The sequence below is a fragment of the Lactuca virosa genome, chromosome 5 (assembly GCF_052849685.1).
Source record: "Lactuca virosa cultivar CGN04683 chromosome 5, Lactuca_virosa_CGN04683_v6, whole genome shotgun sequence".
In the NCBI taxonomy this organism is placed as follows: Eukaryota; Viridiplantae; Streptophyta; class Magnoliopsida; order Asterales; family Asteraceae; genus Lactuca; species Lactuca virosa.
Window position 1 is genome coordinate 16064969 of NC_136430.1, and position 72089 is coordinate 16137057.

General features: G+C 37.2%; 2 protein-coding genes across 3 annotated transcripts; one reads left to right on the top strand and one right to left on the bottom strand.

Annotated features, from left to right (window-relative positions):
- Window positions 1-23695: 23695 nt before the first annotated feature.
- On the top strand, window positions 23696-25281 carry LOC145117390 (uncharacterized). The gene is made up of 2 exons (XM_079053686.1): window positions 23696-24437; window positions 24594-25281. The coding sequence occupies exons 1-2, from the start codon at window positions 23816-23818 to the stop codon at window positions 25226-25228; spliced, it is 1257 nt and encodes a 418-aa protein (XP_078909812.1). The 5' UTR covers window positions 23696-23815; the 3' UTR covers window positions 25229-25281.
- Window positions 25282-26093: 812 nt separating this feature from the next.
- On the bottom strand, window positions 26094-29047 carry LOC145115539 (calcium/calmodulin-regulated receptor-like kinase 1). 2 transcript variants are annotated; one of them, XM_079051836.1, is made up of 5 exons: window positions 28829-29047; window positions 27706-28048; window positions 27245-27611; window positions 26872-27147; window positions 26094-26704 (listed from the first exon to the last, which is right to left on the bottom strand). In XM_079051836.1, the coding sequence occupies exons 2-5, from the start codon at window positions 28020-28022 to the stop codon at window positions 26366-26368; spliced, it is 1299 nt and encodes a 432-aa protein (XP_078907962.1). In that variant the 5' UTR covers window positions 28023-28048; window positions 28829-29047; the 3' UTR covers window positions 26094-26365. The 2 variants fall into 2 exon arrangements, with proteins under 2 accessions (XP_078907962.1, XP_078907961.1); XM_079051835.1 differs by having other exon boundaries at window positions 27706-28036; window positions 28829-29046.
- Window positions 29048-72089: the final 43042 nt, after the last annotated feature.

Below are 72089 nucleotides of genomic sequence, written 5' to 3' on the forward strand. Positions count from 1 at the left end.
ATTTCATCTCTTAATTCTTGCTAAATGTTTGGTACAATCTTAACTAACTTTGTTTCCTTGAGTTTAGTCATGCTTGGCTAAACTAATCTTGGTTGACTTTTGTTGAATCCTTTGAACTTTTGTTGAATATTGAAGAATCCATGAATTTGTGTTTGAATCTTTATGAAAATGTTTTGTGTTTTAACATCTTATCATTACTTGCATGTTTTTATTCATGAGTTTAAATGTGTTTGTGGTGATTAGTTGGCTAATTTCTTGATTAAGTAAAGGATCTTCAAATTAGCAAGCAACAAGTGATTCTTGTGTTAGTTTTACTTCACACAATCATAAAAACATTTTCTCCAACATGGTGGTGAAAGCATTTGACCCCTCTTGGATTTGGTGACTTTTTTGGTTCTTAATGCTAGTTGACTTTCACTAATTACATGCTTAATGGAATTAGTGACTTTAACTAAGGAAATTGTTATGAGCTTCTCTAACCATTTCAACAATTAAGAAAAGTCTAGGTAATCTCAAGCTCCTTAGATTACTATAGCCAAATTAAGGGTTTAAAACAAGTATTGCACCATTTGATTCTAATGATATGTTCATCAAAAGTCAAAGTGAGGAACCTTAAGTCAACCATCCTTCTCTTATTGATTTTACATCAAACTCTTATTTTTGTTGAAATTGTCTATTTAAATCTTAGTTAATTCTAGTTTGTTTCAAGTATTTCAAAACACCAAAACCCCCAGTTTTAATTTATTGTCATTTTCCAAGTATTTTTACAAAGAGATTTTTCTTAGAGTTATTAAATTGAACCAATCCCCGTGGATTCGATCCCTTTACCACTATACACTATTTTAGTGTGTAATAATTAGGGTTATTAATTTTGTTGGCCTCGACAACCACCAAATTTTGGCGCCGTTGCCGGGGATTGGTTTATTTTAATCAGTTTGTTTCTCTATGCCTAGATCTCATTGTGCAGGTACTCTAGTTTAAAACTAAAAAAAATTGAAAAAAAATTATGGTTCAGAAATGAACACTCCTTGCATTGAAGATAAACTTTCTGAGCTAGCTCAGTTAGTTATGATGATTGAAAGTGACCAAAGTGTGCAACCCTCGCCTCTTCTTTGCGATAATTGCGCCCAAAATGGACATCATTCCGATATGTGTCCATATTCACAAGGAGAATGGGAAGAAGTGCAAGAGAAGGGAAGCTACCACTGGTCAAACGAATGGATTTATGATCAACCTCAACATGATCAATGGTGGGACAACAACCAAGCTTGGGGATACAACCAATACCAAAGCCCATATCAAGCTTGGAGAAATGAAAAATACCAACCAACTCCACAATTCCAACATCCATATCCTCCACCTCCTCAACAACCTGAAATTCCAAGCATGTCCTTAGAGGACATTGTGAAGAGCATTGCCATATCTACCCAAATTTTCCAAGAAACAACCCAAGCTAGCCTCAAAACCTTAGAGAAACAAATAACACAACTTGCTCAATCAATAAGTATAATGGAAGCTCAAGAGAAACTACCATCTGAAGAGAGCCAATGGCATAGCACATGTGCCATTTCTTTGAAAGGTGAGAAAATTTTTGATGGCCCAAGAGTGTTATATGGAGAAGAGGAAGGAGTAGAAATGGAAGAGGCTGTCAAGGGGGAAGAAGAAATTGAGAAAGATGTCAATGAAACTATAGAGGAAGTGTTGGGTGTTAAAAAAAGAGAGGTTGAGCCACCCACTACCATTGAGAAACTAACTCCAGTGGTAGACGAACCACAAGAGCTGAAAACGATAAATCTGTCAGACCTTTTAATTGATACATATCCCGAGAAGGAAGACACCCAATCGGTCACCAACTCGACCACTATGTTAAATATGGAAGAGTTGGTCACCTTACTAAACAAGTACAAGAAAGAATATGGTTGGATTCTTTCTATTATCAAAGGTCTAAGTCCGGTATGGTTTTTCCGTAAAAAGAAAGTTAAATACAAGAAAAGAGTCCCAATGGAGATGTGGAAATTAAAAAATGTTGACACGGGGCAAGTTTTCAAGGTTAATGGACATTGGTTGAAGCCATTATATGAAGGTTTTGATTCAAATGTCCAAGATGTCGTCCATTTGGACGCCCCAAAGTGTTAAAGTGAAGTTTGGAGACGTCTCGCCGAAGACGTTAAAGAAGGGTATTTTTGGGAAGCATTGTGCTTTCGTCTTTTATAAAGCGAATAAAATGATTTTGAAAATGTTAATTTTTGAAAACTTTCAAGCTTTATTCTCACATTTCGTCCAAACTTTTGTTGTGTTTTTGAAACCCGGGACTTTGCGGGAATCATTTTGTCCAAAAATCAAGTTTTAAAAAAAAAAAAAATCATTTTTGAAGTGCAGGAATGACCCGCGGCCCGCGTGGCTTGGCGGCTTAATGTTTGCGCGGCCCGCGTAGATCAAGGATCAGATAGAGTACAGCACCCGCGGCCAGCACGCGGCCCGAGTCCTACCCGCGTGAAAGATCAGAGAATTCAGAAGTTTTTCAGCAGCTAGACGCGGCCAGCACGCGGCCCGAGCCTTACCCGCGTGGGTGTTCGAGCACTTAGCAATTTTTTGGGCCATTCAGTTCCCGCGGCCGGCACGCGGCCCGCGCCCTGCTTGCGTGGTTGGTCGAATGACTGATTCTTTTGAGCTGTTAACTGCTTTGACTTTTGTTGACTAAGGGGTTTAATGAGTTGACCAACATTGACCGGGTTTGACCTTTCTTGGCCATGGATTAAACATCTCCAGCACTCATCTTCTTCATTCTAACCTAACAAATTCCACCATTTACTCTCAAGAACACCATAACCCACTCCTCACAAAAATCCATTTTCCCGGAGTTCTACCGGTCGGAATCTCGCGAGAGTGCCGCCATTCTTCACCATTTTTCCTCCTCTACAAACCCCTATGCTCTACCCGACCCTCCGATTTAGGTCATTTCCGCCCTTTCCTTGAGCATTGAGGACAATGTTTGTTCTTAAGCTTGGGGTGGGGCATTTCCCTTTTCTTTTACTTTTTCATGCATTTTTTTTTGTTAGGTTGCATTTCATTTTAGTTTTAAGCTAATTTGCATTCAATTTTTTTTATTTTATATAAAATTCCAAAAAGATTTCATTTTCTTCTTTTCTACTTTCTATTTTTGCATAACATTTAGCTTAGGGCATTAGCATTCATGCATTTTTGTTGTCTGTTTATTCTCACCCCCCCCCCCCCTTGGATGCCATGGAACAGGTTCATAGTTACTGTATCATTATTGGTCCAGGATCTTGTTGCTATCTCACCCATCGAACCGGGACCACTAGCTGCTGTTTGGGATTTCATACTTGGGATCAGATGTTGGAAGCTTAAAGGGGTAAGTGATCATGGCCAGGTAGTTTTCATGAAGAATTATGCATGCAATACTAACAACTGTAGGATATACTATAGCAATGGATGTTCTTAGCCTTGCGGTCAATACCGCTGAGAGGATCACACTTGATCATGTTTGAACCGTTAAGATGAAGCACTGGTGCTTGTCCCCGAGTAGAATCCATATCCGGTCTCTTTACATCACCATATCTTTTTGCGATTTTCTTAGGATCTTAGAGAGTCTTTTAGTCCGCATATGGACATTTTCATTATTTTTGAAAAATTGCAAGTTTGAAAAGGAGCTTACATTACATCTTTATGCTCCACACATGGTCATTTTCACACTTAGACCATTCGGATTATATTATTACCCTCTCGGTTCCACTTACACACTTTTGGGAACCAAATTTTGAGTCAAAGGGTTTTCTTGTTAAAAATTTCGATTGTTAATACATTACCTTCAAGTGTTTAAAAAAAACAAAAAAAAATAAAAGAAAAAAAAAATAAAAAAATTCAAGCTGCAATAATCGTAGATAGGTGACCGGTTCAATTATTGAACAAATTTTCCTACATTTTGGTCACCCGGCGTTTAACATTCATTTATATAGAGTTGTCTTATTGTATATAGATCGAGTTGTTTCTTTTCGCAAATTGGTGATGTTAGAGAGATTGTTGAGTCGGATACTACGGGAGGTTTGGGCCAACACTAAGTGAACCGATTCCTACAACGGTGCCCGAGCGATTAAACCCAATCACATTTGAGAGTGGCCAATAGACGTGAGATCATGCAACTTTTGTGATAAGAGTGTGCACTTAAAAAAGAGCTCCTCACGAGCCCATCCAGCTGCTTTCTCCCTACTACAGATGTTCTTCATTGTATGCATGTTCCATTGGGGCTGCGATTGACCATCCCTCCTTACTCACCTAAAGGAGTTGTCCTAGCTGTGGTTTATGGTTCCACTGTCATTGGATGAAAAAGTAATGAGATAATAGCAAGATCAATTCTGACCATGATGACTAACGGTGATCAGGTTCTGTGGTTCTATCCATTCTTTTTATTTTTCATAGGATAGTTCATCCCGAGTTCATTTTAGTCTTGTCTTACTTGAGGACAAGTAAGGTTTAAGCTTGGGGTGATTTGATAGCTTCATTTTATTTACTTCTTTTTATAGTTTATTTTAGCATATTTCATTCACAATTTAGATAATTTCCATGCATATTTTCCTTTTTGTTATTTTATGACCACTTTCGGGTTCTTTCGAGTTTTGTGAGCTTAATTACAGATTTTAAGGAGACTAGCGGAGCGGGATCTTTTGGAAAGCAATTGGACTTGGAGGACAACGAGGATTTTAGGCTTGATGGCTATAGAGGTGATGCTTGGAGTGGGATTGTCAATTATTTGAAGGGTTGGAAGAATTAAACTTTAAATTTGAAAGCCACGGGAGAATTCTTGAGTGTGCAAGATCGATGTTTAGGAATTTGCAGAAGTTTTGAGTGATGTGGAGAGACAAATTGGGCTCAAATTGAAGAAATATTGAAGAGAAATGGGCTAGAAGCAGATTGGATTCGAACTGGGCCAATGGATTAGCTGTGGGGGCCCAAGACTTGAAGAAGCCCAAAAATTTCCGTCGAAGTCACGCGGCCCGCGTGGATTCCTGACAAGGGCAATTTCGGGATTTTACTTAGAGCTCTATATTGGGAAGGTTGGTGTGCCTCTTTAGCATCATCTTGGAGGTCCGATTTTGATACTTTCTCTCTGGAGTTTGGAGCATTTTTGAAGGCCAAGAACCCTCAAGAACTTCACCATTTCATCTCTTAATTCTTGCTAAATGTTTGGTACAATCTTAACTAACTTTGTTTCCTTGAGTTTAGTCATGCTTGGCTAAACTAATCTTGGTTGACTTTTGTTGAATCCTTTGAACTTTTGTTGAATATTGAAGAATCCATGAATTTGTGTTTGAATCTTTATGAAAATGTTTTGTGTTTTAACATCTTATCATTACTTGCATGTTTTTATTCATGAGTTTAAATGTGTTTGTGGTGATTAGTTGGCTAATTTCTTGATTAACTAAAGGATCTTCAAATTAGCAAGCAACAAGTGATTCTTGTGTTAGTTTTACTTCACACAATCATAAAAACATTTTCTCCAACATGGTGGTGAAAGCATTTGACCCCTCTTGGATTTGGTGACTTTTTTGGTTCTTAATGCTAGTTGACTTTCACTAATTACATGCTTAATGGAATTAGTGACTTTAACTAAGGAAATTGTTATGAGCTTCTCTAACCATTTCAACAATTAAGAAAAGTCTAGGTAATCTCAAGCTCCTTAGATTACTATAGCCAAATTAAGGGTTTAAAACAAGTATTGCACCATTTGATTCTAATGATATGTTCATCAAAAGTCAAAGTGAGGAACCTTAAGTCAACCATCCTCTCTTATTGATTTTACATCAAACTCTTATTTTTGTTGAAATTGTCTATTTAAATCTTAGTTAATTCTAGTTTGTTTCAAGTATTTCAAAACACCAAAACCCCCAGTTTTAATTTATTGTCATTTTCCAAGTATTTTTACAAAGAGATTTTTCTTAGAGTTATTAAATTGAACCAATCCCCGTGGATTCGATCCCTTTACCACTATACACTATTTTAGTGTGTAATAATTAGGGTTATTAATTTTGTTGGCCTCGACAACCACCAAATTTTGGCGCCGTTGCCGGGGATTGGTTTATTTTAATCAGTTTGTTTCTCTATGCCTAGATCTCATTGTGCAGGTACTCTAGTTTAAAACTAAAAAAAATTGAAAAAAAATTATGGTTCAGAAATGAACACTCCTTGCATTGAAGATAAACTTTCTGAGCTAGCTCAGTTAGTTATGATGATTGAAAGTGACCAAAGTGTGCAACCCTCGCCTCTTCTTTGCGATAATTGCGCCCAAAATGGACATCATTCCGATATGTGTCCATATTCACAAGGAGAATGGGAAGAAGTGCAAGAGAAGGGAAGCTACCACTGGTCAAACGAATGGATTTATGATCAACCTCAACATGATCAATGGTGGGACAACAAACAAGCTTGGGGATACAACCAATACCAAAGCCCATATCAAGCTTGGAGAAATGAAAAATACCAACCAACTCCACAATTCCAACATCCATATCCTCCACCTCCTCAACAACCTGAAATTCCAAGCATGTCCTTAGAGGACATTGTGAAGAGCATTGCCATATCTACCCAAATTTTCCAAGAAACAACCCAAGCTAGCCTCAAAACCTTAGAGAAACAAATAACACAACTTGCTCAATCAATAAGTATAATGGAAGCTCAAGAGAAACTACCATCTGAAGAGAGCCAATGGCATAGCACATGTGCCATTTCTTTGAAAGGTGAGAAAATTTTTGATGGCCCAAGAGTGTTATATGGAGAAGAGGAAGAAGGAGTAGAAATGGAAGAGGCTGTCAAGGGGGAAGAAGAAATTGAGAAAGATGTCAATGAAACTATAGAGGAAGTGTTGGGTGTTAAAAAAAGAGAGGTTGAGCCACCCACTACCATTGAGAAACTAACTCCAGTGGTAGACGAACCACAAGAGCTGAAAACGATAAATCTGTCAGACCTTTTAATTGATACATATCCTGAGAAGGAAGACACCCAATCGGTCACCAACTCGACCACTATGTTAAATATGGAAGAGTTGGTCACCTTACTAAACAAGTACAAGAAAGAATATGGTTGGATTCTTTCTATTATCAAAGGTCTAAGTCCGGTATGGTTTTTCCGTAAAAAGAAAGTTAAATACAAGAAAAGAGTCCCAATGGAGACGTGGAAATTAAAAAATGTTGACACGGGGCAAGTTTTCAAGGTTAATGGACATTGGTTGAAGCCATTATATGAAGGTTTTGATTCAAATGTCCAAGATGTCGTCCATTTGGACGCCCCAAAGTGTTAAAGTGAAGTTTGGAGACGTCTCGCCGAAGACGTTAAAGAAGGGTATTTTTGGGAAGCATTGTGCTTTCATCTTTTATAAAGCGAATAAAATGATTTTGAAAATGTTAATTTTTGAAAACTTTCAAGCTTTATTCTCACATTTCGTCCAAACTTTTGTTGTGTTTTTGAAACCCGGGACTTTGCGGGAATCATTTTGTCCAAAAATCAAGTTTTAAAAAAAAAAAAATCATTTTTGAAGTGCAGGAATGACCCGCGGCCCGCGTGGCTTGGCGGCTTAATGTTTGCGCGGCCCGCGTAGATCAAGGATCAGATAGAGTACAGCACCCGCGGCCAGCACGCGGCCCGAGTCCTACCCGCGTGAAAGATCAGAGAATTCAGAAGTTTTTCAGCAGCTAGACGCGGCCAGCACGCGGCCCGAGCCTTACCCGCGTGGGTGTTCGAGCACTTAGCAATTTTTTGGGCCATTCAGTTCCCGCGGCCGGCACGCGGCCCGCGCCCTGCTTGCGTGGTTGGTCGAATGACTGATTCTTTTGAGCTGTTGACTGCTTTGACTTTTGTTGACTAAGGGGTTTAATGAGTTGACCAACATTGACCGGGTTTGACCTTTCTTGGCCATGGATTAAACATCTCCAGCACTCATCTTCTTCATTCTAACCTAACAAATTCCACCATTTACTCTCAAGAACACCATAACCCACTCCTCACAAAAATCCATTTTCCCGGAGTTCTACCGGTCGGAATCTCGCGAGACTGCCGCCATTCTTCACCATTTTTCCTCCTCTACAAACCCCTATGCTCTACCCGACCCTCCGATTTAGGTCATTTCCGCCCTTTCCTTGAGCATTGAGGACAATGTTTGTTCTTAAGCTTGGGGTGGGGCATTTCCCTTTTCTTTTACTTTTTCATGCATTTTTTTTGTTAGGTTGCATTTCATTTTAGTTTTAAGCTAATTTGCATTCAATTTTTTTTTATTTTATATAAAATTCCAAAAAGATTTCATTTTCTTCTTTTCTACTTTCTATTTTTGCATAACATTTAGCTTAGGGCATTAGCATTCATGCATTTTTGTTGTCTGTTTATTCTCACCCCCCCCCCCTTGGATGCCATGGAACAGGTTCATAGTTATTGTATCATTATTGGTCCAGGATCTTGTTGCTATCTCACCCATCGAACCGGGACCACTAGCTGCTGTTTGGGATTTCATACTTGGGATCAGATGCTGGAAGCTTAAAGGGGTAAGTGATCATGGCCAGGTAGTTTTCATGAAGAATTATGCATGCAATACTAACAACTATAGGATATACTATAGCAATGGATGTTCTTAGCCTTGCGGTCAATACCGCTGAGAGGATCACACTTGATCATGTTTGAACCGTTAAGATGAAGCACTGTTGCTTGTCCCCGAGTAGAATCCATATCCGGTCTCTTTACATCACCATATCTTTTTGCGATTTTCTTAGGATCTTAGAGAGTCTTTTAGTCCGCATATGGACATTTTCATTATTTTTGAAAAATTGTAAGTTTGAAAAGGAGCTTACATTACATCTTTATGCTCCACACATGGTCATTTTCACACTTAGACCATTCGGATTATATTATTACCCTCTCGGTTCCACTTACACACTTTTGGGAACCAAATTTTGAGTCAAAGGGTTTTCTTGTTAAAAATTTCGATTGTTAATACATTACCTTCAAGTGTTTAAAAAAAACAAAAAAAAATAAAAGAAAAAAAAAATAAAAAAATTCAAGCTGCAATAATCGTAGATAGGTGACCGGTTCAATTATTGAACAAATTTTCCTACATTTTGGTCACCCGGCGTTTAACATTCATTTATATAGAGTTGTCTTATTGTATATAGATCGAGTTGTTTCTTTTCGCAAATTGGTGATGTTAGAGAGATTGTTGAGTCGGATACTACGGGAGGTTTGGGCCAACACTAAGTGAACCGATTCCTACAACGGTGCCCGAGCGATTAAACCCAATCACATTTGAGAGTGGCCAATAGACGTGAGATCATGCAACTTTTGTGATAAGAGTGTGCACTTAAAAAAGAGCTCCTCACGAGCCCATCCAGCTGCTTTCTCCCTACTACAGATGTTCTTCATTGTATGCATGTTCCATTGGGGCTGCGATTGACCATCCCTCCTTACTCACCTAAAGGAGTTGTCCTAGCTGTGGTTTATGGTTCCACTGTCATTGGATGAAAAAGTAATGAGATAATAGCAAGATCAACTCTGACCATGATGACTAACGGTGATCAGGTTCTGTGGTTCTATCCATTCTTTTTATTTTTCATAGGATAGTTCATCCCGAGTTCATTTTAGTCTTGTCTTACTTGAGGACAAGTAAGGTTTAAGCTTGGGGTGATTTGATAGCTTCATTTTATTTACTTCTTTTTATAGTTTATTTTAGCATATTTCATTCACAATTTAGATAATTTCCATGCATATTTTCCTTTTTGTTATTTTATGACCACTTTCGGGTTCTTTCGAGTTTTGTGAGCTTAATTACAGATTTTAAGGAGACTAACGGAGCGGGATCTTTTGGAAAGCAATTGGACTTGGAGGACAACGAGGATTTTAGGCTTGATGGCTATAGAGGTGATGCATGGAGTGGGATTGTCAATTATTTGAAGGGTTGGAAGAATTAAACTTTAAATTTGAAAGCCACGGGAGAATTCTTGAGTGTGCAAGATCGATGTTTAGGAATTTGCGGAAGTTTTGAGTGATGTGGAGAGACAAATTGGGCTCAAATTGAAGAAATATTGAAGAGAAATGGGCTAGAAGCAGATTGGATTCGAACTGGGCCAATGGATTAGCTGTGGGGGCCCAAGACTTGAAGAAGCCCAAAAATTTCCGTCGAAGTCACGCGGCCCGCGTGGATTCTTGACAAGGGCAATTTCGGGATTTTACTTAGAGCTCTATATTGGGAAGGTTGGTGTGCCTCTTTAGCATCATCTTGGAGGTCCGATTTTGATACTTTCTCTCTGGAGTTTGGAGCATTTTTGAAGGCCAAGAACCCTCAAGAACTTCACCATTTCATCTCTTAATTCTTGCTAAATGTTTGGTACAATCTTAACTAACTTTGTTTCCTTGAGTTTAGTCATGCTTGGCTAAACTAATCTTGGTTGACTTTTGTTGAATCCTTTGAACTTTTGTTGAATATTGAAGAATCCATGAATTTGTGTTTGAATCTTTATGAAAATGTTTTGTGTTTTAACATCTTATCATTACTTGCATGTTTTTATTCATGAGTTTAAATGTGTTTGTGGTGATTAGTTGGCTAATTTCTTGATTAACTAAAGGATCTTCAAATTAGCAAGCAACAAGTGATTCTTGTGTTAGTTTTACTTCACACAATCATAAAAACATTTTCTCCAACATGGTGGTGAAAGCATTTGACCCCTCTTGGATTTGGTGACTTTTTTGGTTCTTAATGCTAGTTGACTTTCACTAATTACATGCTTAATGGAATTAGTGACTTTAACTAAGGAAATTGTTATGAGCTTCTCTAACCATTTCAACAATTAAGAAAAGTCTAGGTAATCTCAAGCTCCTTAGATTACTATAGCCAAATTAAGGGTTTAAAACAAGTATTGCACCATTTGATTCTAATGATATGTTCATCAAAAGTCAAAGTGAGGAACCTTAAGTCAACCATCCTTCTCTTATTGATTTTACATCAAACTCTTATTTTTGTTGAAATTGTCTATTTAAATCTTAGTTAATTCTAGTTTGTTTCAAGTATTTCAAAACACCAAAACCCCCAGTTTTAATTTATTGTCATTTTCCAAGTATTTTTACAAAGAGATTTTTCTTAGAGTTATTAAATTGAACCAATCCCCGTGGATTCGATCCCTTTACCACTATACACTATTTTAGTGTGTAATAATTAGGGTTATTAATTTTGTTGGCCTCGACAACCACCATGTTTCAAAGGTTCAAGTATCCCAAAGGTTAGCAAAGGTCTAGATGTGTTTAAGGTCCAAATCATGACAACTACAAGGGTTTACGGCCAAGGTGTAAACTCCTGGCCGTAAACTCTCTTTGATGATGAGTTTGGTGATGATTCAAGGTCTTACAAAGCACAAAGGAGTGTTCTAGCCTCAAATCCAAGCCTTAGGAAGAGTTTAAGGCTCAAATGGCACCTTTATAGGGGTTTACGGCCAAGGGAGATGCTCTTGACCGTAAACTCCTTTTGTTCTTGAGAATTTGATGATTTCAAAGTGTAGATCAAGTGTTTCTAGCATACAACTTAGTTAGGGGAAGAGTACTCACACTTTGGAGGCCCTTTGATGAAGATCGGGAGTGAAATCTCGATGAAACTTGAGAGAGAATGGGGAGATTTCAGCCAAGGAAGGAAAAGAATGAGAAGAAAGAAGTGCTCTCATATATATAGGAGGGGTTTCCGGCCATGGTTGAGTTTACGGCCGTAAACTCCATGTTTACGGCCGTAAACTCCACATGATGGAGTTTATAGCTTTGTTTGATGGTTTGAACTTCAGTAGCTATATCCTAACACTCCTTCCTTGAATGAACTAGGCTTAAAACACCCAAACAGACTCTAAACAGTGCTGAATGATAGCAGGAGTGAGTCTGACTTAAGGTTGATTGTACTGGCGTTACAAGGCAAAAATTTTCTGGTTGTCACAGTAGTAGGGGGAGTAGTCCCCGTGTCACTGTCGTAAGGACCGAAGGGTAGGTCGGGCACCCCAGAATTGCCTGGCAGTATGTTTATGCTATGTTATTATATGGTAGTAGTAGTAGTAGGGGGTGAAATAGTCCCCGTAGCCGGTTCTAGAATAAACCGGAGGGTAGGTCGAGCACCCCAGAATGGCTTGACATGGGTAGGTCAGACACCCCAGAATTGTCTGGCAGGGTAGGTCGAGCACCCCAGAATGGCTTGACATGGGTAGGTCGAGCACCCCAGAATGGCTTGACATGGGTAGGTCAGGCACCCCTGAATTTCCTGACAGTATGTTTGTTTATATGGTATGTTGTATGATGGGGGAACTCACTAAGCTTCGTGCTTAGGGTTTACAGTTTTGGTTTCAGGTACTTTCAAAGGAAAGGAGTCGGCTCGATCGCAGTGCATCACACTATGTTTTCCGCACATGAGATCTTTAGGATTACACTTTGGTCTTGACATGTGATGTTATTATGGATGTTTTTATACTATTGGTTTTATAATAACTTAATTAAAAATGAAATTTTTGTTCTTGAATTTTGGGACGTTACAGATATAAATAAGAGGCTTGCATTTGGCTATAGGGATCATCCTTCACTTCTTGCAAGTGACCGAAACCTCTTCCCCTCTCCCTTTCTCTCTAGTTTTGGTTAGAAAACTTGAAGAACACTTGCATCTTCATGCCTTCTTTAAGTTCATATTGGTTATGAACTTAAAGCTTAAGGGTTTAAGAGTTTTGGACTAGCATCTACATCAAGTTGAGTTATTGTTGGTGTCTCAAAGGTTCCATATTCTTCATCAACTTCCAAGCCTCCCAAGCGAACCCAAAGAACTACAAAGGTTGTTATTTCGTCCTTTCTTTGGTTGGTGTTTAAATCTTTCTATAACTTGCAAGAAGATCCTTGGTGGGTATAAATTGTTTATGTTATTTCAAAATCAAAGTCTTCCGTTGCCATATTTTTCTAGTTTATGAAACTATTTTTTAACTAAAACCCAACAAGTACATGTAATCATATAGATCTACCAGTCTAACACATATCCAGTAAACATAGGTAATCATACATATCTACCAGTCTATCATATAACCAACATAAATAATCTAATATACCAAGATACATGATCCAGTAGGACAACATTGGTGCCTTTGACCCATAAGTACAATGAGGAAAACTCACCTCACAATCCAAAATATAGTTGAACAGATCAATGCTCCAAATGCTGTCTCTACCAGTCACCTATACAATAAACAGTGACCTAAACTCAAACTACCATTCAAATTACCCAAAATACCCCTAAGTCAAGTGTAACGCCCGGGTTCCGGGGCTAAGAATTAATAGATGATGTAATAGTCTAGGTCAACTATTGTAACTCTTTTTGAAGTAATAAAAATGAATTATTTGAGTATTATGTGATTTTATGTGCTTTATACTTAATTATAAAGGTATAATTAATAAAGAATAAAAATAAGCGTCAAAATTAAAGTGTTAGATAAACCCGATATCTTTACATAAAGTGGTGGTAGTCAAAACAAGGATTCTGGGGATATAAAGAACACCCAAATCTGACTTCGTATGAGGAAGTTATGATTTTTCTAAGATTTGGCATAGCAGTGCACAACCCGAAACTCAAATTTTAGTTCGAGCGGTTTTTGGCTCACGCGACCTAAATGAGAGTTGAAGATCTCATTAATAGGAACTCAACGACAAAAAGACAGACAAAAACGGAGTCTGTATGTAAAAGTTATGAATTTTACGCGGACATTTAACAGTGTAATCACCTCCTATTGTTAAATTTAAGATCGGTCGAGAATTAGCCGACGGAGTAAAAAGGAAAGTTGTAGATTTTATTTTTACCAACGCGTGGATATAAATAACGTCAAAAACGGAGCTTGTATGCGAAAGTTATGGACGAAGCTTAGTCTCTACTTTTCGAGCGCGGCGAATTCGATACAGTTTTGTAAATCCGAGATAGAATGAGAATTAGCCAACGGGGTCTAAATGAAAGTTGTAGTACTCATAAATACCAACGCGTGGATATAAATAACTTCGGAAACGGAGCTCGTATGCGAAAGATATGGACGAAGCTTAGTCGCTACTCTTCGTGCGTGATAAATACGATACAGTTTTTGTAAATCTGAGATAGAAGGAGAATTAGCTGACGGGGTCTAAATGAAAGTTGTAGTACTCGTAAATACCAACGCGTGGATATAAAGAACGTAGAAAGCGGAGCTCGTACGCGGAAGATACGGACGAAACTTAGGGGCTACTTTACTATAAAATCTCTATAAATAAAGGGTGAACTCTTCATATTTTCTTCACACCATAAGCCTTTCTTTCTCTCTCTAACTTCTCTCTAGTCTCCCTAAACCCCTCCCAAGTCTAGGGAACCTCCCTACCACAAGAAGGAAGCCCCAAAGCGCCCGACGGCTCCGAGAAGAAAAGCTTTCGGCTCGGAAACGCTGCTCCAGCGAAGCCCGGTTTTTAATAAAAACCCGTTGTTTTGTCGAGGAAAATTGTTTTAAGAGTAACGAAGCGCTTTCCGAGTGCCAAGTCACCTTATTTCAAGGTGAGTGCATAGTCACTTTCATCTTACACATAGATATGAAGTATTTAATATAAATTACGTGCTATGTGCATATTGTCTGAATACTTGCTGTCTATGCTGATGAAAGATTTTTATACATGTTTTAAATGATTTAAATTGTATATGTATTTTATATCTACAAAATGTTGGGGTAAAACATGGGTAGATGTAATAGACTATGTGTGATAAAATGATGAGAGGCCTCGATGTTGTTGCTGTTGATTCTGTCATCTAGCGGAGTATGGATGACAACCACGGACTCTTCTAGACATTCCAGTGGAACGCTAGCAGGCTCGCAACCTATAGGTGTTTGTGAACGATGTGTTCACCGGTGTACTCCATCCCCCTCATGGTTGCCTTAAGGACATTTATTGCTGAGGAATCCCCTTAGTAGTAGTGTCCATCCCGATGATGATCCTTAGTCTAGGTCCCTTATGATAGGTGTTTTAGGGACATAAAGTGAGGATAACGGGAACGGGTAATCGGGTTATTGTTGGTTGATGAAATTAATAAACTTATTTAATGTGGGTTGAAAACCCTATGTGCTCACCAGGCTCCCAAGCCTGACCCACTCAGTTTCTTGTATTACAGGTAGTGGTGCACGAGCATAGATATGATGTTTGGGATGAGAGATTACGGATATAGGCCAGTAGATATGAATAAATGTAGTAAGGCTTATATTGGACTCTTTATGCTTTTGATCTGTATCGAACATGACATCCCGATGTTTTTAATGAAATACATTTCTATGGAAATGCTTTGATAAATCTTTATCATATTTTATTTTGGGAACAAATTCCGCAACACTTTTATTTAAAATGTTACTCTGATTTTTAAACAAAGCATAAACAAAATCGGTATTTTCTGGCCGTGAAAATGGGGATGTCACATCAAGCTTGGTCAAAGTCAAAGCCAAAAAGTCAAAGGGGTCAACACAGACTGAGTACGCCCTACGTACTCAGTCACTACGCTCGGCGTAGTAGATTGTTGGCTAAATTATGGAGCCTCTGCCCAATACGCGCTGCGTACCACTAGGTACGCCCGACGTACACGACTTGATTCTACTCTTCTCATTAAGTGATTATCCCATTAAGACATTACTTCCAGAGTTCAAATCTAGTCCCAAATATCATTCTAAGTCATAAAGTTTCCAACTTCATGACTTTCCATGACTAAAAGGAGTCCAAAAACCAAAACCCTAACTTAATACACAAACCCAATCATCATAACTCTTGCATGGAGGGAGGAAAGGGACCAAAATCACATTTTTATGGTTCCTAGCACTTAAAAACGTCCCAAAGGACATCTCTTACGGTTTAGAGTAAGCCATACTCATGAATACCAATATTATGGGACCAAAATTCATAAACAATTAAGAACTAGCAAGATCTAAGGAGACATTCATCAAGTTTAAATGAACACAAGGGTTTGCAATGGATTGATTTGGGAGGATGAAGACTGAAGGTTGAAATGGTTTTGAGGGTTAAGGATGCTTAAATAGGGCTCAAACCCTAAAAATTAGGGTTTGAATGTTGCAGCTCTACGCCCTGCGTACTTTAGGTATGCCCAACGTAGATCATTAAATGCCTACATCCTAATTCCCATGATACGCCATACATAGGAACAAGTTACGCCTAGCGTACTCTCTATTTTCAGAACATCCCCACGTGTTCGCATCAGAACACCCATCACAACGTGTACCCTCCTCGTTTGCATCTGAATATTCCCTTTGCATCCGATCTCACCCGTTCACATCCAATCGCATCCAGGGTACTTCTTTCACATCTAACACTCTCATTCGCATCCAATCACATCAGGGGTACTTGTTTTCGCATCTAACACTCTCATTCGCATCCCATCACATCTGGGGTACTTCCTTTCGCATCCAACACTATCATTCACATCCAATCGCATCTGGGGTACTTCCTTTCACATCCAACACTCTTATTTGCATCCAATCACATCCGAGGTACTTCCTTTCGCATCCAACACTCTCATTCGCATCCAATCACTTGATCTTTTCCAAAAATCAAACTTTTGACTCCTTAACACCCAAGATCAATCAATCTTGGAAAATGGGTGTTACAGTAAAAATTCTTTAAATACCACTTCGTCTCATTATGTTGTTTAAAATTAACACATGTATTACAAGATCAAAACTGGAAGCAAACTCATAGAACCCCACAAAATTACATCAAATTCATGAAAACCTTATTCTTTCAACACCTTATTCACATTAATAACAAGGCATATATGTCCTTTGCCAGAACGACACAAGCTACATACATAATCGTCATAAGATCCGACCCATCCAACACCATCTTCTTTAAAACGTTATCAATTAGTTTACCAATACCCCACTGTCATTAACAATTGACACGTATGACATACTACTAGCAATCTCCATGGTTCCTTAACCACATGTGGAACCTCCTTCCTTGATAATTAACGATCATTCCTACGTCGATTAGTATCACTACCGCCCTAACTTCCAAATTTAGCCAAGGATGCGAATATGTGGAAGTTCTGTATCCAAACCCTATATAATTTATCCACAAGCACATTAAGATTGTTTATCTTCAAGAAACCAACAAAAGCAAGCCGACATTTAATCTTGGATAATTTTCAAGCGATGTATACATCCACTACTAGACCATGTCGGTCACATAACTTCCATAAATCTTTCACCTACATCTTCTATAGGAAATTCTTCACATAGATCGTGACAAACACGATATCCAATTTCTTAAAATTAGGGTTTGCTCCTTTCACTTTGTTTCTTATTAGTAATAATTCACCAGGTCTTAAATGATTCTTCCTAATCTTCAATTACCAACCATCATGATTAGCATCCGTTCCCATCATATTTGCATGATTTGAATTTAGTTTAGACTTCTCAAATCTATGTTTTGAAAATAATCATAAATTTGGATTCATTTGATTGGATCAGATCGGATCGATATATTATAATGCACATACATAATATTATGATATAAAAACAATCGTAAATATGGCATGTAGGTTTACTTTCTTGTTACTTACATTGTGGTTCATGAGGTTAGGAGTCTTAAATGACAAAATTATTAGTATGTGTTATTGTCACTGTAACCCAACCAACTTATCGTTTTTGTTTTAAAAAGTCCCTCGTATCTTTTTTTTTTGTAGTCTAAGGGAATAAACTTTATAATTACATGCTAAAAAAGGACTACAACTTATAATAGCCGGTTTCCTTAACAATGTGGAGTTTATGTAAAAAGAAAAAAGAAAAAATAATTAAAGATGTGGCTTTTCGTAAAAAAAGAAAAGAAAAAAAAACTAAAGTACACATATTGAGATTCCACGAGAGATAAGTATGAGATTCCACGGGAGATAAGTATTGATTATCCCTAATTCCAAAACCCAATTCACCAAATCTATTCGTCCCCAGCCACTATCTACTCGATTCACTTCCATTTCAATATTTCATCACCATAAAGAAATCATCGTGATGGAGCAACACGGAGACCATCAATTCAAGATGCAAGAAAAATAAAAATTAAATTGGGGAGGAGAAGCAACATCAGTGTCAACGGTGGTGTTCTGACGAATGACAGTGATTGTTTGAAATCGTTCATCTTCTTCGTCTTCAAGACCTGTTCATCTTATGGGTTTTTTTTTCATCTTCAATATAAGTTCATCTTCTTTGTCTATCGGGTCTGTTTATCGAAGGATTACTGGCGATATCTTTGAATATGTTACCTTAAAGAGATGTAACTTCTTTTCATATTCTATTTCATGGGTTCTAGTGATGTATTGTTTTGGATATATGACCTCAATTTCATGTGTTATAGTTTTGATTTGTCACCTTCATGATTTGTTACTTTCAAGAAATGTGAATGTTCCAACTTTGATGATATTACACGGACATTTTTTTTCCAGGTTTTTTCATTTTTTTTTCTGTTGTTGTTTTGAAATCATATGTTTTGATGGTAATGGTTTGAAATCGTATGGATTAATGGAGTTATTGAACTATGGATTTCCCTTTTTTTCTTGGAATCAATTTTTTTTATATGGGTTCTTTGTCGGAAGATTTACGGTGGTCGATGGTGGTGTTCGGTGGATTGGGCCATTTTGGGATTTGACGATAAAGCGAACAACTGATGAACTTTTTCATTTGAGTTCTCATAAAATCAACTTCTATACGACATGACCAAAATGCCATATGTGTTATCAGTGGTGTTTACCCCTTCAAAATTGAAGGAAGGGTATTTTTAATACTGATTTTTATAGTTCAAGCACCTAGACTACTAGAAAAAAACATTAGAGACCTTTTAAATCAAAACCCAAAAGATTGTTGGGTTGTAGTGACATCAACCATTATTAGTATTAATGTTTGAATCAATTTTAATTATTTGACTTATGTTTAGATTGTTGTGTGAGATTGTAACGTTGAGTTATACACTCATATCTTTCTGATTTTATAATTTTGTTGTTATGCTAATCAATCGGCTGAATCCATAATTGTATATTTAATTGGTTTAAGCAACAAATAATACACTTTAAGTATGTAATAGATTTTGATGTCATATCATAGAATGATGTTGACACAATGAAAATTCTCCAAGTTTATGTAACGGTTGATGGTTTCATTTGTACGTTTATGGGTATGGGTCACACCTAGTTTTTGGTGCAAATAGGTTGTTTAAGTTTGTGGACAACAACGATGAGTCTATGAATCAAATGACAATCATTACAAATAACAGTCTATGAATATATGTGTCAATTTGTAAGGATATTATAGTCATTTTAATAAGGGTGACACTTATTAAAAATGACTAATATCTTTACTAAATTTCATTTTAATTTACTTACCATCTTTTTTTTATTTATATATTTAAAAAACAAAATGGCCCACTTCCACCACCCACCCAATGTTTTTTCACAAAAGATACTTATCACTCCCCCTTCCCATTTTATTTTCTTAATTAAATTGAAGAACCTTAAATTATTTTCAAACCACAACCGCCGGAGAGACCACACGTGCGGATGACCAAAGTTAAAAATACACCACATAAAACTATACTCAGACCACCGCCATCGTATGCTTTCGTTTTCTCTAAACTCATTCTACGCCATCACTCCATATGCTGCCACAAAACTTAAACTCCATCTACACCATCGGAAATCTCTTCACCGCCACCGTCTGTTTTCAATTAAAAACCCTAAACCATACTTTGACCATTGAGACTATCTGTTTTCTCTATGACAATGTATTCTAACTCTCCTACGCCGTCTACTTTTATTCTTCTTCTTTCTTCCCTTTCTCGATTTCATACAAGAAAGGAAGGATTCAACAAATTTTGAAGGTTTTGATTATGTCAGATTTAAGTTTGAGGTTTGATTTTAATATTTGAGTTTGAGTTTAATTTCATATATGATTTTGGTTTGATTTTCATAACGTGGTGGTTGTCGGCAATGAGTGGTGGAGCTGCCAAACCTTTGAAAAAGAAAAGAGTGGGGTTGGCACAGGCTTGTTGGGTTTAATACAAGAAATAAATAATAGACAAAATTGTAAAAATGGTCCCTGTGTATGTATTTTTTTGGGGTTTTAGTCCAAACCACGACTTTTTTGGATTGGTGGTCCTTTTGAGCTAGTTTCGTTGCGTTTTTGGTCCCTCTGAATAGTGAAATGACTGTAATGCCCTTCTGATATTTATTTTTCATTTTTCTTTCATTTCTTTTTAAATCTAATACTAACTTATTTATTTTAATAATTAAAAAAATAAAAAGGTTCTCTCTCTCTCTCTCTCTCTCTCTCTCTCTCTCTCTCTCTCTCTCTCTCTTCTTGTATCTATCCCTAATCAAACTAAAAGAAAATTCAATAAAAGTATCTGATCTGTATCGCATACCACCTAGTTCTTTCCCTTCTTCTGGTAGCCTTCTTCATCTTCATCATATAGAAGAACAAGAAGAATGCACACTCAAACGAGACAGTACACAATAAAAAATTCGGTGAAGAAAGTCCTTCCATCAAGCTTTGCGCATCACCCGAAAGGTATTCTGTGAGATGAAACTGTTGGAATCAATCCAAATTTTTACACTTACACCATTGTAATCGATGCTCTGCGTAGAACTAGTTAGGTAACTCATGCACATGATGTGTTTGCTTAAATTTCTGAACAAGAAATCAAACCAAATGATCCCCTGTGTTTCTTTCCACGCTGGGTTTCCGGTGAGGATCTCCAAGGGTCTTACGCACAGAGGAGTTGTGTTGTGTATGATGAGAAGTGGCGGGGTGTTGATGAGACTATAAGTAAGGAAGCGGTGGCAGGGGTTGTGTTTGGTGGAGATGTGTTATGTCTGAGTGATCAAAATGAAGTTATGAGGAACCCAATTTGGGATCTGATTGAGTATACCAGAGTTGGAGAAAATGAAAAATAAGGAGATCGATAGGGTGGATGAACCCGATGTTTAAATTTGTCTTTTTTTTGGAGATTTGGTTTATGATGCGGTGAATCAATGATAAATTTTTATCTAGATTTGTTTTGCAATTAGTTTAACCAAACACTGTGTGTTTTTCTGTAGGTCAAATGTGGGTTTGGGGAAGAAGAAGTTAAGAAAGAGAGAGAGGATTTTCCGATTGATGGTGGTGGTGGTGTTGTTTATATTCGCCGGAAAAATGAGGTTTTTAGAGGGATTTTCCGCTGGTGGTGTTCATATTTTCCGGCAGTGGCAGCTTTCATATCTTACGGCAGTAGCGGTGGGTCTTTTAGAGAGAGAGTGTGTGTGAGAGAGAGAGAGATAGAGAGATAGAGAGAGAGAGGGTGGGCCCCATATTTTTAATTAATAAAACATTAAATTAAATAGAAAAAACAAAGCAAAATATATGAGAAGGGCATTACAGTCATTTCACTATTCAGAGGGACCAAAAATACAACAAAACTAGCTCAAAAGGACCACCAATCCAAAAAAGTCGTGGTTTGGACTAAAACCCTAAAAAAATGCATACCACAGGGACCATTTCTGCAATATTGTCTAAATAATAATCGATACAAATACATTACAAAAGCTAAAAGATATACAAAATAACTATATTATAGTCATTTTAATACATAAGTATATTATAGTCATTTTATATATAATAATTATACAAAATAATAATTAAAACTTCAATATATAAGTATATTGTAGTCATTTTATGTATATTATAGTCATTTTATGTATAATATGGATTTTACCCAAAACAAAAACTAACCATAGGAACGGTCCGTATTAAAAGAAAGAGTAAATTACACAATTCGTCCCTGATGCAAGTGTCAAATTGCACGTTTGATCCCTATTTTCAAAAATTAACTCGGACCGTCCTTTATATTGTTATAAATTACACGCTTCGTCCCTAACAGACATAAAATGACTATAATGCCCTTTTCTATTTCTTTTTCATTTATTTTTCAGATTCTTGATTATTTTTTATTATCAAAAATGTTTTAATTAAGCTTGTGGGTCCCACCCCACCCCCTTTTGCACCATTTCCCTTTTCTTTTCATCTATGATCCTGAACACCACCACGTTTACATCTTCTCCACTCTACTAAGACAACCTTCGTCGGAAAAAACCTTCATCTCCACCATAAAACATCATTCTGTCATTATCAATCAAATAACAACTTGAACCAGCCACACAATCAAACCCTTACCTGCACCACTTACTCATCCTTCCTCTTTACCGCCAATTGCAAAGCAAATCGCTCAGAACTTGATGCTCAAAATCAAAACAGAAATAACTCAAAACCGAGTCAGATTCAAGTAAATATTATCGTCAAGAAGCTGAAGCTAAAAAACGAAATCACTCAATACAAAAACTGAAATCGAACTTGAAGTTCAATGTCAAAAGTAAAATTAAACCTAAAACCTAAATTCAAACTGATACTTGAATTCAATCATGGAACTCAAAATGTAAGCTAAAATCAAATAGAAAATCAAACTTGAAATCAAACCCACAATCGAACCTGAAAATCAAACCCACAATCGAAATAGGGGAATGGGACGAGCAGAAGATATGTAAAGAAAAAGGAAGGGAATCAGCATAACTGCTACTGGTGGTGCGGTGGTGGTGCCTCTCTTGACGGCACAATGGTGCCTCTCTTCACCTGAAATAGCCCAAACATCTAGAATTTGTTCAAAGGGACAGAAATTACAGGGATGAATACAATGTTTTAGGGCGTATACGTTTCTGATATTCGAAGTTTGTAAGGTTTTGTAGCTTGGACGTTTCCGGCGGCAACATAGTGTTGCAGGTGGGTGTTGTGAGAAGAGAGGAATGAGAAGAAGCTCTTTTGCGTTTGACGGGAGAAAGTTGAAGAGGGTAAGGATGTAAGGTATAAAAGGGGGTTGTCCCACTTCCATTTCTTTTTCAATAAAAAACTCAAAAAACAATAAACAATTGCAAAATAAATCAAAAAGAAATAGTAAAGGACAATATAGTCATTTCACATATGGCAGGGACGAAACGTGCAAATTTTCACGATATAAGGGACGGTCCGAGTTAATTTTTGAAAATAGGGACCAAACGTGCAATTTGACACTAACACCAGGGACGAATCGTGTAATTTACTCTAAAAGAAAAAAGTTGGTGACCCCAAAGTCCCGAACCATAGGGTATTTTCGTGTAATTTTATAAAACTAAAGTTGTGTTGTATAAGATAATTACATGTCCCAAACCATAGGGAATTTCGTGTAATTTTATAAAACTGAAGGTGTGTTGTATACGATAATTAGATGAAATATGCATTATTTTGTAAGATTTGAAAAGTAATTGATTATTCGATTATTTGAGCTTCAAGATCCTTAAAATCAAAATCAGTTGTTAAAAGTTTAAGGTTAAAACATTAAAATTAATCATTTATAACTTAAAATAATAATAATAACAATAAGATAATTAAATTAATTGCGCCTCTATAAACACAAGTAATAATATGTAGTATGTTACATGCTATACGTCGATCAATTTGTATTGAATTTAAAAAAAAAATCATAAATACAAGTAGTTATTTGGAAACACGAATATTTGAATCCGTCCAAGATTTTATGATTTGACCCGTGAATGTCTTTTATCTTTACCATCTCATTTGAATTTCATTCCACTCCCTTCACCCCCAAAACTTTTTGAAAAAAAAAAGTTCCGATTTTTATGAATCTTTTAAAATGAATCGCAAAAGGTTCTCACTAAATTTTTGAAGAAGAAGAAGACGACGACATGTCAACAGTTTGGTTTTCTTTAAAAAAATCATTCCACTGCAAAACGGATTCTTCAGCAGTCCACGACCCGAAATCCAAGAACCATTTATCCACCATCTTGACCCGAAAACCAGGCAGATGCGGTTGTTCAAGATCCATTGCAAATCTCAAAGATGTCATCAATGGCGGAAGCAAGCGGCATTCTGAAAATACAGTCAATTGCAGTCCAAGATCTATCGGAAGTAGCGATTTTCCAAATCCCATTACCCATGAAGTAATTCTCAATAGTTCAAAATGCGAGCTCAAAATCACCGGATTTAATGGAGGCGCCACCGCTGATGGATCGACATTTGTGGGTACTTTATTGCCCGGCACACCAAGTCCCTGCGCTAACTCCGCAATGCATTTCAAGAAAACGCCATCAAGAAAGATGATAGAAAGAGAAGGGAATGGAATCGGAATTGGCAATTCCGGTCATTTAGGTGTTTTCGGGAAGAACAGTACACTTATACAAAAAACTAGACACTCGTCTGATAAAGAATCCGAAGAGTTTTCCGGCGAGGGAGTCATGTGCCATAAGTGTGGCAAGCAGTTTGGCAAATTGGAAAATCTAGAAGCTCATCATCTATCCAAACATGCTGGTATAATCTTGAATCTCAATTATTAAGTGTTATCATCATCGAAATTTGATTATATTTTTCAGAATTATAATCGGGTTCTCCTATTTTTATTATGGCTGGCTTTAAATCTCCATATAGTTCCTCCAACTTTAAAACATTCTGTGGAATACGTTGCAGTTACAGAACTTATGGAGGGTGATTCCTCGAGAAAGATAGTGGAAATCATTTGTCGTTCGAGCTGGATAAAGTCCGACAATACCTCCGGTAGAATCGAGAAGATCTTGAAGGTCCACAACATGCCAAAAACCCTAGCTCGATTCGAAGAGTATCGAGAATCAGTGAAAACGAAAGCCAGCAAATTACCCAAAAAACACCCTCGTTGTCTCGCCGACGGAAACGAGTTACTCCGGTTCTACGGCGCCACAATCGCTTGTTCACTAGGCATCAATGGCGCCTCCTCGAGTCTGTGTGTCTCGGATAAATGTTGCGTTTGTCGGATTATACGAGAGGGGTTCTCGACGAAACGGGAAATCAAGGGCGGGATCGGCGTTTTCACGACTTCGACTAGCGGCAGAGCTTTTGAATCGATTGAAGTGGTTGAGGAAGGGCCGGATACACGGAAGGCGTTGATTGTGTGCAGGGTGATCGCCGGGAGGGTTCACCGGCCGCTAGAGAACATCCAAGAAATGGCGGGGCAGTCGGGGTTTGATTCGTTGGCCGGAAAATTAGGACTTTATTCCAACATCGAGGAGCTTTATTTGCTTAGTCCCAGAGCTCTTCTCCCTTGTTTTGTGGTGATTTGCAAACCTTAATCAAACACAAATGTTCAATCCTTTTTTCATACATTTCTCTCTAATTTTTTTTTTAGATAGGCTCATTAGTTTACTACAGGTGTTTGGCAAAAAAGCTTATTGCTTATTAGCTTAAGCTAATAAGTAAGTGGGAGATAACTTATGAAAAAATGACTTATCAGAGGTGGTTCCCTACCGGAATAAGTTATTTTTCATCAAAACACTTTTTTAATTTATAATGATGGAACCACTAATAAACTAATAAGTTGTTTTAATAGGCTTAGCCGAACACCCTACGATTTTCTTTTGCTTCGTTTTTTAGACTTGGGAATATACTTTATTGGCACAAGTGCACAAGGTTCTTTGTATATAAAATACAAATAAATATACTACTAGTAGCATATTTTGTACCCGAAAAGTAGCTCTAAATTTTCCAAACAAAAGTAATGGATTTTGGAATTGGAAAAGTGGATAGTGGTCCTAGATCCTTTAGAAATATAGTACATGTTACTTGTTATGGACCCAAATTTTATCTGTTTTGGTTTGGTTTGTGGGTCTACGAATTAATTGAACCTCCACCTTTTATCGGAACAACTCGCTTGTTTAGATAAGGTTGTGTCCTATCTCTTTGTTTTAACTTTTAATCTGGTTAATTTAAAAGTATTCATGAAAAAATCTGATTGTAAAAGTTTTATTTACAGAAATACGGATTTCTACTAAAAAAATACCATGCAAATATTACACGAAATACGTAATAAAGTATAAAAAAGGGCACGTAAATACTGTACAAAATGCTCAAACAAATAACAAAGAGTTAGGATATTGACTAGACTAATGCAACATCACTATAAAATCAACCTTATAAACCCAAATGTGGGTATAAATGTACAATAAGTGAAATTGCACTTCTATTTCCTAAATATCATTTTTCTGTCTTTACACAAAATTGGCATTACATCCACAACCAGATAGAGAAAGGTGAGACACGATTTGTTGTTACACAAGGGACTTCATTTGAACCCTACTTTCCCGAATCAAGACCACACCAAAACCCGAGCTATGTGCTTTAGGTCAAAATGGTCAGATATATTACATAACAAATAAAAAACAAGACAATTGAACAAAATCAAAAGAATTTAAAAAAAAAAAAAAAAGTATTTAAACTTCAACTGAGTCGGGTATGCTGTCCATAGATTCGGCCCGATGGTGTTCACTATTCATTGAGTTTTGGCGAGCTGATTGACCTATGGTGATAGCAACTTCTGATGATGATAATGAGGAACGTCTTTTTTGATGCCTTTTGTTTTGTATTGTTTTTAAGATATGGGACAACACTTGTACGTTGTCCCTCATTGATGGTCTTTTTCTCGGTGAACGGTTGACACATTTGTACGCGAGTGCCGCCACGTCATTCAATTCACGCTCATCAAAATTCCCGTCTAAACGCGAATCCGCTATTTCTTCCCATCCAACTTGCCCTTCCGTATTCAATGCCGCCTGTTTATCACAAACAGTGACATCATTCCATTACTTTGCTTTTTTCCATTATGGTGTTCATTCTCTTCGTTTGTCATTCCATTCTATTGTTACCAATGGAATGGAATCACATATGAAGAAAATGAGAGACGGAGAGAGAGAGAGAGAGAGAAAGAGAGAGATCTTACTAGCTCAACATACTCCATGAGACCTTGTTGAGGGTTTCTTCCTGCAATAAGCTCGAATAGTAATACGCCAAAGCTGTAAACATCGCTTTTCTTGGTGAACGCACGTGATGATATATATTCAGGATCTAAATACCCGAAAGTTCCTTGAATATTTGAGGCATTTCTATTAATCATGTCTTCTCGAGAGAGCCCAAAATCAGCTACCCTAGCGCCCATCGACTCATCTAACAGGATGTTGGAAGATTTTATATCTCGGTGTATAACAGGAGGAACTGCCTGCAATTGTAATCAAAACAATAACCAATTTGACCATTTTACCCTCGTATTACAAAATAAAATAAAATCATAATTAAGTTAAAAAGAAACAACTTACTCCATCGTGTAGATATTCTAGTCCCCTTGCAACATCAAGAGCGATTTGAACCCTCAAATTCCAGCCTAAAAGTTGACGGTTTTCGTTGTACAAATGAGAAGAGAGACTCCCTTTGCTCATGTAGACATATATGAGCATATGTTGTCCCTTTTCTGCACAATATCCTACCAAATTCACAAGGTTCCTGTGATGTAATCTTCCCAATAACATAACCTCCGTATGAAACTCTTTCTCGCCTTGTTTTGAATCAGTTGCAAGGACTTTAACAGCAACAGTTTCACCGGTTGTCATCTGAGCTTTGTAAACAGGTCCAAATGCCCCTTGCCCTATTATTGACGTGAAATTACTTGTTGCTTTCTGTAGATCTCTGTTTCATCCAGAAAAATAAAGGGAAAAGGGTAAGAAGATTGAAGTTGACAGAAAAAAAAAAAAAAAAAAAAAAAAAAAAAAGTAAGACTTACTTGTAAGAATACTCGAGGATTCCTGAAGCTGCAACCACGTGAGATTTTCTTGGTCCAGTAAACCAAAATGAAATGCCGTTGTGTATAGATGCTCTTGATGATGTCTCTGTACCCATTGACGAATCGGATAAAACTGTACAAGAATCTGCACCATTTGCGCGTATGGGGATGGTTGCTGCTCTTCTGGAACTGCTGTTACCTATTTGAGATCGTTTCCTGTGAAACCTAAAGCAGAGTAGTCCAACTATGGCTAAAATTGCTCCGATTACAACCCCAATTGAAATACCGATGATCAGACCTGATGACTTCGCTTTCATCTCTTTGATGTTTCCTACGCAAGCAACTAATTCATCAACAAAAGGGAAAAGTATTTGTTACAAATCTAGATTTCAACTATGGCCCAATTCACTGTTGTTACTGGAAACACGGTTTCGAATTTTTCGAATATTAGAAAGCCAGATGCGGTTTTGTACTTTCTGTTGGAAGCTAACAATTATTCAGTAAAAATGGTGTAAGGCAATCACGCATGTAAAACACCATCTTCACCAGCACAACAGGAATAAAAAGTAAAAAGAGAATTAAGTTGAAAAAAAAAATTCAAAATACAATTATCGATACAGATCTCTGAGAGGGAAGGAAAACATAACATCGACCACTAAATTGGGCCAAGTTGAAGAAAAAACAAAGAAGGTTCGATGATTGCTCCATGTTCATACACACGATAAGACAGAAATTAAAGAAAAGAGAAAAGAAGAAGAAGAAGAATGGTTTTAGGAGCTAGAAATTAGGCCTAAGCGAGTAACCGATGATTTTGCTCAATATTTTTTTTAGCTAAATCACAGTAGAAGAAAGTCGAAATCCTCCAAAAATATGGTACCAAAAATAGCATCGGTTGACGAAATTAATGTGTCTTTTACTTTTTTTAACAAAAAACATACACAGTAAGTTGATTGAGACAAGGCTGACGATGTCGTCCAGATCAAGCATGATGAACAGTCATTAACACATAAACTAGACGATTGAGATTCAGATTCAGATTACATAGAAGACAAGTATAGTACTATCAAAATTACGTATAAACTGATTCTTAAACAAATCATAAGAAGTTTGGTTGACGATTTACCTGTTGATACGATCGATGATTGAACTGAAAAACCGTTACATTGCTGAAGAATTCGGAGGGGAAATGGAGAGAGAAACTTCGGGTATCAGAACAATAGTTCTTTTCCATGTTCGAAGACTAATTTGAAGAGACATTAATCCAAAATATACTGCAAATGGAGGAATTTTATGAATATTTTTCTTGTGGGATTAAATAAGAAAAGCGGACTGGTCGCCGTTTTGTTGCAAATGGAACAGCGTGTGATGCCGTGTTTCAGGGTTTATTGCGAATGATTTCCTTCTTACGTCATCGAATATTAACATGGTTTGACGATTATGCCCTCAAGTCATCCACCCTACTTCCTGTTTTTTGTTTAAATTAACCAGAAAAATTACATAAAAATAAGAGATACTTTGAGAAAATTTTAAAAAAATGTAGATACTTTGAATTTATTATTTAAGAAGACCATAACTTAAAAAAGCTAAAAAAAAACTAGTTAGCAAACACAGCCTTAATCAACATTTTTTTTAAATCTACCCTTTTGGTTATCTTTATATATATTACATAACCAAAATAAATTCAATCATGAATGAAATTGATCAAAATCGACGGACTTGTATTAGATCATAGCAAATATATAGAAAGTGAAAATTTTCAATTTCCAAAAAAAAAAACAAAATTAAGGAGGCAAAATAATTTTAAAATGATCCTCGAGCTTAGAGTTTAAAACTTAAAAGTGCTCATCAACTTTGAACATAAGCATATCCCTCCATCGACAATCCCCAAAACCCGTTATCGAGTTGTAAAATTAATACATTTTCTAATATAAGGTTGAATTTCAAGAAATAACTTTATGCTAATTGTCGTGTACTGAATTTATTTACGTTTTATACTAATATATTTTTAGTTTCACGGCTTCATCATCAATTAATTACCTTGTTCACAAAAGCCTTACCTTGTTACCAAAATATATAAACTATAGATTAAAATATTAAAATATTGATTGGATTTTAAACATTGAATTTATAAGTCAAGCAAACAAGTGATGTTGGAACATGCATATAAACTATGGAAAATTTGTAATGACCAGTTTTATTTTTTTTTAATTAACTGATTATGATTAATAATTTTACTATTATTTAATATTAAAATAATAAGATGATGATTGGTTGTAAGAAAAATAATTATTATAATAAATATAAATCATCTAACCATCCTCTCATTACAACAAGATACTTCAAATCACAACAATCACTTGGAAAATTGCATATCCAAAATCAAACACACCTTCTGTATTTTTTTGGATAATACAAATTATCATTTTTTTTTTAATCAGTTGAAATTCAGACTTTATATTTAAACAATCTGATAATAGTATTATGAACTAATCATAAGTTATTTAGTATTCACAAACAAACGAATGGACAAATAATATTTATGATTAAATATCCAAAACGCTTTCAAAAACAACCAACTCTCTCAGTTTTGAGTTAAAGAAATAAAAAGAAAAACTTTTTTTTTTTTGAAAAATCTCTTTCTATATTAAAAAAGAAAAACACATGTATCTCGCTGACCATTAATTTTCTTCATATGAAAAAGAAAAAGTTGATGATCATACTAGATGCATTCAACTCATTTTAAAAAACTGGGCCTCTTCTCACCTTAATGTCACAAGAATTATTAATGCTCAGATTTCAGATCAGTGTGAGAAAATTCTTGGAGGCGATATAAAATGTGTTGTTTCTTTAACCAAAGTTGTTGAGACCAAACAAATCTTCTATAAAGCTGATTGTTTAAAAGAAGATTTTAAGAATAGATTTGTGAGTTCTTATTTTATAAATCAAACTTTAATTGATACATACTGCTCCATTGATTCTAATGGTATCACCAAATATGTTTCTCAGTTATCTGCTTTTGATCCCTCCCATCAACCTTTTCACCGTGAGTATGTTCTTCCCTCCACTAAGATTTTGCTAAAATTTCCTATTTGTAATGGTGAAGTTCATTTAGTAAACAAAATTCTTAGCATTTTTCCCCAGTGATCCGTTAGCAATTCTGAACCTGAAGATCAATCAAAGTCCCCTACTTCTAATGACTCTTCAATGATTCATGAGACTCATGACAAGGTATCATCTAAGCATACCATCGATGACATTCCTTGTTCCAGAACTAAAACAAAATCTCTTAAATCAAAATTGTCAAAGTTCTTTGGATTCAACAGTTAAAAAGAAATCAAAATCTATTGTTAAAGGAAAGAATCATGGAATCAAAGTTTGTTATCGATATGGCGATGTTTCTCACAAAGTCAGCGACCGCACTTTTGAAAAGAACTATGTTTGTGCTGACAACATCATGACTCGTAATGACAAGTGGATCAAAAAGGGAAACTTGTTGAACTTTCTCCCTTATGATTGTTATAATATCTTTTCTTCAGTGACCCGTTATAAAATGGGTCAGTGTATATTGTGTGTGTGTATTTTTTTTGTTTCATGGCTTATTGTATATTTTAGTTTCAGGGTAAAGAACATATTTGGTATTTATACAGCGGTTGCTCAAGACATACGACTGGATTCAAGTCTCTCCTGAAATATTTCATACAAAATGATGGTCTAACTGTTCCATATGGAGATAATGGCAAAGGAGCTACGAAGGGATATGGATCCATCAAGTGCAATTATGTTGTTTTCAAGAATGTCTCTTATATGAAAGGTCTTCAGCATAATTTCATTTCAATCAGCCAACAATGTGACGTTGGCTATGAAGTTCTCTTCAAGAAGAAGAATGAAAGGTTGTTGATCAAACGAATGTCACTATTATGACTGTAAACCAAAAGAATGTAATTTATGTTTTGGATATGTTTTCTACTGATAACTCTCTTCGTCACTGCTTTTTGTCTCATGTTCAGTCTCATCTAAATTGGTTGTGGCACAAGAGGCTATTGCATTTGAATTTCAAGAACATATCGAAGATCTCAGGGGATCGGCTTGTAAGAGGAATTCCTAACATGCGGTTTTTCAAGGATAAGATGTGCTCAACATTTGAAATGGAAAGAAAACTAAGTCCTCCTTCAAACCAAAGTCTTGCCCTTTTATTATCAAACCTCTTCATATTCTTCACATGGATCTTTTTGGACCAGTTCTGGTTAAGTCAAGAATTGGGAAGAAATACACTCTCGTCATTGTGGATGAATTTTCAAGGTTTACGTGGGTAGTCTTTTTAAGAAAGAAGAGTCATGCCGCTGATGAAATCAATTCTCTCATCAAGCAGTGGAAAGTTCTCTATGATCGCAAAGTACAACAATTATGTAGTGATCATGGAACTGAATTCAGAAACTCCTCTTTGGAAGACTTTTGTTCAATCTCAGGAATTTCTCAAAAATTTTCTACGGTTAGAACTCCTCAACAAAATAGTATTGCAGAGTGAAGAAACAGAACTCTCATTGAAGCTGGAAGAACTATGGTCGTCGAAGCTGGCCTTCCTTTGTCATTTTGGGCTGAAGCTGTCAATACAGCGTGTTATACCCAAAACTGGTCCATCTAATGGGTTTTGAGCATTCTAACACTCATATGGTGTACATGCAACCCTAGAAACCTTGGATCTATGTTTTCTCTAATATACATGCAAATTTGATTTTCCAAGGTTCTCATCCTAACTAGCATGTTATGGGGTACTTGTAACATAAAATCTAGTAGAATGACATACCTTTTCCTTGTGGTTGATTGATTGGAGTTTTGAGAGCCTAGCACCAATAATGTGGATGTATCAAGTGGAATCACAAATCACCACACAACTTGGAAAACCTTGAGAGAATAATAATGCACACTAGAAATCGGCCCACTCTTGTACACTCACACACTAGTGCCATTTCATGTGCCAAAGACCTCTTTATATAGTATGGTGGATTAGGGTTACATCCATGTAAACCCTAATACCCATGACCTTTCATTTCCATAGGATCCATGGGTTAAAAACTCCATGGACTATCCATGCAAGCTTAGCCCATCCTAAATGAACATTGGCCCATTCTATATACATAAGAGTCCATATTTAATTAGTTTCTTTTGATCACTAAATTAATTCCAAATTAATTCTTGATCAATACTAATTAAATAATATGATTTCATATTAATATATTATTACTTATAATATATTAATAAATCATAAATATACTATTCTCAAAAGATTATCCATACAAATTGTTTCGGTGAAGTGCAACCCAAATGGACCATGCCGGGTCGGGTCAAGTACATACCAAATATAGTTACGGACTTAGACACCTTATCCAATAGTCTTCCACTTGGATAAGTCTGATAACTATAGTTGCAAGTATGACTTCAGGAACTGTCCAACAATCGTAGCTCTTAAAACTCTGTTGAACTATGAAGTTCCATTTTAGATAAGTGATCATATAATCCTCTGTTCTAGATATCAGCCGGACAAATACATGGAACAACGTCATACTTATTGTCCAGCAGTTTGTTTCCTGATTTCCGATTTGTTTGACATAGAACTAAACTGAACGCATCAATTTGGTTCTGACCGGGCCCGACACATAGGTCAAAACAAAATCATCGAGGGGCCCAGATATCACTTTTAATCCTCCAAGGACTAAAAGGAACAGATAAATGTCGACTCATATGCTTGTACTACTACTTGTTGAATCATACACAAAGGCACGTTTAATAACATCAAGTTACTGATGCGTTTTCGTACAATCAATGTACAACCAACTCACAGTCAACAACTCATATATCTAGGTTTGAAGACTTATATGATATTACCGTCTCACGATCACTCGAGATAAATTCCATGAAGTGATACAAGTGAGTGTGGGTTTAATCCAACACTCAGAACTTATGAGCACTCATGAATGTTGTAGCAACTTTTGCTATGTCCAACACCTTAGACATCTACAAGCCCAATTCATGACAGTCTTGATTCATACCTACTTCCAAAGTATGATTGACTGTGGAGAGTTTGAATAAAGTAATTATTCTGGAAGTCAAAACATGCAAAGTTGAAACAATAGTAAATGATTGACACAAGATAGCAACACCTTACTTATAAATAAACAACAACTTTTATTTAATCATCAAATGTCAATTACATTTTACAAGTTTCAAAAATAGCTATCTAATCTGTAAAACTAATATCGTCCTTTAGTCCGATGCGCCTCGCATGCTGCAAATGCCTGATCCTAGTCAGTCCCTTCGTTAGGGGATCTGCTAGGTTCTCTTCTGACGATACCCTCTTTGCCACGAGGAGTCCTTTTTCTATCTTGTGTCTTATGAAGTGATATTTTCTGTCAATGTGTCTGGATCTGCCATGATTTCTCGGTTCCTTGGCTAAGGCAACCGCACTATTGTTGTCACAGAAAATCTCCATAGGCTCCTTTATAGCTGGTACAACTCCAAGGTCTCCGATGAAGTTCCTCAGCCATATCGCCTCTTTCGCCGCTTCACTCGCTGCTATGTACTCTGATCCACATGTCGAATCAGCTACTGTCTCCTGCTTGGAACTTTTCCAAGTAATCGCTCCTCTATTCATGGTAAAGACCCAGACCGACTGAGAGATGAAATTATCCCTATCAGTCTGAAAGCTAGCATCACTATACCACACTACTCTCAAGTCATCACTCCCACCAAGGGTAAGAACCCAGTCCTTAGTCCTCCGCAGGTACTTGAGAATGTTCTTCACCACAGTCCAGTGAGCCTTTCCAGGATTCTCCTGATATCTGCTGACCATGCTCAAAGCAAAGGCCACATCAGGGCGGGTACAAGTCATAGCATACATGATCGAGCCAACAGTGGAAGCATATGGTAATCGACTCATCTCAGCTATCTTAGCCTCTGTACTGGGACTCTGAGCCTTGCTCAGTTTGGCATTGCTTTGGATCGGTAAATCACCTTTCTTGGAATTCTGCATGTTGAACCTTTTCAACACCTTGTCCAAGTAGATAACCTAACTAAGTCCAATTAATCTTTTACTCCTATCTCTCAATATCCTTATCCCTAGGATGTAGGCAGCTTCTCCAAGGTCCTTCATAGCGAAACACTTCCCAAGCCAGGACTTAATCTCCTGCAAAGTTGGGGTGTCATTTCCTTTGAGTAGTATGTCATCCACATACAGTACCAAAAAGCTAACTATACTCCCACTAACTCTGACATATACATAGGACTTATATTCGCTTCTCGAAAAACCAAACTCTTTGACTTTCTCATCAAAACAAAGATTCCAGCTGTGAGATGCTTGTTTCAATCCATAAATGGATTTATCAAGTTTACACACTTTATCAGGGTATTTTGCATTGACAAAACCCTCTGGCTGACTCATGTAAACATCCTCAGCCAACTTTCCATTAAGGAAAGCGTTTTTGACATCCATTTGCCATATTTCATAATCATGAAATGCAACAATGGCTAGCATAACCCTAATAGACTTAATTCTCACTACTGGCGAGAAGGTTTCATCATAGTCAACTCCCTGAGTTTGGGTGAAGCCCTTCGCAACCAGTCGCGCCTTATAAGTGTGCACTTTCCCATCCATGTCGGTCTTCTTCTTGAAGATCCATTTGCACCCGACTGTCTTACGACCCGGTACATTGTCAACCAAGTTCCAAACTTAATTGTCATACATGGACTGAATCTCGCTGTCCATAGCCTCTTTCCATTTAGCAAACTCAGGGCTTGCCATGGCTGCCCTTTAGCTGTTAGGTTCATCCAAATTTACCAGTGTACTATCACTGATAAATGTATCACCTTCCGCAGTAATATGGAAACCATAGTAATGCTCAGGCGGATTTCTAACTCTAGTGGAACGCCTCAGAGGTACAGACTCGTCAGTTGGTTCAACAGGAGTTTCCTCCTCAGGTTGATCGCTAGGGTTTGAGGTTCCTTCACCACTTGACTCTTGAAGCTATTCAAGGTCAATTTGCCTCCAACTGTTTCCTTGGCTTATGAATTCTCTCTCGTGAAAGACACCTCTCTTTGCCACAAAGACCACATTATCACTGGGTCTATAGAAGAGGTAACCAAAGGATTTCTGTGGGTAGCCGATGAAAATACATCGCTCACTTCGACGTTCGAGCTTGTCCTGAGTCTCGCGCCTCACGAAAGCCTCGCAACCCCAAACATTGATGTGGTCTAAATTGGGAACTTTCCCAGTCCGCATATCGTGAGGTGTTTTGGCAACCTTCTTGGTAGGGACTAGATTAAGGATATGGGCGGCAGTCTCTAAGGCATACCCCCAAAATGAGATTGGTAACGAAGCTCGACTCATCATGGAACGAACCATGTCCAACAAGGTTCGATTGCGCCTCTTAGCTACACCATTCAGCTGTGGTGTCCTGGGAGGTGTCAATTGTGAAATAATTCCACATTCCTTAATATAGTCAAGGAACTCTGTACTAAGATACTCTCCACCTCGATCGGATCGAAGCATCTTAATGTTCCTGCCCAGCTGATTCTCCACCTCCTGTTTAAACTCTTTTAACTTTTCAAAGGTTTCTGACTTATGCTTGATTAAGTAGACATAACCATATCTACTGTAATCATCAGTAAAAGTCACATAGAAGCGGTTAGCATCCCTTGTGGCGGTTCTGAAGGGTCCACACACATCTGTATGTATGAGATCCAACAAACCTTCACCCCTAGCACAAGTACTAGTCAAGGGTGACTTAGTCATTTTTCCAAGTAAAAAAGATTCGCAACTATCATCTGACCTTAAGTCAAATGACTCCAAGACTCTAGCCTTTTTGGAGTTGGCCTATGCGCTTCTTGTTGACATGTCCAAGACGACAATGCCATAAGGATGCCTTATCCAAACTAGTGGAAGAATCGATATGCAACACATTATTTCCTAAGTTGTCTACAACCGACACCGTTTCATATACACCATCACAAGGTAATGCTTTAAAATAAAGAACATTATTATAAAAAGCATTAATACCACCACATTCATTATCAAATGAAAAAGTAAATCCTTGTTTGTACAAACCGTGAAAAGAAATAATATTTCTCACCATTTCAGAAGAGTAACAACACTTATTTAAATCTAACATTAACCCACTACTTAGCAACAAAGAATAAACTCCAATCTTGGTGACAGGTGAAGCTTTCCTATTCCCCATGATCAAGTTTATCTTTCTGTGCTCCACATCCTCACTTCTTCTTAGGCCCTGCAAATCAGAACATATATAAATACCACAACCTGTATCAAGGACCCAAGAATTAGTATGCGGTGAGTTATTAGACAATATAGTGTAAATACATGCATGTGTAGGTTTGACCTTCCCATCCTTAACATCTTGTAGGTACTTGGGGCAGTTTCATTTCAAGTGCCCCTTATCATGACAATAGAAGCATTCAGCTTCTCTTGGGTTGGAAGAGGGAGTGACAGAACCACCTTTGGTTCCACTCGAAGAGGAGCCATCAAGAGACTTTCCCTTGATACCCTTCAAAGGGGCCTTCCTCTTTTTCCTTTTACCTTGCCCGATTTCCAAGACAGGGGCGGTGTTAGGAGTAGGAGTGGTAACAACCGATTTACCTTTGAATACACTTTCGGTGGTTTCAAAAGTCCTTGAAGCTTGCTGAGTGTGACCTCCTCCTTGTTCATATGATAGGTTATCCGGAACTGATCATAACATGGAGGTAAGGAGTGTAGTATGATGTCAATAGCCAACTCCTCGGGGAAGTTCACATTCAATTTCAGCAAACGTTCCACAAACCTTTGCATCTTCTGCATGTGGCCCGTGATGGGTTCACCATCCTTCATTCGGGTTGTTATCATGGAGGAGATGATTTCATACCTCTCTTGACGAGCACTCTGATGGTATCTTTCCATCAGGTCCATGTGCATCTCAAAAGGGTAAAAGTCCTCATAGGACTTCTGGAGTTCGGCTGTCATTGTGGCCAACATGATACATGCCACCTTGGTGGCATCTCTCTCATGAGCCCTAAAGTCAGCGATCTCCTGTGGAGTAGCAGAAGACTCATCAATTTCTTTCAGCTCCTTGTCAAGGACATATTCTGTGTCCTCGTAACGTGTGACCATCCTGATGTTCCTGATCCAATCATTAAAGTGTGAACCATCAAAGATGACTCTCCCAGAAAGGTTCATGAGAGAGAAGGAGTCAGTAGGGTTCGAGCCAAAAGCATTGTTGGAAGACATCTGAAAAGAAGAAAGACAAGTTTAGACTAGATAAAGAATCCTTAATAAGACACCCAAATGTAATATTAAGGCTAGGACCCAACACAATACTTTATAACTTGGAAGAGGGATGCCGTAATCCAAGCTATAAAATATTTGAAGGTAGGCGAATGACGATTCACCAATTTCCACCATGAAAAACGAAGGTTTTAATTGGATTGAAACTCCTAGATCTTTTGAGATTCATTGAACTTTTCAATGGCATGTTTAAATCTCGATTGTGCCCTCTCAAGTTTGTGACTGGGATGCCGAGGATCACAAACAATGTGTGAATAACCGTGCAAATTAACTTGGTACCCTTAATTTTTATCACCTAATCGATGTGCCGGTTAACCACACGCGCTCCACCGATCTATGATAAACATTAAGTTACCCTTTTCCACACTTACTAGTCCATGTTAGTGTGCCGGTTAACCACACACGCTCCACTAACGACTTGGTAAGGTATAAAGTGTAATTTCATGGGTTAGCACCAAATTCACATTTTCCTAAAGTAACTAAGATTGGGAATTTATAAAAGATTTAGTTACTTTATCATCATCATTATACTTTTAATGAGAATTATAGTCCTTGTCCTACCCGTTCGGCTAACGACCCTCCACCAGTCAAGGAAGCGGTGGGTGAGAGTGGACACACATTAAGCTGCCATTTTATAGGCAACAACCTTATACCCCCCTTATAGACCGGCTTCGTGAATGAGGCCTACTATAAAGTATAAGGGTTGAATTTTAAACTTTTTAAAACTCTAGGGATTGGAATTAAAGTGTGTGTGAGACTTTACAAATTCCAAGACTTGAGGGCAAGTTTTGAAACTATTCAAGACTTTTCATTTCTATAACTTATGAGTCTTAATGGTTTTAAAGAAAAGACTTTTGGAATTCCATAACTTAAGGACAAGTTATGGAGTCCATTAATTGGCATTTAGATCAAGAATTACACTAACAAACAGTTTGCAAATAATTCATATGATCTACCAAAACTCATCAGCATGAACATTCATATCAACAAATTTCAAGAATCATATAAACATATATAAAACTTGAAACTTTGATCATTATCATTGAAATTGGATTAGCATAATCATTACCACATCAAAAACAGATTTTACAAGTCCAAAACAGTTTAGGGTAATGATTCTAGTCCAATTCCAACAACAAAACTCAAAATTCTGCACTCTGAGCCTCCTACTCGCCGAGTGCAAGAACCTACTCGACGAGTAGGATGAGTTTTCACTTGGACTCGTCGAGTCCCCCCATGGACTCGGCGAGTCCACTGAACAGTGAGCACAATTTCGACTTTTTTCAACAATTTGCATCAAGTATAATGAAAACAAGCCTAAGCTCTGATACCACTGATAGGTTTTGAGCATTCTAACACTCCTATGGTGTACATGCAACCCTAGAAACCTTGGATCTATGTTTTCTCTAACATACATGCAAATTTGATTTTCCAAGATTCTAATCCTAACTAGCATGTTATGGGGTACTTGTAACATAAAATCTAGAAGAATGACATACCTTTTCCTTGTGGTTGATTGATTGGAGTTTTAAGAGCCTAGCACCAATAATGTGGATGCCTCAAGTGGAATCACAAATCACCACACAACTAAGAAAACCTTGAGAGAATAATAATGCACACTAGAAATCGGCCCACTCTTGTATACTCACACACTAGTGCCATTTCATGTGCTAAAGACCTCTTTATATAGTATGGTAGATTAGAGTTACATCCATGTAAACCCTAATACCCATGACCTTTCATTTCCATAGGATCCATGGGTTAAAAACTCCATGGACTATCCATGCAAGCTTAGCCCATCCTAAATAAACACTGGCCCATTCTATATACATAAGAGTCCATATTTAATTAGTTTCTTTTGATCACTAAATTAATTCCAAATTAATTCTTGATCAATACTAATTAAATAATATGATTTCATATTAATATATTATAACTTATAATATATTAATAAATCATAAATATACTATTCTCAAAATATTTTCCATACAAATTGTTTCGGTGAAGTGAAACCCAAATGGACCATGCCGGGTCGGGTCAAGTACATACCAAATATAGTTACGGACTTAGACACCTTATCCAACAGTCTCCCACTTAGATAAGTCTGATAACTATTGTTGCAAGTGTGACTTCAGGAACCGTCCAACAATCATAGCTCTTAAAACTCTGTTGAACTATGAAGTGCCATTTTAGATAACTGATTATATAATCCTCTGTTCTAGATATCAGCCGGACAAATACATGGAACAACGTCATACTTATTGTCCAGTAGTTTGTTTCCCGATTTCCGATTTGTTTGACATAGAACTAAACTGAACGCATCAATTTGGTTCTGACCGGGCCCAACACATAGGGCAAAACAAAATCATTAAGGGGCCCAGATATCGCTTTTAATCCTCCAAGGACTAAAAGGAACAGATAAACTTCGACTCATATGCTTGTACTACTACTTGTTGAATCATACACAAAGGCACATTTTATAACATCAAGTTACTGATGCGTTTTCGTACAATCAATGTACAACCAACTCAAATTCAACAACTCATATATCTAGGTTTGAAGACTTATATGATATTACCGTCTCACGATCACTCGAGATAAATTCCACGGAGTGATACAAGTGAGCGTGGGTTTAATCCAATACTCAGAACTTATGAGCACTCATAATGTTGTAGCAAATTTTGCTATGTCCAACACCTTAGACATCTACAAGCCCAATTCATGACAGTCTTGGTTCATACCTACTTCCAAAGTATGATTGACTGTGGAGAGTTTGACTAAAGTAATTATTCTGGAAGTCAAAACATGCAAAGCTGAAACAATAGTAAATGATTGACACAATATAGCAACACCTTACTTATAAATAAACAACAACTTTTATTTAATCATCAAATGTCAATTACATTTTACAAGTTTCAAAAATAGCTATCTAATCTGTAAAACTAATATCGTCCTTTAGCCCGATGCGCCTCGCATGTTGCAAATGCCTGATCCTAGTCAGTCCCTTCGTGAGGGGATCTGCTGGGTTCTCTTCTGACGATACCCTCTTTGCCACGAGGAGTCCTTCTTCTATCTTGTGTCTTATGAAGTGATATTTTCTGTCAATGAGTCTAGATCTACCATGATCTCTCGGTTCCTTTGCTAAGGCAACCACACTATTGCTGTCACATAAAATCTCCATAGGCTACTTTATGGCTGGTACAACTCCAAGGTCTCCGATGAATTTCCTCAGCCATATCGCCTCTTTCGCCGCTTCACTTGCTGCTATGTACTCTGATCCACATGTCGAATCAGCTACTGTCTCCTGCTTGGAAATTTTCCAAGTAATCGCTCCTCCATTCATGGTAAAGACCCAGCCCGACTAAGAGCGGAAATTATCCCTATCAGTCTGAAAGCTAGCATCACTATACCCCACTACTCTCAACTCATCACTCTCACCAAGGGTAAGGACCCAGTCCTTAGTCCTCCGCAGGTACTTGAGAATGTTCTTCACCATAGTCCAGTGAGCCTTGCCAGGATTCCCCTGATATCTGCTGACCATGCTCAAAGCAAAGGCCACATTAGGGCGGGTACAATTCATAGCATACATGATCGATCCAACAGCAGAAGCATATGGTAATCGACTCATCTCAGCTATCTCAGCCTGTGTTCTCAGACTCTGAGCCTTGTTCTGTTTGGCATTGCTTTGGATCGGTAAATCACCTTTCTTGGAATTCTGCATGTTGAACATTTTCAACACCTTGTCCAAGTAGGTAACCTGACTAAGTCCAATTAATCTTTTACTCCTATCTCTCAATATCCTTATCCCTGGGATATAGGCAGTTTCTCCTAGGTCCTTTATAGCGAAACACTTCCCAAGCCAGGGTTTGAAAGTGAAGATTTTCCAAATCAAGAAGTTTTTCTAAAACACCCACCAGGGTTTGAAAGTGAAGATTAACTTCTTACATGGAGACTAACTTCTTACATGGAGATCTTCAAGAAGAAGTTTTTTCTAAAACAACCACCAGGGTTTGAAAGTGAAGATTTTCGAAATCATGTGCATCGTCTTTGTTTGGGAAAGGATCCTCAAAGCATTCAGGATCCTCAAACCTCATAAGATATTCAGGATCCTCAACTATCTCAGGATCCCGACTATTACCGTTATTATTATTTATTAACATTTATAACGGTTATATTTCGGTTATAAGTAACACATGTGCAGAAATAGTCTAGAGAAGACTTATTCTCAACAAAGTTTCGTTTCAACTATGCTAAAGAACCGGAATACCAAGTCAAACCAACGTTCACAAAGCTAGTCATAGAGGATCCCGGGAATATTGGAAATTTTGTTAGCTGGTTTAGACTATAAAATTGAGACATGTATCTCACACATGACACTCTCTGCTGACTCTTAGCTTACTCTATGAACTTTTTCACTTGTTCTTACTGGAATACTCTCTGTAATCATCATTTTACATTAATAAAATCATCAAGGCAGGTGATCATTATCACCTCCCAAGTTTTTGTGCCGGAGATCCTAGAAAGGATCAAGGGCTTTCCTTGTAAACAATTGTGTCATTCTCTTTACCTTTCTACATTACATAATTCGAACATCACAACCTCTCATTCAATTTGGTTGATTAATACTTGTGTAATTTTTGACCAAAACAATTTGGCACCATCCGTGGGATCGTGGTGTTCAAAATCCTCATGTCTACACAACCGATCCTTTCTTAATCCTCCGCTCCTTCCATTCCAACCAAATCTCTACCACCTCCTCCGAGTGGACCCCCTGGTCAGAGGAAAGCGCCTGACACTTCCAAGAAAAACACCCCTCCGGTCACTAACCAAGGAAGTTTGGGATCTCCAGGACTCCAGGATCCGACTGCTCTGGTCACTACTACAGAACTCTTCGCTATGATGAGGAAAATGACGCAACAGATAACCCAGCAGCAAGAGCATAATAGAACACTGCTTAAAGAAGTGGAGAGAATGAAGGCGGAATTTTAGAGATCCCAGGAAACGACACCCACATTCGTACAACCAAGGATACTGAACTTTGATAATGCAAGATCCTCAGGAAATCACCAGGAGAACACAGCTCCTACTACTGTTGCGTCATCCTGGGGGACAACTATGAACAATCGAGCATCTATGATTAATGATCTTAATGAGCCTTTCAATACTCCTAGAAACCTTGATTCTAGTAACTTCTTAAACAACAATACTATCAATACTAACTCTACTAATGTTGATGCATGAATAAATCCAAACATGGATAGGGAACTTCAACAGTTGAGATAGATGATCTCAAGTGTACCCGGGGTAGTCCAACCCATACCAGAATCATCTCCAACAAGTCACAGGACCTCGAGATTTTCTCCTGCGATAGCCGATACCGAAGCTCCTAAGCGCTTCCAAACTCCTAGAATGAAGCCTTACGATGGAACTACAGATCCTGAAGAGCACGTAGCACAATACCGAGAAAGGATGGAGATCATTCCCATCCCAGTGAACTTGAAGGAAGCTTGCCTATGCAAAGGATTTGGTTCAAATCTTACGGGATCAACTCTCAAATGGCTGCTAAACGTTCCTCCATATTCTGTTACTTTATTTGCACACTTAGTCAGTATCTTCAATAACCAGTTTTCTTGTAGCAGAACCTTCGAGAAGATCACTAGTGATCTCTATCGGGTGGTTCAGGATCCTAAGGAACGACTTAGAGATTTTGTTAACAGGTTTGGCAGGGAAGCTCTAAGCATCCCCAACATCGACATGAAGACTGCTGTAGAGGCCTTCAAGATGGGTTTAAGGTAGGATTCACCCTTCTATGAAATCCAGAAGAGGATCAACCCTTCAAGTCAATACGAGAATCCTAATAGGAAGGCCGAATCCTCAGCCCCAAGATCCTACAAATCAAATCCCTATTCCAAACCAGATCATCACAGGGTTAATGCCCTCGAAGATGAAGGAGAAGAAGAGGAACTTCCTAAGATCACTGACTATTGTTTTTTTGTGGATGTTTCAGGTATAATCCATGCTATGTAGGATCTCGGAGACAAAGCAAGATGGCCAAAGAGGGATAACAAGTCCACCAGTTGGAAAGACAAGTCCAAATGGTGTGCTTACCACGAAGACTTCGGTCACATGACGGAGGATTGTATAGCCCAAAGAAAGGAGATCAGCTACCTCCTTAGCAAGGGTCACCTCAAAGAGATCCTCGGGAGAAAGATAGAAAAGTCCAAGGAGAACAACCAGGATGGTCACAAGATCCTGGAGAAACAATGATCTCCACCCCCAAACACCAAGATAATTAACGTTATCTCAGGCGGATCTAACATTTGTGGTACTTCTTACTCTCAGGCTAAAAGACACACCAAGTTCTTTAAAATAGAAAAGGAGGATAGACCACGGAAGAATACTGTGGTTAGCAATGATAAGGAAATCACATTTGACGAGACGGACATGGAAGGGATTCAGAATCCTCACCATGACGGACTCGTGATAACACTGTACTGTTGGGTTATGAGCATTCTAACACTCCTAAGTGTACATGCAACCCTAAATACCTTGGATCTATGTTTTCTCTATTATACATACAATTATGAACATCCAAGGTATTATCCTAATCTAGCATACAAAATAATAAATATAACAAGATAGAATACATACCTCTTTGATGTAGAATGTCTTCATGAAGCTTGAGTGCCTAGTGCCCCAAGTGTGACACCTTAAATGGTTCACACAACACCAAATACACTTGGAATAACTTGAGAGAAACTTGAACACTCCTTGAAATCGTCTAGCCCTCACACTCACACATTAGTGTATGATTTCTTGAGCCATGGGATTCTTTTATATGGTGGCTATTAGGGTTACACCATGTAACTCATAACTTTACCCATTCCTTATGCTCCATGGATTTTAACCTCCATGGAGTATCCATGGGTCACCCCATGGACTTAGTCCAACATAAGGAATCTTGGATCACAAGCCCACATATATAAGAATGAATGATTTACACAATCAACCCATATATTTAATTAGTCTCCTTTTGATCACTTAATTAATTCAAAATTAATTCTTGATCAATACTAATTAAATAACCTTATTAATATATTAGAACTTATAATATATTAACCAACCTTAAGTGTTATTTCTCTCATTATAGTCTATCCAAATGCATGATGCCATGCAACCCAAATGGACCATGCCGGGTCGGGTCAAGTCTTACCAATTATAGTTATGGACTTAGACATTAATCCAACAGTCTCCCACTTGGATAAGTCTAAAACTATTATTGCGTATGACTTCAGGAACCGATCAGCAATCGTAGCTCTCAAAAGCTTCTGTCGAACTCTGACCTTGTCGATGAACTCTGACCTTTGTCAATGACTTGTCCATTAGATAAGGGATCATATATTCCTCCATTCTAGATATCATATGGACTGAGATATGGATTATCAATCATTCTCTCTGTCCATTTGTTGTTTCCCGATTTCCGATTCATGATGACTGACTGATTGAACAAATCAAATCAGTCCTGGCTTGGCCAAGCACTCACATGTATCATCTTTAAATCATCGAGGGGCCCAGAGATATCACTTTTATCCCGAAGGTAAAAGGAATGGATAAACTTCGACTCATATGGCTTGTTCTACTACTTGTTGAATCATACACAAAGGCACGTTTTATAACATCGAGTTACCAATGCGTTTTCGTGCAATCAATGTATAACCAACTCATAGTAACAACTCATATCTCTAGGTTTGAAGAATATAAGATATTATCGTCTCATGATCACTCGTGATAAAATCCATGAAGTGATTCAAATGAGCGCGGGTTGAATCCAATACTCAGAACTTATGAGCACTCATGAGTGTTGTAGCACCACTTTGTCCACCAACTTGGACCTCTACAAACCAACCCATGACAGTCTTGATTCATATCTACTTCCAACATATGACCGACTGTGGATGGTTTGAATAACTTAATCATTCAGGAAGAGCGACTTAGTTATTCTGGAAGTCAAAACATGCAAAGTGAAACACAAGAATAAATGAATCAAATATGGTATCAAACCCTATGAATATAAATAAACACTTTTATTTATCACCATACTGATTACTCATTATTCATTGTTTCGGTTTTATCAACTTTATACTTCAATTTAAAACAATACTTGTCCCATGCTCCAAGCATGTACACTATGTTTTCTAAACACTAGTCATGCCATACACCAACTATGAATACTATGTTTGTCTATGATCTTTACTTTGTAAAATAGATCAATTGAACATCACTCCAATGATCCTCTTTTCACAGTCCCAAATCCTTACTGCAAATGCAAGAATTCCAAATTCATGCCATTTACTGAAATCTGTTAGATTCTAAACTTATATGCATTGATCGTCTTAATGATTATGCACAAAGTCAGAAAGACTTGACAACAATCATTACAGAGCATTCCAAAGGAGATCAGCTCCTTGGAAACATCCTTCTTTCATTAAGTTTCCTAATCTTACACAGATTGAATAATTTATAACTTTGAAACATTTCCATATTCCATTTTGACTATCACTTCTGAACAAGAGTTGCCTCCTTACAGATTATGTCAATATGGTCCTTCCAGAATTAACATTATACTTCCAACTGTCCTTGAGTAACCAATCTTTGGTAAACCTTAGATTGTCCTCGACAATTGCTTAATCATTTTAGTCATATCCAATTCTAGACCTTTTCCCTTCATAATGCCCCAGACATTTGGAAAATTTTAGAAAGGATGAATATAGCACATGTAATCGATCCTATATCCGAAGCATATGGGACACGATTCATGATGTCTCACATAAAGACTAAACCAGTCTTTTGCTATAATATTTCCATTTTAATTTGCCAAGTTCTCAAAATTCAGATTATGAAAAGGGATGCCGTAATCATAATCGAATTTTAGAACGCAAATAATGGACCCATATATAGAATTTCCTTATGTTGAGCCATTCCAACATGAAATTCATATATATATCCTTGATTAAATACGATTAAAATCTCAATCTAAGCTTTTAGAATTGAAATGAAGTATAATTTCCTCTCCCTTAATTATAGCAAAACAACTTTTTCAATCCCTGCAACCTCACGAATTGAAACTTTTGTTTTCTATAATTAACATTGCTAACTTGCAACCTTTGTCATAATTATCATGCTCCCACTAACATGATGATTATTAGCATAACACTTATGCTCCCACTAGCTTTGACATGTACTCAGAAATCAGCTGACTTTCTTACCAAAGTTCAGATTTCTGATACTAGATTGTTTTGATAAAACTTTATCAAAATCATACACCTCTCTTAGATAGCTCACATGTGTGTCTAAACAATTTTAGAACTATGAAAAGGGATGCCGTAATCATAGTCTCAATTGTTTAGACCTTTGCCACTTCTCACAAGTCCATGTTAGTGTGCCGGTAAACCACACACGCTCCACTAACGACTTTGAGAATGCAAATATCACAATTGCTATCTAGCTAAAATCTACTTAGTGAAAGTGTTTCCTCACCATCATTTTCATGAATCGGAGAGAAACCTTATGACACTTAGATTTAATAGTGTATGTGTTCTTATCCATGTGAATTTGTCAAAACCATAATCACAAGACAAGGTTAGTGACAAATCCAAACTCATATTGATTAAACTTGTGCAATCTTAAATTCTTGCCATTTGGCAGCTCAGGTGCCTGCCATTGCTTCCAAGTAGTTGTGCAACCAATTGAGAACTCTCAGAACTCCTATGCAAAGCCAACTTGAATAGGCACAAAAATTTCAACACGATAGGTTATAAACCTCAAGTCGTGTGCTAGTGAAGGACTTTAGGTTTTATTCTTGATTAAGTCTTGAAACTTTCAAGAGCTTTAAGACTCCTACTGTCCTCTTGACATATAAGACTCCCTTGTCAAATATTCAAGAGATAGTGCGGATTCTTTATCAAGACTAACACTTTGCACAATTGGCCTAAGTTGGTCTCTGTTTTATCCAAAACATCACAACTTACCAATTTCAAATGTACAAGAGTAGATAACCTTTTACTCTTACATTTGACTAGTGTTAACAAACCCTTTTTAAGATATGTCACTCAAGTTACAATCTTGGACTATGACTCTAAGAATTGTTTTGGAACGAAGTATGACTCATCTTTTTGATTTAACCATTTCAACAATTCATGACTCCTCTTCTTAGTCATAAGAATGCACTAAGATGACTTTAGAGGACCAATTGTGATATGGTATCTTAATCATTAAGATGATCATAAACATGATACTAAAGTACTCTCCCATCTTTTCAGATTTGAGAAACTTTTATCTTTCTGCCATACTTTGATTCTTCTTATTCGTTCTGTCTCACATTGAAACTTCTCCAATGCTACAGACTTATACTTAAACTTATAAGTATAATCATATTTACTGAACTTAAGTAAATCATGACGAATAGTCTTCTTGATCTTTTGTGGTGGACTTGACCAGTGCACAAGAATGTGTACTCGATCCCTTAGTCCTTTCCTTATTCACATAAGGAATTAGTCTTAATTTTCCAAGCTGAAAGTTCTCATTCATCATAATATACAACTTGCATGATTCCAAGTTTCGGTCCAATTGAACCTTGGGTGATGAGAATCTTTCCTTATTTGGTAATATTAGACACTACCACAACCGAAAGAATCAAATCCATTTTTCCAATATTGCTATCAATGGAATCTTATAAGCAACAACTTTTCACAAATGCCATTGTAAGGATACTTAAAATAAATAAAATCAAAACCTTTTTCTTTTATTTTAAAACTTTGCGGAAAAACTTATCCGTACAATCCATATGAAAACCTTGTTGTTATCTATTCCTAAGCAATATAAATATCATAACTCTTAAGTAATAGCCCAAAATTCTGATCACCGAACCATGCGATTGAAATCCATCTTCGCGATCAGAATCAGCATGTACTTAATAGAGTTAGACAATCGACTTTACCTGAAGTAGAGCCAAACTTATTGACTTTAACATCCTTAGGTAAATTTGGCAGCTTAGTAGCCAATGCCCCTTCCTTTGGCAATAGTTACCTATGGACCCTTGATAATGGGACTATCTCAGACTTCGCCTCTCTCTTTACCATTGGGTCAACCGAGTTGACTATGGCCGATCCCTTTCCATTGGGAAGAGAGAGCTTTACTGGATATCCAATGTCATCATTGTCAATGTCCATAGCATTTTAGGAAGTTGATCTTAGCAAATAGATAAGATCATTAAGGGTCTTGTCTTAGTCTGTTTGATAGGATTCCCAAAAGAACTCACTATGTGACTTAGAAAGTAGTTGAGCCACCAACTTTCTCAAGACTTTGACACCCAACTCTCCCGGCTTGTCAATATGTGACTACATCTCCAAGATGTGATCACACCTAGACCTTGCCTTGCCAATAGGGCTTGAGTGACCTTAAACTTTTTAGGAACTTGTGGGTTAGGGAGAATAATTGGAGGAGGTGAAAGAAGTTTGATATCCATGGGACATCATCTTCATTTAGGAAAGCTTGTTTGAAGAGATTTGGGAAGATCATAAATGTCTAGACTAGACATCTTTTTGGGAGATATTCAAGATAGTTGATTTAAAGTCCTTAATATGACACCCAATATGAAATATTAAGGCTAGGACCCAACAAACTATTTTATAACTTAGAAGAGGGATGTCGTAATCCAAGCTATAAAATATTTGAAGGTAGGTGAATGACGATTCATCAATTTCCACCATGAAAAACGAAATAATTTATTAGGTTTTAATTGGATTTGAAAGTCCTAGATCTTTGAGATTCGTTGAACTGTTCAAAGGCATGTTTCAATCTCGAGTGTGCCCTTCAGGTTTTGTGACTGGGATGCCGAGGATCACAAAACAAGGTGTGAATAACCATGCAAATATACTTGGTACCCTTAATATTTACCCCTTAATCAGTGTGCTGGTTAACCACACACGCTCCACCGATACTATGATAAATATTAAGTTACCCTTTGCCTACCTTGTTAAGTCCAGGTTAGTGTGCCGGTTAACCACACACGCTCCACTAACGACTTAAGCAAAGTGCAAAGTGTAATTTCATAGGTTAGCACCAAATTCACATTTTCCTAAGTAACTAAGATGGGGTATTAATAAGAGTTTAGTTACTTAGTATTTATCATTAATACTTTTAATGAAAGGAGAATTATAGTCCTTGTCCTACCCATTCGGCTAACGACCCTCCACCAGTCAAGGAAGCGGTGGGTGAGAATGGACACCCATTAAACCGCCATTTTATAGGCAATAACCTTATACCCCCTTATAGACCGGCTTCGTGAATGAGGCCTACTAACGGTAAGACTGACTTTACTCTTATACATATATATAAATATTATTAACTTATAATATTATAAAGTATAAGGGTTGAATTTTAACTTTTAAAATTCTAAGGGCTAACTTGGAATTAAAGTATTCATAAGTGAAAACTTTTCAAATTCCAAAACTTGAGGGCAAGTTTTGAAACTATTCAAAACTAATTAATTCCATAACTTATGAGTTTAAAGTAGTTTTAATTAAAAAAAAAAAAAACTCTTCAAGTTCCATAACTTGAGGACAAGTTATGGAAGACTTTAAACTAATTAATAAAAAAAATAACTTTTTTTTATTGTAACTTATGAAACTAATTAAGGTTACATTTTTTTTTTAATTTAATGAAGAGACTCTTGAACCTCCATAACTTGAGGACAAGTTATGGAGTCATAAAACCATTTAATTAGAACTAGACTCTTCATTTTGTAACCTTTGCCAACTTTTATGAGTTTTATGATTCTTAAATGTGACTTTTCATATAACTTGAGGACAAGTTAAAAAAACACACTTTGGAGTCAACTCTTAGATTAAAATGGATTGAAAACAACTATTTCACACAACTTTTCTATTAATCTAAGAACCTCATAAGAACAAGATAATTCAAATCATCAATCTTCAAGAAATTAGCATGAACATACAAACTAATACAAATCTTGAAATTATGACAATTATCTTAGAAATTGGATTAGCATGAACATTACCACATCAAAAACAAGTTTATAAGTCCAAAAACATCTTAGGGTAATGTTCCTAGTCCAATTCCAGCCAAAACAATCGAATATATGCATCCAACTCGATTTTTCAGCTACTTTTGCAAGTATAACAAGAAAAAAAAAACCAGTCTCTGATACCACTGTTGGGTTATGAGCATTCTAACACTCCTAAGTGTACATGCAACCCTAAATACCTTGGATCTATGTTTTCTCTATTATACATACAATTATGAACATCCAAGGTATTATCCTAATCTAGCATACAAAATAATAAATATAACAAGATAGAATACATACCTCTTTGATGTAGAATGTCTTCATGAAGCTTGAGTGCCTAGTGCCCCAAGTGTGACACCTCAAATGGTTCACACAACACCAAATACACTTGGAATAACTTGAGAGAAACTTGAACACTCCTTGAAATCGTCTAGCCCTCACACTCACACATTAGTGTACGATTTCTTGAGCCATGGGATTCTTTTATATGGTGGCTATTAAGGTTACACCATGTAACTCATAACTTTACCCATTCCTTATGCTCCATGGATTTTAACCTCCATGGAGTATCCATGGGTCACCCCATGGACTTAGTCCAACATAAGGAATCTTGGATCACAAGCCCACATATATAAGAATGAATGATTTACACAATCAACCCATATATTTAATTAGTCTCCTTTTGATCACTTAATTAATTCCAAATTAATTCTTGATCAATACTAATTAAATAACCTTATTAATATATTAGAACTTATAATATATTAACCAACCTTAAGTGTTATTTCTCTCATTATAGTCTATCCAAATGCATGATGCCATGCAACCCAAATGGACCATGCCGGGTCGGGTCAAGTCTTACCAATTATAGTTATGGACTTAGACATTAATCCAACATGTACATGGCCAACCACTTCGTCAGAAGGATCCTTGTTGACGGAGGATCCTCGGTCAACATCGTACTCCTAGACACACTAAAAAGGATGAACATCTCGGAATCAGAGATAATCACAAGATCCTCGGTCCTCATAGGATTTAGCAGGGAAACGAAACACACTATTGGGGAGATAAAGCTACCAATATACATAGAGGGGGTAAACTCTGTACAAAATTTATTTGTTATTGACACTTTATCTTCTTATAATGTGATACTAGGTAGACCATGGATCCATGAGATGAAAACGCTGTTGGATTTTCTACGCATCAAATACACTCTAAAACTAGGTAGCGGAAAAATCAAAACAACGATATACCTAAGTGTACATGCAACCTATGGATCTATGGCTTCATGCTAATTACATCAACCCTAGAAAACTAAAACATAAGTAAGAAAACATACCTCTTATGTAGCCCTTGATCTCCATGCTTGAGATCTTGAACCTCCATGAGGTTGCTTGGATGAAAGGATCCAAACCAGAATCCCTCTAATTATATCACACCCAATGACACCAAAGAGTGGAATAAAAATAACTAGGAGAAGGGTTAATTTCACAAACCCAAAGGGGTTAGAAATCGTCCCTAAGAGGGGGAGGAAGAAGGGTTGGCGAGTACTTCAAGCCAAGGTGCAAGGAGGAATGAAATCCCTAAGGCCCTATTTATAGCCTTGGATGCCTCCTTAGGTTTAGTACTCCTTCCCATGTGGGATGGGAGCATAACCACGAAATTTCACTCCTTTCCCATGTGGGATGGAGTGATTTTCATCCAACCCTAATTCCATAAGGTTCTGGAACATTCCTGATTAACCAACTATCGATTAATGAACATTCAACCCTTTAATTAATTAAACTGTTAATTAATTCCCAAAATATATTTCCAAAATATATTTCCAATTAGTTTCTAATTAATTATTAACCATAATAATTAATAAACCAATTTCTCCTTTATTTATTCTACTCAATTTGGGTCTTGAGGGCAACCCAAAAGGACCCTGTATTAGAAATATTAGCAATAGTTAATGACCTTGGACACTATTCCAACAGTCTCCCACTTGGACAAGTCATCAACTATACGAGGACTAATATTTCTCCAATAATCAACAGAGAGTTAGCCATCCAATGCAACTACCGAACTCTTGATCTAGTCAATATTCAGCCCTTAGATAAGTGATCAACTATCCTTTCGTTCTATGATATCTGTATCAATTCGAGACATGGATAATGGTCAATCTAAGAATTCAAAATTATGTTTCCCGATATAGATTCATGACGACTGCATCTGACTACTAAATTGAACACATCAATTCCAGTCAGGGCTCGGCCAAGCACTTTAGATGTCAGCACCAAATCATCGAGGGACCCATAGATATCGCTTCTCCTATTAAGGCAGAAGGAACGAATAAAATTCGACTACATAGTTTTTGTCTATTTCATCATGTCACATATGGACGTACCCTTTATAACTACCAGTTACGGTTAGCGTTGGAGTAGACCAATGCATAACAGAATCATAGAGCAAAACCCCACATGTATCTATGTTTGAAGAATAGAAGATATTATCGTCTTAGAATTACTCGTGACTGAATCCATGAAGTAATCTCTAAGAGTGGGTTGGTCCAATACTTAAATCTCTATTAAGCACTCATGAGTGCTAGCGCAATCACTATGCTATGTCCGATCATTATGGACAATCCACTAATACTCATGACAGTCTTGAATCGCTACTTACTTCCAAGAGTATGACCGACTGTGGACGTTTGAGTAAATCAATACTCGGGAAGTGGGTTCCAAATATGCAAAAGTGAGAACGCAGTGATAGGCTAATTGAAATGACCGAACTGCATCATATATTAAGATCACCACTTAATAATCGCCAAATCAAATTAAACTTACACTGCTTAAAGTTCTCGGGTTTTTAAAACAAACCAAACTAAGAGTGTTTAAGCCAATTCATTTACAAATCTAATGCCTCTCGACTTTGTCTGACTGTCAGACATGGTCAATGACATCGGCTTATGGAATGGATCGACAAGATTATCTTTCGATATGAATCATTGACTATGATGTCTTTACATTTGACTCACTATCAAATGTGTTGGTACTTACTGAGTATGTTTCATGTGTGCTCGTGTGACTTGGGATCCATACTCGAGGTAAGTTCACCCAAAGTCACAAGAAACTTCATAAGGACCATCAATGATTGAATTTCAACAAAGATGTCACTAATGAATCTCTTTCAGTCACATTGTCCACTTTGCAATTTAACCAACTGCAATATACTCTAAGTATGTTAAATCCACTATGGTGTATTACCTGGTACTCTTTCAAGCTAATATATCACCATTCAGTAAAAGCACGAATTCCGACTGCGAACGGAATTGCCTTTATTAGTGCGGAACTTAGCATCAATGTAACTCTTACAATGATCTCTTCCATACTATCAAGATCATCTCTTCTGTCCTCAAAGGACACTTAAGAATGTTCTTGATCTTGATTCATTGATTCTTGCCAAATTGATCTAATCAAACTTGTCATGCTCAAGGCATACGAGTCATTAGATCAAGTACATGTCATGGCATTTATGATCGATCCCATAGCAGAAGCATGTGGGACACGACTCATTTGCTTTAGCTCAATAGTAGAACTAGGATATTAGCATTGCTCAATTTCATGCCAGCCTAAACTCCTTTTTGAGTTTTGCATGTCGAGTTTCCTCAACATTCAATGTACTTTGGCTTGATCTAATGAATTACTTTGATCTATCTCCATAGATCCTTATTATGTACGTGTTTTGTATCTCCCATGTATATCATAGCGAAACAATTCTCACACCAAGCCAAGCTTTTACACTTGCTAAGTTAGAATATAGTTTCTTATGAATCGTACATTATCTATGTACAACACAAGGATGACTACAGTGCTCCCACTAGCACTGACATATATATGGCTTATCTATGTTTCTCGAAATTCAAACTCCTTGAACATTCTCATTGAAACAAAGAATCCAATTAGTCCCACTAGCTTTGACATATATATGGCTTATCTTTACTTCTCGAAATTCAAACTCTTTGAACTTTCTCACTGAAATAATGATCCATCTTGCGAGATGCTTATTTCGGTCCATAAATGAACTTGTTAAGCTTACACATCCTTCAAAACCTATCTTGGTTTAATTATGTGTTTGTTCCTATCCATGATTGTCTCTACTTGAAGATCCACTTGCACCTAGGGTTAAGGTCAAGTGCTAGGTCTACCAAATAACAACATACATGGATTGAATCTCGCTTTCCATGTATTACTTCCATGTTGTAGCCTTTAGGGCCTACCATAGCTTCCGATAGCTGGTACACTCTGATTGCTATCTACCAGTGACTCAAATACCTTAGTAATATAAACTCTTATATAACTAGGTCCATGAAGTCTTCTATCAGATCTATAAGGAAAAATGGAAATATGTCAGTTTCCTTAATAGCTCTTTCAATTCCAAATTGAACGATATGTCCAACTTTAGGCTCTTCGTTGGTTGACTCTTGAATCTTATCAAGATCAATGTGGCTCCCACTAGCCCTTTTGGAAATCAGCTCCCTCTCATGGAAGAGTGCCCTTCGAGCAACATACACTTTGTTCTTAGAAGGATTCTTAAACAATTATCCAAAATGCTTGATGAGTTCTCCAACGAGGATAACACATCTCTATTCAAAGTCCTAGATTGTCGAGCGCTTCACGACGAGCGTAAGCCTCATAATCGTTGACTTCCATATATGGCAGTGAGGGTAGAATCCCACTTCATATACCATAGAGTGTTTCAAGAACCTACTTAGTTGGCACAAGACCAAAGGACTTCTTGTAACACTATTCATGGTACAATCCACGAATTGTTAGCAAACACAGTGTGACTCATCTAGTACAAAATCAATGAACGATTTGTTTCTCTAACCAACTAACACTTCCTAGTGGCAGTGTTCTGGGCGGAGATAGATCATGAAACTCTTTCACGATCACTTAGATGATTGATAAAGTTTGGACTGAGATTCTCACTATGAGTGTCTCATCCTATTGCCCAATTGATTCTTAACTTCGCTATATGAGAGCTCTGAACACCTGAAAGGTTCCAGACTCACATTCATACGAAGTTGGTCTCACCATGTATTATGGTTGATCTGAACGGTCCATTAGTGTGAACTAATTCCAACAGATACTCACATGACCCAGTGACGTATTCATCATCTATCTTGATAAACAAGATTTGCATTTATAATAATACTTGAGGCCAAATGATATCCAAAATCCGATCCAACTGGATATTTGGTAATGCATTTCTCATTTATGTATCCAAGACTATGATGCCACAAATACATTTCACCCAATCCTTTGGATGTATTTGAATAAGTACATATTGTGATTAATCTGAACGATCCATTCACAATAATACACCTTATTCAAATATTTGAATCAACTTTGAACTATTGTTACTATACTAGCTTCATAAATTTCATGACTTTCTTTTAACATGTTAGAATGCTTCTACATTTAAATAAGTCATAACTATCTCATGAATCATAGTATAAACAATTTCAATTATAATACCATAGACTAAACATTTTGAAAGGAGTTGTCTTTTGATCCTATGAATGTAGCAAGGGCTTGGCATTCATGATCAAATTATCTTCTCCATGTTTTAGTCTTCTTACTTTATTTTAGTGATTGCACATTCTTGCAAATGTCAGCACTAATCCTTAGCAAAACACTCAAGGTTTAGAAGTAATGTTTCGATGGCATTATAAATCCATATATTTGATTGAACACCAGACATGGGAGAAATAGTTATCTTTTGATCCTCTGGAAAGTAGCACGGGCTCGTGATCCACAATCAAATTTAACTTCTTCATGTTCCAGTCCTTTCACCTCAAATATACATTTGGTCAAGTTTTATTACTTAGTTATTTTCTTGTTATGGAAACAAGCAGCTATCATAACATGTCTTAGAATAAGCCTTCCTTTGTCCTAGGTATTAGGGCCTAGATTAGGTATACTAATCGCCTTTTAAACCATGGTCAATTGGCTTTCTTCTTGACACTTCTATTCATGATAGTAAAATATGGGAGTGTTTTTGAAGTATTAGTTTCTATGATTGGTCATGTTAGTTCCAAAAGGAAACCTCAACATGTTACACAACTCCATAATGGTCATTCCAAGTTGTTCATATCAAAATCAAAATGAATTGATTATATGTACATGTCAGCTAGTTGACTAACCCTAGTCAACTTCTAACTCAAGGAAATTCCATTTTACTTCAATATGTCAATTTACAACGTATATTTGATAATTGCTCTTTCTAACAATTTAGAATGCAATGTTTGAAGTAACCTAGGAAGAGCTTTAACAAAGGCATGATCTTTCCTTTCGTTTATGAGAACTACTCCCAAACTACGAATTTGCCAAGATTGATCATCCTCATAGCTAATCCTTTCAAAGGTTTTATAGCAGTAGATTTTAATGGATAAGGTTATAGACATCATTCAATAACAAATTCCATTATAGTTTGTTTTACTTATCCTTAGAAAATAATCACCCAAAATAAAATTATTTTAGAAGGCTAGGATCCATATTTGGCTCTATGATGTGTAAAGGGATGCCGTAAACACACCATAAATTTATTGAGGTAGGCAAAGCCCTTTGCCAATTTCGATCACCACGAAATTCCGAGATCTTTGAGATTCATTGACTATCAATGGCATGTTAATCTCGGATTATGTTCATCTCAAATTCAATGACGGGGTCGCCGCGGATCATTGAACAGATGGTGAATCGACCATACAAAATCGCATGGTCCCCGACTCAAGTTACGCTTGAGATTCGCGAGTTCCACATCATTCTCTACCTATACTCTCAAATTGACGTGCCGGTTAACCACGCGAGCTCCATCAACAAGTTATAAAGAGAATGTGCAACTTTTATGGATAACATAAGATTCACATTAAATAGATTGAGAATTAACCTTGTAAAATCGCATGGCCCCCGGCTCAAGTTACGCTTGAGATTCGCGAGTTCCATATCATTCTCAACTATACCCTAGATTGATGTGTCGGTTAACCACACGAGCTCCACCAACAGAATATAAAGAGAATCTGCAATTTTCATGGATAATATAAACTCACATTCTATTAATAAAATGGGATTTTGTTTTATACTTGTATTTAGAATACTTTTAGATTGACCATTATCACTATCAAACCCTTTCGGTAACTCCATTCTCAAAATGCAATAGGGCGGTGAGGGTGGTAAGCGCGAAGCATATTAAAAACCGACCTCATTAGGAATCAAAGAGACCTCCTCAAAACCCCTACATTAGAACGGGTGAGCCTAGTCGAGGTAAGACTGACAATGTCAATATTTAAACACGCGAGGGCGCATGATCTAACTTTCTTATACATATAATAGACACAATTCTAATATATATAAATACAAGGGGTAAATTTAAAACTCTTTAAATTTAGTTGTCTATTATTAATTCTAATTAATTGCGAGGACGCAATGTAACAATTAATAAATCAGGAGGGGGTAATATTCAAATTTATAAATCTCTTTTATAAATAATATTAAATATTTAAATTCACTATTTAAATAATAGATAAATATTCAAATTCAAATAAACACATAAATATTCAAATTCAAATAAACATATTTAAACAATATTTATCCATTAATAAATATTCAAATTCAAATAAAACATTTAAATAATATTTATCAATTTTCAGATTTAAAACATTTTAAAATTTGGTAATTATCCATATTTGATAAAGCTTCATATTTGAAAAATGGAAAAAATCCGAAAACCCTAATTCTGTTGAGCTCACGTCGTGAGCTCTAAGCTCTCACGTATTGAGCTGTGACTAAGGTATTATCAATTACGAATTTTTCAATAATCCTTCTACCATTCAATTTCAAACAAGGTTTTACAGAAAACATGGATCTAGGGTGAATATAACCATGAACCAATGGCTCTGATACCACTGTTGGATTTTCTACGCATCAAATACACTCTAAAACTAGGTAGCGGAAAAATCGAAACAACGATATACCTAAGTGTACATGCAACCTATGGATCTATGGCTTCATGCTAATTACATCAACCCTAGAAAACTAAAACATAAGTAAGAAAACATACCTCTTATGTAGCCCTTGATCTCCATGCTTGAGATCTTGAACCTCCATGAGGTTGCTTGGATGAAAGGATCCAAACCAGAATCCCTCTAATTATATCACACCCAATGACACCAAAGAGTGGAATAAAAATAACTAGGAGAAGGGTCAATTTCACAAACCCAAAGGGGTTAGAAATCGTCCCTAAGAGGGGGAGGAAGAAGGGTTGGCGAGTACTTCAAGCCAAGGTGCAAGGAGGAATGAAATCCCTAAGGCCCTATTTATAGCCTTGGATGCCTCCTTAGGTTTAGTACTCCTTCCCATGTGGGATGGGAGCATAACCACGAAATTTCACTCCTTTCCCATGTGGGATGGAGTGATTTTCATCCAACCCTAATTCCATAAGGTTCTAGAACATTCCTGATTAACCAACTATCGATTAATGAACATTCAACCCTTTAATTAATTAAACTGTTAATTAATTCCCAAAATATATTTCCAAAATATATTTCCAATTAGTTTCTAATTAATTATTAACCATAATAATTAATAAACCAATTTCTCCTTTATTTATTCTACTCAATTTGGGTCTTGAGGGCAACCCAAAAGGACCCTGCTATTATTAGAAATATTAGCAATAGTTAATGACCTTGGACACTATTCCAACAAACGGTTCCATCAACATATCATCAGTGTGTAAAAATGCCTATTCCATGGGGAACAATGAAGATCATGGGAGATCAACAATAATCGAAGGACTGTTATAAAACCTCTATGAAGCCTACGAACAAACCCCAACAAGCATAACAATTAAGGCAGGGGGCACAACATGTTCTAGAAATGAAGGAACAGGATGTGAAGGAAGTGCCCCTGAGCATCGAGGATCCTGAAGCTAAAATCCTCATAGGATCCTCAATACCTGAGCAAATCGAGCAAGACCTGTTAAACTTCCTTCGAACCAGAAGCAAGACATTCGCATGGAAACACGAAGATATGACAGGTATAGACAAGAGTATTATCACTCACAAACTTAATATAGATCCTTCTTTCATACCAATACACTAAAAGAGAAGGAAGTTTGCACCTGAAAGGATTCAGATCATCCAAGAAGAAGTAGAAAAGCTCCTCAAGACAAGAATGATCTAGGAAGTGAAGTTCCCAAGATGGCTAGCTAATGTGGTTGTCGTACATAAGAAAAACGACAAATGGCGAGTATTTGTAGACTACACAGATCTTAACAAGACTTATCCTAAGGATCCTTTCCCTCTTCCACACATTGAATCTATGATAGACACAACGGCTGGTCACAAACTCCTAACCTTCATGGATGCTTCAGCAGGATTCCAAAAAATCCAGATGGAACCATCCGATCAAGAAGATACAATGTTTATAACACCAACAGGTATATATTGTTACACTGCAATGCCTTTTGGTCTTAAAAATGCAGTTGCAACATATCAAAGATTGGTAAATCGGATGTTTAAAGACAAGCTGGGGGGTCACCATGGAGGTCTATATTGACGACATGGTGGTGAAGTCAATGAAAGCTGAAGATAATCTTAGGGATCTCAAAGAAGCCTTCGACATTCTAGACGAATACAATATGAAGTTGAATCCACTCAAATGCCACTTTGGGATGAAGTCGGGCAAGTTCCTTGGGTATATGGTAACCAAGAGAGGAATAGAAGCAAGCCCGGAGCAGATCAAAGCAATCATCGAGCTGAAATCTCCATCTTCAACAAAAGACATCCAAAGGCTAACCGGAAGAGTAGCGGCACTCAACAGGTTCATTTCAAGATCCTCAAAAAGTTGTAAGCCCTTCTATGATATCTTGAAGAAGAACAAGAGGTTCGAATGGACTGAAGAGCACTAAAAAGTTTTTTTGGAACTCAAAAGATACTCAAGTTTCGCGCCATTACTAGTAAAGCCTATAGATGGAGAACCACTTCTCCTCTACCTCTTGGTATCCTCAAACGCGGTAAGTGTTGTCATGGCCAAGGATCTTAATGGATACCAACATCCTATCTACTATGAAAGTAAAAGTCTTCTGGATCCTGAGATCAAGTATTCTCAACTCGAAAAATTAATTTTTACATTAGTAATTGCTTCTACTAAATTAAGACATTATTTCGAGACACATGCTATACATGTGAAAAATAATTATCCTATTAAGAATGTCATGAGAAAACCAGAGATGTCAGGAAGGATGGCAAAATGGTCAGTAGAGTTAAGCATGTTTGACATCAAATATGAGCCACGATCCGCCATAAATTCACAAGCATTAACAGACTTTGTGGCTGACTTTAGTGATGATCTACAAAACGAAGTAGACATGGAAGCCAAACAACTCCTAGAATATGAACACTTGGGAAAATGGATAATGTTCACATATGGGGCTTCAAACCAAAAAGGAATAGGGCTAGGGATCATACTAAAATCACCATAGGGTGACATCCTACCCCGGGTAGTTAGTTGCAAATTCAACACTACCAACAACGAAGCAGAATATGAAGCACTAATCATGGGACTACAATTGGATAAGGATCTTCAAATCAAGGATCTTCAGGTATTTGTTGATTCTTTAGTATTAACTAATCACTTCAACGGATCTTATGTAGTGAAAGGTGAAAGATTAGCACTATACCTAGAGATCCTCAAAAAATTAGACTCGGATTTTGAAAACTTTAGCCTAACCTAAGTTCCCAGAGAAGAACACACAGAAGCAGACGCATTAGCCAATTTAGGATCCTCCCTAAGGATCCCACCAGAAACGAAGATCCATATAACCCACATAATAACTCCAGCCATAGAAGCCCTTTCCAACAAATCTGATGATCCTGAACAACCAATAAGTGTAGCAGCCATTGAAGATCCTGACCCTCAGATCCCTCCTCGAAGGGATCCCGACGAACAGGATCCTCAAAGTAGTCCACGATCATGGACCCAACCCATTATGGAGTATCTCCAAAATGGCACGATTCCAACAGAAGAAAAAAGCGAAAGAGCATTCAGAACAAGAGTCTCAAGATTCGTAATAATCCAAGGTAAACTCTATAAAAAGTCTATGGCAGGTCCGTACCTTAGATGCTTGGAAGATCCTGAAGCGGCAGAAGTCTTGAAGGACATACATGAAGGAGACTGTGGAAATCACACTGGAGGCAGATCCTTATGCTCCAAGATACTAAGAACAGGATACTACTGGCCAACCATGAAGAAAGATTCTTTTCTACATGCTCAAAAGTGTGATGCTTGCTAAAGACATAGCAACATCCTGCATCAACCAGCAGAACCTCTACATCCTATTATCTCTCCATGGCCATTCATGAAATGGGGAATGTATATAGTGGGAAAATTACCAATAGCCTCAGGAGGAAAAGTCTTCATGCTGGTGATGACTGATTACTTCTCAAAGTGGATTGAAGCCGAAGCCTTTGTTCAGGTAAGAGACAAAGAGATAGTCTCGTTTATTAAACGTAATATCTTGACCAGGTTCGGGATCCCGGCTGAAATCATATGCGACAATGGATGCCAATTCATAAGCAAAAGGATAAGAGACTTTTTCACGAGTTGGGGAATCAAAATGATAATGTCCACTCTTGTTCATCCCCAAGCTAATGGTCAAGCAGAGTCCAACAATAAAATCATAGTAAACAACTTGAAGAAAAGGTTGGATAAGAAGAAAGGAAGATGGGAAGAAGAGCTTCCTTTCGTCTTATGGGCAGATAGGACTACTTCCAAAGTAGCCACAGGTCAGACCCCCTACTCTTTGGTGTTTGGGACAGAAGCAGTGATCCCTACCGAAGTAGTGATCCTGACGGCAAGATACTTGGTCCAAGATCAAGAGAATAACGGCAGGATCCTAGCCTAGGATCTTGACACTATTGATGAACTCAGAGATCTTGCCAAAATACACATTGCTGCTCATTAACAAAGGATCACCAAGGCTTACAATAAGAACGTAAAAGTCAGAAGATTCCAAATAGGAGACTTGGTATTAAGGAAAACATTCGAAAACACCAAGGATCCTAGCGCAGACAAATTTGCCTGTAAATGGGAAGGACCATATCTCATAGATGCTGAAGCCGGAAAAGGAGCATATTGGCTAGCAACACTCAAAGGAGATATTTTGCCAAGATCCTGGAATGCCATACATCTCAAAGCATACTATATGTGAATAAGATCGATTGATCTTCAACAAAACCAATATGCACACGTTCTTTGCCTTAAACTCTTCGTCATTACTTATTTCCTCCTCGAATACATTACTAACTTAAGCATCGGAGGGGCGTTAGCTAGACTAACGCCCACCCCTAGCTAACATTTGCTATGTAGAACAACATACAGCTAAGGATCGTCAAGATCCTTAAAACATAGGGATCTTCGAGGATAATGATCCTGAAACATAAGGACCCTCGAGGTTGAAGATCCTGAAACACAAGTCTCTTGACACGCAAAGATCTTAGCATCTTAACAATTCCATTATATCAACGGTATGATTTTCAGACTATTATATACACAAGCCGGAGACTGATCGTCTCTCCTACGTTTAAGGGTACTTAATCCCCTCTAAGGTTTAAAGAGCTAATTACCTCTTTCACATGAACTAAGGTTTATACACCTCGCTTGAACACACGATATCTAACTATGGGATACGAATAAGGGGATCATTTCACGATGCAGTGACTTGGCAACCCTCTTATCTTTGAACATAAGTTAAGATCCTTAAGGTTTATAACATTTTCATGTTATCCAAAAATTGGGATCCTACCCCAGTGATTACTTAAGGCTTATGACATTTTCATGTCATCAAAAGTTGGGATCTTACCCCCGAAATAACATAAGGTTTATAACTTCTTTATGTTACCACACATTAGGATTTTTCCCAAGAAAATTCACACGAATCATAACATTTTCATAAGTAGGGAGATTTCCCATGCGATACGTCACAAGTTGGGATCCTCCCTAATATATAACATTAATATGTTATTAGTTGGATTTATGGTGTTACCCAAGAATATTGTCAAAGTTTATAACCTGAACAGGTTATCCTAAGAAGGGAATTCCCTCATGGGATCCTCATCATTAAGGATCCTCATCATTATGGATCCTCACCATTAAGGATCCTCATGGATATAGATCCAAATCGGTGAAGAGACTTATCATCAGAAGTCAACAGCGATCCTAAGTTCTTTTCGAAGCTGAGGTCTATCCTCTATAAATTCTGAGGTTGAAGAGCTTATGAAGCTTAAGGAAAAACTTGAAGATAATCAAGTTCCATCTATCCTTATTCTCGAAAAGCTCTAAGTAAAATTTAAGGATCCTAAACTTTCTAGGATCCTAAGCGAAAATCATTTGGTTATCATAATTCAAGCATGTTAAAAATAATTCACTAAGAAGATTTTGTCTCAGGATTATTTACAGGAACTAAGTTTTCCGGGATCTTAATTATTTAAGGATCCTAATATCATATCAGTCATGCAGAAAAAATCAAGAGAGAAATATAAAAGGAAAATACTACCATGTCATTCAAAAAGGGGTTACGCACCAACCCAACCAAAAGATTAATTGTCTTACATTAATGATAAAAACAAAAAACTACCTATATTAATTTTTTGCATGATACCAATTGTAGTGTTGTTGATTATGATGGCATGTGCGGAATAAGAAAGATCTAGTGAATCATCATGCAAACTCAAGAACACATGAAGTAAATAAATCTTTTTAAGCTCATATTAGATCTAGAAAGAATATACAAAGTGCGTGTTGTACAAATTCTCTCTCTAGTCTAACACTCAAAATGGTTCCTTAGATAAAATAAGTCACTCACTTCCTATTTATAGGAAAAGACTCAACCCATTTACACATACAAGAGGGTAAGCCTAACACTCCACATCCAAGCGTGAATTTGCACCTTAACAGGCCTAGACCTTACCTTGATCATCATTGGCCCTTATTCTCCCCTCCCTTGGTCAGCTGCAATACATGATCCTGAGTGGCGGTAGCAGGCTTGCCAGTCAATTTGGCCAGTGCCTCGCGCCAACCGTCCACATACTAGGAACCTGCATTCTCAAGATCCTCCGCAAGACGGATCTTGGCCTCCCAAACAGCTATCACAACACTGACCTTCACATCTGAGATCACTTCCTCCATCTCGTGCGAGTGCTCCTCCTCCTTCTCAGCCATCTCCTTGCTGAGCAGCTCCATTCTCCTCAACAGATCCTCACTGGTTGCTTTCCACATCCTCCCTTGTCCCTGAAGGGTTTGTTTTGCCCTCTCCGCTCAGATCCTTAGATCAGCAGAAACATGATCAGAGACCTAAAACAAAGACATAGTAGGTTAGCAAAAGGTAGAATAAAAGATAGAACGAGAATAAAACCAATACTTACAACTTGGGAGAAAGAGACCAATTTCTGGAGCGCTTCCTCAGCTCCAAGGCTCTCCAAAGATAGACCGGCTGACTCGACAATTTTCCTTTTCTGGGATCCCGGGGTCTTCACTGTCAAGTCAGTAGCCAATTTCTTGGGAGGAAGAGAGGATGAGCTCTTCTCCTTCTTCACTGTCAGTTGATCCTTCGACATGGTTGTGTCAAGATTAGCAAGTGTGAAGCGAGCACTGGAACGAGTGACTTTGGATCCTATATAAATATATAACAGAAGACTATTAAAAACCTTCATCACAAGCAAAAAGAATCGAGGATCCTTACCTGTCGACATAAGGTCATTGGCAGAAGAGCTTTCTTGCAGAGTGGATTGATCAAATCGGAAGGATCTCTCAGCTTCAGACAAGGCCAAGAACTTCTCGATCTTCCCCTCAGATTCCTCAGCAACGGGTACGAGCTCTTCAAATTTGAAAGCTGCAAAAAAGCAAACAAAATAAGAAGATGTGAATTCCAGGATCCTTATATCAATATAAAAGAATCCTACTCTTATTGACCCAGGCATCCGATAAGAGATCCCCACTAGGAATAGAGTCACGTCTCATGAAAAGGTACTTTCCTTTCCAAGCTCCATCATTATGTTTGGTTTTCAGGACCAGAGGAGTTCTGTGGGTTTTGACTTTGAGAAAAAAGAGAGAATTCCCGAAGGTTGTGAGATCATATATTCAAGCCAGTTCAGGAAGACCTATATCAAGGCCTTTTGACTGATTTATTTGGTTAATCCGGTATAGGATCCTCCAAACAATTGGCATGGCCTGTATATACGAGATCCCAGTCACCCTGAAGAATTCAGAGACGATCCCGAGAAAAGGGTATTTCAAACCCATGGAAAAGGGGTACTCAGGAAAGCACACCCAGGTGGGAGAAACAAAGTCAGGCTGAATGAGAGGGTCGAAGTGCCTCAAAGCAGCTTCGGGAGGGAAGGCTCCATTGAGTCCCAAATACTCAATATCATCGTCACCGAAGGATCACGTCTCCTCGTAGGAGATGATTCCTTGGTCGATGAAGTCATTGTCAGGGAGAGATAAGATGTTTTTACGAGAAACGGCCATTTTTCTAACCATAATAGAAGAAGTGAAAATGTAAAAATAGTTACCTTCTAATGAATCGTCGGTACTCGAAAAGTAGCACAAGTAAAGAAAGGAAAAACGAGACGAGTAAAGAATGAAGGAACTGATCACATCTATTTATACTAAGGATTTGAGGCTGATTTGACTATTAACGACTAGTTATCCACCCGTTGGATTTCAAAATTACCTAGCCGTTGAGGGTTAATTCTAAAAATTACTTTTCTCTCTCCTTTTATCTCTTTAATTTAAGTTATTCCTTTAATATTTTCGAAATTAACTCTTACATTTTCAGGAATAACTTGGGGGCAATTGTTGGAGTCAGGATCCTCAAACCTCATCAGATATTCAAGATCCTCAACTATCTCAGGATCCCGACTATTACTGTTATTATTATTATTTATTAACATTTATAACAGTTATATTTCGTTCATAGCTAACACATGTGTAGAAATAGTCAAGAGAAGCTTTATTCTCAACAGAGTATCATTTCAACTACGCTAAAGACCCAGAATACCAATTCAAACCAATGTTCACAAAGCTGGTCATAAAGGATCCCGCGAATATCAGACATTTTGTTAGCTAGTTTAGACTAGAAAATTGACACATGTATCTCACATACGACACTCTATGCTGACTCTTAGCTTACTCTACAGACTTTTTCACTTTTTCTTACTGGAATACTCTCTGTAATCATCATTTTACATTAATAAAATCATCAAGGCAGGTGATCATTATCACCTCCCAAGGTTTTGTGTCGGAGATCCTAGCAAGGATCAAGGGCTTTCCTTGTAAACAATTGTGTCATTCTCTTTACCTTTCTACATTACATAATTTTAACATCACAACCTCTCATTCAATTTGGTTGATCAATACTTGTGTAATTTTTGACCAAAACAGTCTTGATGAAGCTATCTATGGTTTAAAGCAGGCATCTAGAGCATGGTGTGACACATTGGCGAGCTATCTTCTTGCAAGTGGATACAAATGAGGAAAGATTGACAAGACCCTGTTCATCAAGCATCCAGGACCTCATACCATTCTTGCTCAAGTGTTTGTTGATGATGTCATTTTTGGATCCACTGATGAAAAAATAAGTTCAGAATTCGCAGAGATCATTGATAAGAAGTTCGAGATGAGCATGATGGGTGAACTAACTTTGTTTTTGGGATTGTAGGTTAAACAACTAACTGAGGGAATTTTTGTTTGTCAAGCTAAATATATTACAGACATGTTGAAGAAGTATGGTTTATCTGATTGCAAGATGGAAAAGACTCTGATGTTCGCATCAACATCTATTGGCATTGATCCAAATGGCGTTGATGTGAATGCAACTTTGTTTCGAGGAATGATAGACTCTCTGCTCTATCTTACTGCCAGTCACCCTGACATTATGTTTGCTACTATATTGTGTGCTTGTTATCAAGCATATCCTAAGGAATCTCATCTTCTCACTGTGAAAGGATCTTTTGTCACTTAAAGCATACAACCAATCTTGGGTTATGTTATCCTCGTGATTCTGAGTTCAATATGGTGGGATACACTGACTCCGATCATGGTGGATGTGGCATTGATCACAAAAGCACTTCAGGAGGAGCTCAAATGCTTGGAGATAGATTGGTAAGCTGGTCCAAAAAAAAGCAGTCATTAATGGCTTGTTCTACCTCTGAAGCTGAATATGTAGCCACTGGAAGGTGTTTTGCTCAAATCCTATGGATTCAGAATCAGCTCTTAGATTATGGTCTAAACTTCTCAAAGACTCCCATCTGCTGTGACAACAGCAGTGCCATTCAGATGATACATAATCCAATGCAGCATTCCAAGACCAAGCATATTGACATTCTTCATCATTTCATCTGGGACATAGTTCAGAAGGGAAAAGTGGAGTTGTTCTACATTCCATCCACTGATCAGCTGGCTGACATTTTCACAAACGCATTGGACGAGAAGACTTTAAACAAATTGATTGTCGATCTTGGCATGCTTTCAATGACTTATTTTTTTTCTAACTTTTTTGATTTAACATTGCTTCTGCTTGCTTTCTGAAAAATACAAAAACACAAAAAAATGTTACTTTTATTATATTTACTGATTTTTACATAGTTTGCTTAAGTTTTTCCTTTAGTATTTACAAGTATTCTCTTTTCTCTCTTATTCATCCTTCAAGACTATCTAAGATTTATTTGCATCTCCTTTCTTTAGAGTTTGTGAGAACTGGAGTCATCCAAAAAGATCTCAATGCTCTTCGTACTGAGAAAAAGAGTGGCATCATGTCCTCTTATTCTTGTGAATACCCTCTTTCTCCTCCACTTACTGTTATGGATGCAAGGAGAAACCATCAATGTAGTAAGTCATCTTTTCATTTACTAACTCATAATCCGATAAAAGTTCGAATGCCCTCATTTGGATCTTGAGGACACGATGGTTTCATGGATTTGAGCCAGTTAACTCACTGGTTACAAATATTGATTTTTTCTTCTCTCTTGCTCTTGATAAATATGAAGCTTGGAGTCCATCTGCAACGTTTCAATGATAAATGGCTTTGTCACTTTTAATTTATAATGAGATGTATTGTGTATTGATGTGTTTATCTTCACTTGTGTTTTATTTTATAGCTAGACTCGAGGGGTAGATATCTCGAAGAAAGGAAATTAATTAATGAGTGGTTATTTCAAAAGATTTATCCTTGATGATACTACACAAACGATTTCCTGAAAAGGCTATATAAAGGGCCTCTGAAAAGGTTGTATATTCTTTTTCCTTGTTTAACTAACTCTTTTCTTATACTACTTATTATTTTTCCTATACCATATTAAATGAATTGATGGTGAACTTTATAGTTCTACACTGCAACTTAACTCTATGATACGAAAGTTTAAACCACTTCTTGTTAATGAGTTAACACCGTTTATGATTCACGCTGATTCTACCTCAACATGACCGAAACAATCCATTCTTTCCTTCACTTCTTCTCAATAAAACTTAACGATTCACTGTGATATACCACACAGTGATAAAAGTTTGAAACTATGTGCCAATGGTTAGTGTATGTACCTTAGGCTATCACACACACCAACCGATTATTGACCTTAGTTTATTCTTTAAAGATTTATGATTCAACGTAATGTACCATACACTGATTAGAGTTTGAAAAATCTATGTCGATGGTTAAGCTAAAACACCACAACTTATCACACGCATCAAACCATTCATTCCTTAAATTCTTCTTTAGATTTTTATGACTCAGCGTATGATACCAGACGCTGATGAGAATTCGAAAAATTTGTGTCCATGGGTATATCATTGTGCGTGATATATTACATGCACCTACCCACTCTTTCCCAACAATTCTTCTATTAAGAAGTTAAGGATTCATTGTATTAGCCATACACTGATAAAACTTCGACACTTTTTTCCGATGGGTACACTTCATACCAGAATGTATTACACGCATCATACCACTCTTGCCATTTTCTTCTAATAAAAGTGATTAACGAGTCATCGTATGAAACCACACGCTGATGAAATCTCACAATACTATGTCAGTGAATGGTAGTTTTAGCCCATACTATCAGGAGACATCACAATCTTACTAGACTTCTAGCTGCAACTCTAATAATCTATTCTCCTCCTCTAGTTCCATTTTTCTGTTGATGTCAAAAAGGGGTGAATCTTTCTAAAGTTGAAGAAACTACTAAATCTTGTTAAAGCTGAAGAAACTACTAGATGTCTAAAGAAAAGCACAATCTAAGGGATCCTGTCACAACTAGCATTTTTGCTAGGAAATTCTACTCTCATGTAAACATCATCTATTGTAAAACTTGTACTCTAAGTGTATATCATACTCTATGCTCAATCAAAATCATCCATTTGAAATCAAAACTCACTCAAGGGGTTCAAGACCTAATACAATACACCTCATATGTTCAACTATGGGTTGAAAACCCTAGAAATCCCGGTTCAAGTTCATTATGAACTAGGATTCTCTTATTGGGCCTAATGGACCAATAAACTTTCAACTTGACCACTTTGGGCCTAGGAACCCTAATTGGGATCTAAATGGACCACATTCATAAAACTTTAGCATTTTGGGCCATGTGGGCCTAAAATAATCCATTTTATCTCTAATAGGCCTTGTTGGGCCATAAATGATTCCATTTGCCCTAATGGGCCGTAAGCCCTTTTAATTGGGCTTTATAAATTCGAACAAGCCAAGAATGGGCCCAAAACCATTTCCTTCCCATTCTTTTAGCCCATTCTCAGCCCACACAAAAAAAAGGGGGAAGAAAACAATTGGATAAACATGGTGACACCTCATTGTTGTCTAACATATTTCCATGTCTTGAACCACCAAACATCTAGGCACATCACATCTAAGCTTGAAGAAGTCAACTCCTACTTCTCTCCTCCCTCCTCTACCTCTCGGCCATACACATACACACAAACAATTCACATTTTTCTCTCAACACTCAAAGATTCTCTCCTCTTCTTCTTCAAAGATTCATGGGTTTGTGAGGGTGTTATTCAAGAAAGTCTTCTTCAAGCTTCATAACTTGGTAAGCCTTTGGTTAAACTCTTTTGTTATGTCCAAGTTTACACAAAAAATCCTTCCTCTTACACTCCATTTTCGTGAATATGGGTCTTAGAGCAACCATCAATTCGAGATATCTTCAAGGCACAAGCTAGGACTCAAAAATCCCTCTCCTTCTTCATCTACATCTTGAAAACCCCAAAGTGAGTTCATACCCCCCCCCTATTTTTGATTTTTAATTTGTTTTGGGGGAGAATACAAGTTGTTTTGTGTAGATCTATGTGTATATGCATAACTATGTGTGTTTTCATGATTTATTTGGTGACTATGTGTTGTTTACTTCATAAATCTAAAAATATGTTAATAATATGAAGTTTATCACTTGGATCTACATAAAACCTTGAGAAAAGTATGTGTTATCACATATAATACATGTAAACTTGTAGATCTGGGATTTATACACTTAAAATAGCAAAAACAAGTGTTGTGTACAGACATGGATAACTTAAACTCAAAAATCAGCCTTTGACAGAAAAGTTTTGGTCCAATCTCGAACTGTTTTGACCACCTTAATGGTAATATTTTTCAAAACTGTTTTACATGCAAAAAGTTCAGGTTTATACCTTTAAAATGACTACTCTCACGTTTTCATACGATTTTTCTACAATTTTTGGCGAATTTTACAAAACTGCCTATCATATTTGAAATAATCTCGGACCAGCGTGTGAAGGTGAGCAATTTCACACTGGATAGAGGCCATTAAAAATTATGAGAAAAATTGTGAACAAAGTAGACAAAATTTCCAAACTTTTAGAGTTTACGGATCCAAATTTCAACTCACGATGATTTTTCTACAAA

Bases quoted from the DNA above. Each gene is read 5' to 3' on its own strand.
- LOC145117390 (XM_079053686.1), top strand. From the start codon at position 23,816: ATGTCAACAGTTTGGTTTTCTTTAAAAAAATCATTCCACTGCAAAACG. The intron at 24,438-24,593 runs GTATAATCTTGA...AATACGTTGCAG, and splicing joins TCATCTATCCAAACATGCTG to TTACAGAACTTATGGAGGGT.
- LOC145115539 (XM_079051836.1), bottom strand. From the start codon at position 28,022: ATGAAAGCGAAGTCATCAGGTCTGATCATCGGTATTTCAATTGGGGTT. The intron at 27,612-27,705 runs GTAAGTCTTACT...TGGATGAAACAG, and splicing joins ATCCTCGAGTATTCTTACAA to AGATCTACAGAAAGCAACAA. The intron at 27,148-27,244 runs GTAAGTTGTTTC...TTACAATTGCAG, and splicing joins TAGAATATCTACACGATGGA to GCAGTTCCTCCTGTTATACA.